Here is a 72,089-nt window from a genome sequence, read left to right as displayed (position 1 = left end):
AGGCCACCAAAGATAGGCTCCCGCTCTTCAAATCTAGCCGTTGTTGTTTTTGGAACAGTAGAGTTACGGTAATGGGTCCATTTCAATGTCCAAACTCAAGGCTACAATGGGTTTAGCTGAGATGCGTAAGAAAAGAAAGCTCCTTTTCTTTGTTGTTTGCCTTTAAAGGTTGGGTCTTTTTGCAATGTTCGTAGGAGTATGTGGATCTGATCTGATAAATGAATCGGGTCCCCTATTTGTTGAAATTTAAAAGCTCCCCAACGTCTACTTCCTTTTTTTTTTTTTCTTTACAAATGATTATTGCTAGTTGATGATATTGGTTCCACTTCAATCTTATTTTATTTTATTAATTTTTTCAAATGCATTTAATTCGGTTTAGTTTGATTTGTAGTCTACAAATTAAAAAAAAAACATAATTATTTGAATTGAATAAAATAAGTATATTTATGTTTAATTTAGTGACAAAAAGAACTATAAAAATTATATTTAATAAAATAAATATGATCCTAATATGGTTAGGGTTGGAGCCCATATTTTAAGTATTAGATTTACAAAATCTGGAAAGCATTTATTAAATTACTCTAATTTGAATTTGGAAGTCATGAAAGAAACGGTGGAGCCATAGAAAGCAGACAAATCAAGAATTAGCTTTGCAACGGCTGTTGTCTGCAATTATGCATGAAAATGTGTGGTCACCATATAATTTTCTCCTTTTCTTAGTCAAAATAAAAACTGGGTTTGACTCTGGTGGAGATTGGTCAACTGCTTAAAATGTGTTTGGTTAGTAAAAAAAAGATGTCCTTTAAAAAAATTCAAAAACATATTACACTTTTAATGAAAGATGTGATGAAATAGCAGCTACAAACCCGAACACAAATTGTAAAATTGGTATGAAAATTATTAAAAATCAGAGGCAAATCAAGCTCTCCCAAAATGAAAAAATCAATTAATTTTTTAATAAATAAATTATAAATTAATATATAATAAAATTACAGGTTAACCATTAAAAATAGAAAAAAATATTTAATTCCTTCAAAAATAATAAAATAATATATAACATACTTAAATTTTAATTTATGAAAAAATTATAATTAAAATTGCAGCCTAACTAAAAAATATTTTGGATTCGCTGCTGCTGGAAATAAAAATGTGGTTGGTTAGTGAGGGAAAACGGAAATGCTAGCTCTAGCAACAAGCAATTGTGTTTTTAGGGAGCCTGGGTTCATGTAATGAAAAGTGAATACGTAATATTAATTATTATCATATCAATTAATATTTTTAATAATTTAATAACTAAATTTATTAAAATATTTGTATTTCTCATGCATATAAAATTTTAGATCAATCTAAAATCTCTATCATATCGATCTAAAATATTATCTATATTAATATTTATTTAACAATTTGAAAGTTTTTACACAAAACAAATAATTAAAAGATTTTAATTCATGCTTAACTTAATATGCATTATTTATATGAATAAAGCATTAAATATGACTATTGAATTATTAAAATAATAATCAGATAAAAATTATGAAAAAGTGTAAAATCACTCTAATTTTACACCATGTTTGCAGATCTCTCCCTTTGAATTTATTAATATAGTAAATCTTAAAGGTATTAACTAGACCTGTTTATGGGCTTGGCTACCCACTCAGGTCCGAAGGCCCGTCTGAAATTTGAGAAGGTTTGGACAAAAATATTATGCTCGAAAAATGAGCTTGGCAAAAAAATTAGGCCCGTTTAAGATATAGGCTAGGCTTGAGCTTGAACATTCAAGACCCGAGCCCGACCCAGCCCGACCCATTTTAAGTTTATAATACTTTATATTATGTTATTTTTATATATTATGTAATTTAGAACACATTAAAAAATAAACCTATACTCTAATGTAAACATTAAAATAATGTTAAGATAACTATATAAAAAAAATTCAATAAATAAAAGATTATTAAATTATTAAATATTAAAATAATATAATATAATTATTTTTTAAAAAAAGTTTTAAAATTTGCTTAAATTGAGCTTGAATTAATCTTTTGCAAATATGGACGAGTTTGGACAAAATTTTAGGCTCGAATTTTAGGCTTCAACAAATATAAAGTATGTTAATATCATACTTAGACCCGGCCCGGCCTAGCTCATAAACACTCTAGTATTAACCAAGTAAAATATGGATTTAAATTTTATTAGTAAACAATCCAAAATAACTTTTATTAGTAAAGAAAAATGATTTTTTCCTTTTCAATTAGACTTTTTAAGTTAAGGAAAGATGATAAAATGAAAGATAAAGTTGTCACAAATGTGATAAATCTTACATTATTTAAGAATTGTTATATTAAAAATTTTAACAATATTATAAATGTAAAATTATCAACTTAAGGTAGTATTTTTCGTCCAAATATGAAATTCAAAATTAACTAGAGGTATCTATCAGTCATGCTAGGTCGGAGCTATGTATTGTATCAAGATCATATACATATATATAATCTAAATTTAGTTTGACTTGAAAATATGAATGACTAATTAAACCTAGATACATCCAATTTTTAAATGGATGTTTTTTTTTTTTTGCTCAAGTCCATTTTTCAATCATAATGTTCGTATGTAAACATTCCAAATATCAAACGAATTTTCGAGCTTGAAAAAGTTATAAGTGCCAAAATCCACCAATTTTAATTCAAAATAATTAATATTTTGAAAATTCTAGCCTCAAGTGTGATTCAGTCTTGGTACGGAGTTGATCACAAAGTATTGATGTTTCCTTATTCAATGATAAGTTGGTTATAGTGATCGACCAATCCTAAGAGATGCTCGTAAGGTTTAATTCATCAACAACCTTACAAATTAGAAAGACTTAACTCTAATCAATAAACTCAACTGCATGGTTCATTTAAATTAGATTACCCACTCCCATAACATACCTAATTACTGTAATAAACTATTTATTATCCTAAATATGGAACAAGGGATCCAACTTGAATGTTATTAAGAACAATAATAAGAGATGGTATTACCTGAGCAAATATTAGTTGAATAAGAAAAGAATGAAGAACATTTTAAATCTCACAATCCCAAGATTTTGTCTAAATAAAGAAATGAAAACACTTCACATCATCTAGCTATTGTGGAAAATCACTTCTTATTGGAGAGGAGTTCCATCCTAACTTTAGAGATAATACAAAATAATATTTTAATTTAGGAATATTATTTCTTTACACATGTTTTAGTATATAATTAAGTTAGCAATAAACTAATTCAACCGATAATATTTAGTTATTCCCATGACTTGTTTTTAGCAAAGAGAAGGAATTTTAGCTTATTTTGAAGAGGTTTTATTTTTTACAAGAGATTACCCATCTTTCTAATTTAAACTTTAAATTTATACTAACTATTGTAATACATATGTTATAAATAAGTTTTTTCCTCGTCTTATTACACTGTTAATCAAACAAGGCATAAAGGGTAAATAAGGTCACTAAATTATTAATAAGTTTATGTTTTGGTCACTCAACTTCAAAAAGTTACAAAATGCTCAGTAAACTATTTGAAAGTTTTCATTTAAGTTATTGAGTTGTTAAAATCATTGTTGTTTGGCATTCTTTATTCGCATCGCCTTCACCAATCAAAACCTCTATTTCCCCTTCACTTCTACAGTTCAGTCTTTTTATGAAACAACTTTGAACATCATGAATCTGCAAACCAAAATCCAAATAGCTTTCTTCTCCGATATCCAACATTAATCCTTTCCACTCGTTGATGGGTATAGATCCATTATACCAATCATCGAATCATCGCTTGGAGCTCGCTAGTTCACTGACTTAAATGAAAACTTCTAAATAGTTCAGTGACTATTTTATAACTTTTAAAAGTTGAATGACCAATACATAAACTTACTAATAATTTAGTCACTATAATTTATACCCTGTTTTAAAATGATAAAATCTTACAAATAAAAGGTAAATATAATAATAGTAGTCCTAAAATAACAAAACCACTATAATAAATATTCATCAAGAAAAATTGTAATATAAAACAACTATTAATCTCATGGTAATTAACTTGATCCAAAAGTTTCCATGCACTACTTATCTACCTTAGGTCAGATGCCTATCTCATGTTCCATTTCTTGGTCATTCGGGCAACAATTGCACAAGTTGGTTCCAAATTCTAATATCTTTATGACATGAATTGCACTTATTACAAGCAATAATGTTCAAATTTCACTAGAATTCGTGACAAAATTATGTCAATTATGTACCCTAACAAAGGGTAACCCAACTAGGCCAACCCATCTCTTGTTCTAGTCTTTAGTAGCTCTTTGCAAGTGGCTAATGTGGATTTTTTTTTTCTATAGCCATGTGTCTGATTATCAGTGATATTATCTAAGAGAAAGATGAGAACTGCATCCAATGAGGTTGATATTTGGAAGGAATTAAGGAGGGAGTTTAGCCATTTAATTTCTAGACATATTTATACATTCATGCAATGTAGGAGTTGGGTATATGTATTAACTATATAATATTTTATTATAATTTTGGTTTTGTTTTATTTCATTAACTATTTGAATAAAAAAATGAAGCATGAAAAACTTAAAATAATACGGTTAAAAGGTTGTTTAAAAACCTCATAATTGCAACACAATTCAATTTAAATATTATAAAAATACGTATAATATTAAATTTAGCCCTTAACTCTTACATCTTTTGTTAATTTGGTCTTTTAAACTAAATTTGACAATTAACTTTTCAAAAGAGTCAAATCTCTTTGTTCTAATGGAAATTTTTAATGATCTTGGCGTGGCAACTCTTAAGGTAGTTTACGTTTACTTCATATTGACATGATATTATTTGTCTTATATATCATGTCAACAAATAATTTAAATTAAATTTTTAAAATATTAAAAAATAAAAAAATTCAAAGTTCAAAAGAAAATTTAAAAATTAAAATTTCATAAAATTCATTAAATTAATATGAAGTATATATATTTATTTTGATAGTTTTAGGAAGATTATATTGAAAGATGTCTCCTAGGCACCAAACTTTAAGAGAAACTTAATTCCGGTTGCATGTTTATTCAAAGACAATTTCACCGTGACTTTAAATAATAGTATTTCATGATATTCTCTCATCGACATTACACAATAAATGGAAAAGCAGCGTGTCCACAAGTACTGTTTTAGGAAGACAAATGTAATAGTTACCATGAGATAAAATAGGATCATATTGGGTGAACAGATTTAACTCACAAAGATCAATGATACCCTATGAGGGTAATATACTAATTACAAGGTCATTGGACAAGCACTTGATAACTTTCATAATGGTATATAATAAGCGAGAGCTCAATCATGGTACGATAGTGTAATGACTCTATGACTAAATAATGTTGTAGTTAATAGACGAAGAGTCGAAACTTAATTACAAATATTTGACCCTAATTATATATGCCCAACCGGTCTCTCCGCTAGCTCAACACAACTCTTAATGGTTTGCAATTGAATCGATGTGATGAAGGAATGAAAACAACGAATTAGAGAAATAAATCAGATGTATCACTATCCGCAGTGAATGTGTTATCCCACCATACACAAGAGATGACCTAGGAATTAAATTAATTTCTTTGAATTATTATTTAATTGATTATAATTAATTAATTAATTGAAGTTCGAAGTGGAAAATTAAATTAATCAGTCATTGCAGTTTTGGTGAACAAGTTAATTAAATTTATTTACTCATAGATTTTAGTACGGTAAAATCGTTATGACTTTAAGAAAATTAGAATTGAGTTAAGAAAATAATTTAATTAGGAAATTAATTAATTAATATTTTGGGAATAAATTATATGAGTTAGTTAAAGACTAGATAAAACATATAATTATACCCAATATAAGGGACAAGCCTAGAGGTCAATTTGGCATGTAATGGGCGACAACCCCAGTCCCAGAGACTAGGTGTTACTATCGCCCCTAGGTATTCTTAATAAGAAATATTTGTATTTTTTATTAAAATAATAATATTTATTTAACTTTTGTTCAACTAGAACTCTTATAATTTTCTCAGATATAGCTCAAGACATAAATAGACAACACTAGCCTCACCTATGTGTGCTTCCCCAATTCTCCCCAACCCGGAAAATGGAGCCTTAGCATGCGGGATTCGACACCCTAGCGCCAAATTTCATGCCTCGGAGCCCAAAATTTCGAAACTCCACCCTGGTCAGCGCCTCTCTCCCATTTTGGTGCCCCATCGTGCAATTGCACACCCGTCTGTCGACACCCCTACGTCTATGGAAACCCTCCCAACTTGAATTTTTTTTGTGTTCTGTGGAGTGGACGCCCCAGATTCATGTGCTAAGGATATTTTGGTATTTTAAATATTTATATTTGATCTTATACCCTCAATTTGACCTCCTAAAAGTTGTTTTAGTTGCTTTAGTCGTTGTTCTATTTTTCTTCGAATACAAGTGTAAAAAAAAAAAAAATAAAGTTTTGACAATAGATCGAGGGAGCAACTTCACAAATTTGGTGAGACCATTAATTTGTTATTTGATTAGGTTCTCCTTAAATTCTCATTATTGTTGGACTTACTTGTTAAACATAGATGTTAGTGCGAAATTAAATTTTGGAACACACTTAGGTTAAATACCACTCTCAAGTTTTTAGTTAATTAAGGGCACTTTTATATTTTTACCATTATATTTATTTTCCTATAAATAGACATTATTAGGTTAAAACTTGAGAGACCTAAACATAGTCGCTCTTAGTTTTATTTTTGTGTTTTTTTTCTTTGTGAGTTTCTAAACTCTCTTTTCTAGTTAAAGGAATTTAAATTTAAATTTAAATTTTATTAAAAAAGCTCCCTCAATTTATTTTTACTTAAAAAATAGAATTATTACCAATCTCTTTGGATACAATCCTACTTGCCGCTTTCTACTAATATTATATTTTAAAGAAGGTTTTTATTTTATAGGTCTCAATAGCCTATCACTTTTTCAGCCGATTGCGTTAGTTAATTTCCATAAGTTTGGGCATTAAGGGTGTGTTTGGTTGGGTGGTAAAGTGGAGAGATGGGAGGAGGGCGTGAAAGAGTGGAAAGAAAATAAATTTTGAGTGTGCATTGTTAGAAAAAAAAATGAGAGGAAAGAAGATAGGAGGGATGGTCATTTTCCATTCTAGTGAATAAAAATCAATCATGGAAATGTGAGAGGAGAGAAAATGAGAAAGATTTGTATGTTAATTTTAAATTTTGCATTTTTTAAATGTTTTACTTTCTTTGCTTTCATTTTTCTATTCTACCAAGCAATGTACTTTTTCTTTCCACGCTACAAAATATTAAAGCCTAAATTAGGATGCCACCTCAAAGTTGAGTGCTCTCCTTTCCTCGTGAGGCGTTCCCTATTCTTTCGATTATCTTTAATATAATGTGTTTTGTTTCCTCTAATTAATAAATAACTTGTGACAACCATTAAGTATAATTTAAATTTAATAAAAGGGTAAAAATAACTCAATTAGGTCTCTCTAGTGTTTTGTTAGTATCTTAGGCTATATATATATATATATATATGTATAAATGAAAGGTTTAGCAACTGATATAAATTTCATCCATGTATGATGATGATGCATATGCTAACGTCTTCGAAAGTATAGCAGTATGAACAAGGAGAACAATTGAACTTTCTTAAAACCATTTTGAAGGCGTGTTCAAAAGTTGCCCAAAAATTAAGTACAATTTGTCAAATAAAAGCTATAAATGAGCAAAGAAAAAAATAAAAAAAGGGAAAGAAAGCAAAAGATTGAGTAGAGTCGTACTTGGCTTCAATTTGTCAACTCTTCTCATGGAGATTGCTTTCTCCAACCCAATCTCACCATAACCTGTGAAATTAGCCCCTACTCCTTTTTATTTTAGAATTTCTTTAATTTTTACTTTTTGGGGGAATTTTGTTTGCATTATATGTATTTTGAAATTTTATTATGGTTTTGATGTCGTGTTGTTATTTGGTTGTTTATTGCCACGCAATTTTTTTTAACAGGAATTTCGAAATGAAACTTCAACTAAATGTTTTTTTCTCCAAATACTAGAGTCACAGTTTCACTATACTCACCAATTTACACAGGGAAAAAAAATCCTTAAGACAACTTATATATGGTTAATCTTTGTATTTTATAAAAGTTCTGCATTTAATCCCTCTAATTTAATTTGACTAAATTTACTCCTTTTACTTTTTGAATTAGTTAATTTTAGTCCTGTACTTTTCAAAGTTTAAAATTTTAGTCCATATTCTCCAATTAGATAATTCTAAGTCCTTATATTTATCGAATTTTGAAATTTTAATCTAGACACAAAATTACATCATTAATCCATTGGCTAAACTTTTAGTGAGTAATATGTGAAAATAATAAACTGGCATGATATTACACATATGATAATATGTTTCCCACATCAGATTTTGGAATGAATTTAATAGCTATCGTTTGGTGAATACTGAAATTTTTAATTTGGAAAAGGTTCAAGGACTAAAAATGACCGAATTAAAGTATAGATATTAAATCCACAACTTTCACAAAAATACAGGGACTGATGGCAGAATTTAACCTTTAAAAATCTTAGCTTGCTTCTCGCGGGAGCCTTTCAGCAAAGTCAAAACATTTTACCTAAATCAAGATAAACAATCTATATAATAAAAGTACCACGTACCTAATACTATGTCGTAACATCAGTAGTCCTTTGTTGTAGTCGTTTGATCGGTTTTATTCGTAAAAGGTCCCCATACTGCAAGTTGTAAGAAGTCCATGTTTGAATCTTACCCTCAAAGTCAAGAGACATACAATATTTACTTAATTAGATGAATCATTTTATTATGATGTAGATTAGTCTACAATATAATGCTTAATTATTTCAACATTTTTAATTATTTTTATCCTCAAAATAAAGGTTTGTAAATAAAAATTATGTACCCACGTTTAAGTTAATGGAAATATAAAATAAGAAAAATTCAAAATTAACTTTCTCATGCTCTACCAGGTTGAATTGATTTAATTAAATATTTAAAATATGCATTTTATTTAATAATATATAACATTTAATATAAACTTAAAGGATGTTAATAGAGTATAAAACAAAAGAAATGGGACACACCCTCAACCCACTTATAATTTTATTTCGTTTTCAATGAATTAATGCACCCATTCAATAAATTATTTGTATTTTTTATATAAATTAAATCAAATGATTCATTACAATTATCATATATATATATATGGTGTTGGGCTACAAGTCCTCCTCAATCACGGTTGGTAGAAAACAGCCTTAAACATGAAGCTCGAAGTTGAAGTAATATGCAAAGAGATGATCAAACCATCTTCTCCAACTCCTCAACAACTTCGTCATTACCAACTCTCCTTACTCGATCAACAAATAAATTCAGTTTATAACCATCTGGTCTTGTTCTACCCCACTAAAACCAATGTCCAAACCCACAACATTAACATCCTCGATCTTCACCACTTTAAGCTGTCCGTATCCCAAGCCTTGACCCACTTCTATCCCCTAGCGGGACGCATTAAAGGCAACTCCTTCGTCGACTGCAACGACGAGGGTATTCCCTTTAATGAAGCCCATGTCAAGTGCCGGCTTTCAGATCTTTTACACGATCCAGTCCCTGATGAGCTCAATAAGTTGTACCCGTTTCCTCTCGATGTTGCTAAGGTATTGCCCATGGGAATCCAGCTCAACACCTTCGATTGTGGTGGAATCGGGATTGCTTTGTGTATTTCTCACAAGATCGGCGACGCCTTGTCGTATTTTACGTTTCTGAATACTTGGGCAGCCATTGCTCGTGGGGATACGAAGAACGTGGTTTTGCCTGAGTTCGTATCGGCCAAGCTTTTTCCTCCGCGGAACATATCCCTGCCAGAACCAGCGTTGGAAACAAGTGAAAAGAACATAGCGACGAAAAGGGTGGTGTTTAGTGCATCTAAAATAGAGGAAATCAGAGCGAAATACGCTGCTGATCATGAAAGACGCCCTTCCCGTGTTGAGGCTTTGTCAGCTTACATATGGAGTCGTTTCATTGCTTCCACTAAGAAAAAACCAAGCCCTAATGTGATGATTCACACAGTTAATTTACGTACAAAATTTGAGCCGCCGCTATCAGCTCAGTCTTTTGGGAACATTTTTCGAGTTGCCATAACAGTTCCTTCCATGGACGATGGGTCTAATCTTGTTAGCCAAATAAGGAACTCCATTAGAAAAATCGACAACGATTACGTGAGGAAACTTCAGGCTGGTGAGGATTTATTCGAGCCAACGAACCAAGGGGATGAAAAGGGAGAGACGACCCCATTTATTTTCACTAGTTTATGCAGGTTTCCACTATACGATGCTGATTTTGGTTGGGGAAAACCAGTATGGGTCAGTTCTGCAAGGTTGAACGCAAAGAATCTGGTTGTTTTCATGGATACTGCAACTGGTGATGGCATAGAAGCTTGGATTAATCTGAAGGAGGAAGACATGGCTGAATTTGGAAGTGATGAAGAATTGCTTGCAACACTTAAAAGCTGTTGAAATAAGATAATTCTCCATTAAAGGAGAACTGCCATACAAGATAAATTTACTCATGTTTGAGAGGTTTCTCTGTATTATATGAAAGACAATAATCTGAATAAAACACTGTTTTTGGTTTGGGTCGATAGTTTTAGTAGTCAAAGTTTTAGGTTGTTGTTCGTATAATCAGATTTGCATTTGCTAATTGTTAGGGTACATTTGGATTTGGATTTGGATTAGCGATAGATTGGTTTTAGTGAAATCTAAGGAGTGGTTATGTGTTTAATTATGGTAATAATAAGATGAAAATAGTCATAGATTCGGATAAGTATAAGTTATATTTTATTTTTAGAAAAAGAAAATTAAATTGAAACCTTTTTGACTTGAAGGGCAAAATACCAAAAAAAAGCTATTTTTTTTTTAAAATTTATCGAAATGGGCCCGATATTTTATTATTTACTAGAATGGGCCATTTTTCCCTAAATCGCGTCCACGTCAGCGCGATGTCAGGGGACGAGCCAGCAAATCGCGTCCACGTCAGAGCGCTTTGCTGACGTGGCAACAAATCGCGTCCACGTAAGCGCGATTTGTGTCCACGTCAGTAAAGCGCTCTGACATGGACGCGATTTGCTGGCTCGTAGCGCGCCCCTGGGGATGCAATTTTGCCGTGTTTCCCACGTTAGGATTTTTAGGGTTTTTAGGATTTTTAGGGTTTTGGAGAAAAAAGTAAACAAATAAGGGATTAGGGTTTAAAGTTTCGTAATTAAATTAATTAAAATTTATTCAAAATTAGATTATGTTTCTTGTTTATGGGTTTTTAAGATAAAATCAAAGCATGATGATTTATCAGAAGGATTTTTGAAGTCGCCATCGCGATATGCGCGCTTTTGCTACTGATGAGTCTGGAAAAATAATTTCGAGTTGACGTTTCTGAGCAAATAGTTTAAACAACGCTTCAAGCAGGATGCTTTATGAGAAGAATTTGTGAAATCGTGCCCTCGTGGACGCACTTTTGCTACAGTTGGTCTTGGAAGAAATAATTTTGAGTTGACGTTTCTGAGCAAATAGTTTAAAAAACACTTTAAGCAGGATGCTTTATGAGAAGAATTTGTGAAATCGCGCCCATGTGGACGCGCTTTTGCTACAGTAGGTCCTGAAAAAATAATTTCGAGTTGACGTTTCTGAGCAAATAGTATAAAAAACCGCTGCAAGCAGGATGCTATTTGAGAAGAATTTGTGATATCACGTCCTCATGGACGCGCTTTTGCTACAGTAGGTCCTGGAAAAATAATTTCGACTTGACGTTTCTGAGAAAATAGTATAAAATCGCTTCTAGCAGGATGCTTTATGAGAAGAATTTGTGAAATCGCGCCCACGTGGACGCGCTTTTGCTACAGTAGCATGTTTGGGTTGAGGCTATAAATGAGGCAAAAAATGTTCTCAGAATGCATAAGTCACAGCAGAAACAATTTAGAGAGACTAAGAAGGTTAGAGTTTCAAATATGAGTGAACGTATTAGTGTTGTTATTTACTACGATGGTGAGGTTTGCCACACCGAGAATGGTGTTGTTTTTTTGTCAGAGAATACGGTGCGACTAGTTTTTAACCAGAACATAGATTTAACAGAACTTCGTAAAAAAATTAGGCGTAAAATTTTTGGAACGACGCCAATGAAAGTTCTGTCTATTACGTATCGATTTTGTTCTTTTGTTAATCTGGTGACATATGACTTATTCGATATAAAAGGTGCTCGTAGCTTGGAGGTAATGGTGCAGACTCATCTTGTTAGTGGAGCACCTTATATTGAGTTATATGTACAATTTACATAGCCAAATGATGTACTTACGATCGGGGTAATATCCATTTGATCGACAGGGAAGCTTATGGCAGCGCACACACCATCGATATTGCCTAAGACACATTGCTTCCAACTTCTATAGGTAATATCCATCTAAGAGCGAACGACAACAAGTGACCAACATGGGTATTTAGTCTATATCTGTGTTATTTCATTTGTCAATTTGAATTAGTTTTATTGGTAGTAGTATGTAATATTCGCTATGAACTTATATTGGCAGGGTATGAAATAAATAAAGACCATTTTCACGAGATGTTGGCACGTTCAATTAACGGATAAGGGGCGGACTACCTTTGTAACATACATTTCGAACAGTGGGCACAAGCATACGATGGCGGCCTACGATATGGCCATATAACGTCAAACCTGGCTGAATGCATAAATTCTGTTCTTAAAGGAACGCGCCATCTACCGATAACATTGGTTGTGCGAGAGACATATTTTCATCTGGCGGCGCTATTTCCAAAGCGAGCAGCAAGTTATGCAGGCCAGATGCAGGGAGGCCATATATGGTGCAGTAAGGTAGTTCAAGAAATTAACAAGGCCAAGGCGCGGACAAACACCATGCACACAGTGTGTCACGATCGAGACAACTTATGGTTTCACGTGATAGAGTTTGACAGACCACACCAAGGTGTTGTTGGCGGGCAATATCGTGTACACTTGCAAAATAGGACTTGCGACTGTGGGATGTTTGATGCACTTCGTTATCCATGCGCTAATGTTATTGCAGCTTGTCAGAATCTCTGTCTGGATCCGATGAGCTATGTGGACGAAGTGTACAAATTAGAAAACATGTACAACGTCTGGAGACATGTTTTCCCACCGGTCTCAAATGAACGTAAGTGGCCACCCGTATCTCTTGCTCCTTTTAAGCTGTTACCGGATAGAGAATTATGTCGCAAACCAAAAGGTCGAGCTTACTCAACTAGAATACGTAACAATATGGATATCCAAGAAACAACCAGTCAACAGAAGTTATGCGGATGGTGTAGGAATCCAGGCCATACAAGTCAATCATGCCCTAATCACAATAGTTGAATGTAGTTGTAAAAAGATATATTTTTCCAATTATTAATTGTTAATTGTATTAATTGTTAGTAAAATTATCAAATTATATCAAATTATTAATTGTTAGTACCAGTCAAAACATTTTTTCAAATCTAACATTATGTGAATGTAAAATTATTAACTGATAATTGTATTAATGGTTAGTAAAATTATCAAATTATATTTAAGTTAAGGGTTAGGGTTTTTAAGTTAAGTGTTAGGGTTTTTTTATTTAAGGGTTACGGTTTTAAAGTTAAGGGTTTAGGGTTTTTAATTTAAGGGTTAAGGTTTTTAAGTTAAGGGTTAGGGTTAGGGTTTTTAGGTTAAGGTTAGGGTTTTTAATTTAAGGGTTTAAGGTTTTTAGGTTAAGGGTTTTTAGGTTAAGGGCTTAGGGTTTAAGGTTTAGGGTTTAGGGTTTTTAAGTTAAGGGTTTAGGGTTTTTAATTTAAGGGTTAAGGTTTTAAAGTTATGGGTTAGGGTTTTAGATTAAGGGTTTAAGGTTTGTCAACTAAATTATACATTTAATTATAAATTATAAATTTATAAATTTTTAATAAATTAGTTTAGGGTTTTTAAGTAATAACTCAAAAAAAATTCTATTTTATTACATCAAATAATATCAAAATATTCAAAATATTTGTACAAATAAATTTAAATACAAAAATCAATCTCCGTGCCTGCCGGATTCGATTGCCACATCTTGGTCGACGTGATTCTGTATTGGATTCCTCCTTTGTCCAGCTTCCGGCAGCGGTTGTGGTTCTTCAGGCAGGGATTCTGGTTCTTCCAGTATGGCATCTGATTGTCGGAGTTGGGATGATGAGCCACGTTGATAGAATACTGAATGTGGAGGTGTTTGCATCACCAACGGCGACGGTGTTTGAAACCCATACGGTGGTAGGGATTGGTAAAAAGAAGAGCTCCCGACGGCCTTTCTTGCGATCCCTCGTGTGCCGCTGGCCTATACATCGGCGGTCCACTCGACGTAACAGAAAATGGAGCTGAACCGGGCCATTGGCTCCAACCTGCCATAGGACTCAGAAAAGGAAACATATAAGGGTTAGGATACATAAAAGGGCTAGAAAACACACCTGGCATCATCTGAAAAGGCAGTTGCGTGGGTATCATCGGTTGAACTGCTGGGTTGGGTGACTGTGTCGGTGCTCTCGTTGCGCTTGGTGATTGAATGGCCGCTGATGATGGACTGGGTGAATGTCTAGGCCTCGTTAAAGGGCCAGCGTCGTCGTCCTATCGTCTTGGATTTCAAGGCTCCCGTCTTTCCCTTTGGACACGTAATTGTCGCTGCCTCTCCTCTGGCGACAGTAAATACGGCTTGTCATGGATCCTAAACCATGACATGTATTCCGACACGCAAGCTAACTCCGGAATGATGATCGGTTCCCAAGTAGGTATATAATCATACCGATCTTCCCACATTTGGATGTACTCGGACCAGTATCTCGGCCAATCCGTATTCAATTATCGAAGGTCAATTTTGTGGTGATCGTCAAACACCTCAGGTTCCACGGAAATCGGTTGTCTACATCCAAATTATCGTAAACCCTGTCTGACTGGTGCATCTCCACGGTCGCGTAGTTGATAAACGCGACTTTCGCGTGCCAAGCGTTTGGATTTTGTAAGAACTCATCCGAATTCTTCGCTCAATTACGGATCCTCGTATGGTGTCCATTGAAGCTATATGAACATGATAGAAATATTAGTTATATACATAATAATAAATACTAAATACTAAATACCAATCGACTAGTGAATGATGGAAATATCAATTTTATTTAATACTTACATGTGCTTCCGACTGTTGGTCTAATAGAAGCCGTATATCTTCAAGAGAGGTAGGTAATCAAGCATGACTTGCCGGATGGTTCCATCTAATTAAATAAATTTTTAGCATACTTTTATTTTTAAAAATCTACATAATAATTGTAAAATCTAATATAAAATTTACCTTGTTTTGAGTGGGAATGTATATGGGTGGTCCACTCGAGGACATAGAAATGGAAAGCAAAACTATGCCTATGACTGCAGTAGTGACAGACAACCTCCCATTTTTGCTTTCCTCGGTCGCGTCGCCCCGCACATCTCCCGATATAATGTTGCCAAGACAGCAGACCCCTAACCCAATTCACTAGCTGCTCTAAAGTCAACGAGTTTCAGCAGCCATCTTAGATGTACGCGGCTCCGTGACGAGTCCGACATTAGATAACCTCCAATTAACTGAATAATATATGCCCTAGCATATCGGATTCTTTCTATTTCGGTTGAACCTTCATCTGGATCCGGGAATGTGTCTCGTAACCAGCCCATCTCGATCTTACCTCTGTTCATTTTCTCCAAAATAGTGCCTAAAAGCTCGTAGCACACCACTCCCCAATCCCTAGATTGGGCAGACCCGGTGACTGGGTACCCTTCCACCGACAATCCCAATTGCAGACTGACATCTTCCAAAGTGATAGTGCACTCTCCACATGGAAGATGGGATGTGTGCGTCTCAGGTCTCCACCTCTCGATCAACGCACTGATTAGTTTCGGGTCCACCTTGCATCCCCGGCCTACCGTCGCCACGTGCCAAAAACTCACTTCCTACAGGTAGTTCTCTACCAACGGTGATGGAGGAGCATGCATATTCCGGATATTGCATTTCAATATCCGATCGACAGACTTTTATAATAAATAATAAATTAATAATTATCTAAAAATGCATAAATAAAAATTCTTAAATAATATTTAAAAATTAAATTTAACGCTTACCATTTTCATTTGTTCCACCGATATGTGTTGTTTATCAAGACAAGTCAATTCTCCGGCCATTGCTGAAATCGTACAAATTTTTACGGTTTAAAAAAATTTTAAAAAAATATTTCTTTAAATTATTTAAAAATAGGGATTTAAGAGGAACTTGAGAGCAAATTGAGATTAAATATGGATTTGAGAGAAATTTGGAAGGAATTTGAGAGGAAATTGAGAGGAAATTTGAGAAATGATTAGTTTGTGAAAAAAAAGGGGTGGGGGTATTTATAGTTTTTTTTGGACCGTTGGGGGGGCAACGGTAAAAAAAATGACTGTTGCACTATTCACGCGCGGGGCAAATCGCGTCCCCAGGAGCGCGCTACACATCAGCAAATCACGCTTACGTGGACGCGATTTGTTGCCACATCAGCAAAGCGCTCTGATGTGGACGCGATTTGCTGGCTCGTCCCCTGACATCGCTCTGACGTGGACGCGATTTAGGGGAAAAGGGCCCATTCCGGTAAATAATAAAATACTGGGCCCATTTCGATAAATTGAAAAAAAAGGTGGCTTTTAATGGTAAATTGCCCCTTTTTGAACTTAAATGCATGGACAATAGTGGGATATGGAAAATATCACTAAAAGAATAATATTAAAATAAGTGTATATAATAAAGTCATTAAAATCATACTTATATTAAATAATAAATTATTAAAAATTATATATATTCATATTTATTAATAATATATATTAAAAATATTGAATATTAAATAATAAATAAAATCATATTTATGTTAAAAATAAATAATAAAAATAATAATAGATTTAAGAAATGAAAGAGGGAAAACGGAATTACCCCTCCACTGGAGTTTCAGTTTAAGCCTTGGTCAAAATCTTTAGGCTGATTGGAAATCTTGAGCCTTAGTCAAAAAGAAGCCTAAAGATTATTATAAGAGAAAATTCCTAGTTAATATATGGAGATTAGTCTTTTTGCCCATTAAAATATTCAACGCTTTATGATTACGAACAAACTAACGTACCTCTTGTCCTTAATATCACTTTCTATCTTTAATCTATCTTTACCTATATAATTTATATAATTATATCCTATTCTCGCGAGCGGCGGATCTAAGCTCATCACGAATACATATATAGTATTTTATTAAAATTAATTGATTAAATGGGGTTCATTCGACACATTTGAATTAGTCCGATTCGTGAAACATGTGAAGAAATTTATCTACTTGAAGCCTTGGTGGTTAAGTGAAACACTTAAAGAAAACTAGGGTTACTATGACAATTATGGAAAGTAATCTTAGAAGATTTAAATTTTTAATCTTAGGGGATTTTGTAAATCCCTTAAGAAACCCAATTTGTAGATTAGTTTTGATCTTGATCGTCGATGTAAATTAAACTATACCATTGGATTTAGGGGAGTTCAACTATAAATAGAGGTATTCCCCTCAACTGTAATGATCTTAATCATTCCATTCAAACCATTCATAGTTATTGAATATATTTGAGAGCATTTACTCAAATATCTTGTGTGCATTGCTTTCTTGTGAGTTTTTTTGTTCAATTCATGCTCCTTTGTCTTTGTGTGTGTTTCTACTTTATTTCAATGTCTTGGAGAGTTTCCTTTGTAAATTCTCACTTTTGAAAGTAAAGTGAGAATTTAAAGCTAAAGAATCGCTTAAGGTCGCACGGTTTGCAAGACTAAAGTTCTAGCCCCATGTCAGTTGGTATCATAGCTAAGATTTGAAGGTGTCGATTGAAATGAGGAAAGGAGTATATGAGCAGATTGAGCCTATGGAGACGTATGGGAGGGGCAGGAAAGCTAGCAGATCGAGGGACATTTTGTTGGCTTTGGAACGTCGAGTGGTTGATTTGGAGGAATCTATGGGTGATGTGAAGGAAACACCCGAGGGTAGTTAAGGGACACACCAATGAGTTGTACTCGATGAGAGAGCAGGTCAAGAAATATGTGGTGGAAGCTCTCAGTTCCAATTTGGATGCAATGAAAAGGGCCCTCAATATCGCTATAGATGACAAGATGAAGAGGAATGATGCTCTCAAAGCAATGATAATGACTTTGAAGGAACAAATTGTAGCTTACTGTCTACACGGTTGCTTTGGGTAATGAGATGTTGGCTTTAGAACCGAAACAACGTAAAATAGAAGTTCACAAATCAAAAAAGTTTAAGGGACAAGGTTCGACAGGGATGTGGACAATTTTCTCTACGGGATGGAATAGTACTTTCTTGCAACGGGCATCTTCTTTAATTTATTCTATTTATGTCGCTCTTTTATGGTGGCAGCTGACAGCCTATAAAGGTGATGGACATCTTCGCTAATTTAAGGTGGTGATGTGGTTTTTACAAAAGCATGTGTTCATAAGATTTGAAACTCTAAGGTCTATCATCAGTTGGATCTCATATATATCAAGTGTCCAGAAGTTGGTTATTTTACATGATATAATTCACTGTTTTTCTCTTAAATGAGTGAAAATCCTTGTGTTTTGAACCACGAATTTGGTTTCTGGACAGAGAGCATCGAGACAACCTTGAAGTTAATTATACCTATGGCTCATTCTTTTTATGATGTGAATTATATTACCATTATAATCACTGCACAATTTGATGATAAAGAATTTTAATTTCCTTTATAGCTCGTCAAAGTTGCTAAGGCATTATCAAAGTTGGAATTTTATTGGTTATAAATTTCATAAGCCTTACCCCTCTATTTCTAATATATATTTCGCTAAGAGTGTTGGTGCAGTACATCACAAAAGAAGCTAATGATATGATTTTGGCATGTGACAATTTTAACACCATTATTTTAATAACATGAAAGATTTCATAAGGTACAAGATATCATCCAATGTTGGAGAGCTGTTGGGTTTTTTCCTGAAGATATTGCCACATACACAACCCACCACGTAGGCACCATTTATATCCAAGCCATATAGGTTCGCTAGGCGACTTCGCTGTCTCTTCACCTTACCTTTTCAGGTTTTGCAATAGTAACCAAATTACAAACAAGTTTCATAATAATTTTCCACAATTGTTTACACTTTTTTTTTTTAATTTGACCCTTATTTTTTAATTTAAATTTAAATACAATATTTTAAAAAGGTTAAATTTGATAATCAACCTTACAAAAGAGTCAAATTTGACAATTTAATCTTTTAAAAAGAATCGTATTGCTATTTTTAACAAAAATCGACTAAAATGCTAAAATTTTAAATATAGAAGTCTGCTTGACAATCTACAAGTACTTTATGTTTTTTTATATTTTTATTAACTTACTATAACTTTGTTTAATATTTTTTTATATTTTATTAATATTTTAAATTATTTGTTAATGTTCATATAAGACAAATAGTGTCATGTTAGCATTAAATACACATAAACTGTCATAGGAGTTGCCACACTAAAAACAGATCCAATCTCTTTTGCTTTCTTTCTTCTGTCTTCCTTCCTTTCTTTTCCTTCCCAACCAAACCTTAGCCACTTCCTCGGCATCCACACATCCCTCTGTCTTCAATCCATAGCACCCCTTTTATTCGCCCACTCCGTCTCTCTCTGTCTTTTCTCAATTTCTTCCTCAATTTTTTGTTGGAGTTCACTAAAAAACGCCCCCTACATGTTAAAAAAATACCCTAATAAATAACACACCTTTACAATGTTCTTTTACTTTATTGATTGGTTAGTAATTAACATCTTTCTAATGTAATGATTAAGAATTAATTATCACCTTTCCACTCACTTTTTTATCTCATTTAATTGTTAAACATTTTTTTATTATTGTATTATTATTAAATATTATAAGTATTATTATTGTATTATTATTAAAGATATAAGTATTATTATTATTCAACATATTTTTTTATTATAGGATTATTGTTAAACATATATATATGAATACATAAATACAAAAATATGATAAATTAATATTATTCAACAATAATCCAATATAGTTATAACAGGTGTTTTGAGATTACAAGGTTTCAATTGTCTATAAAATTCCAGACGTGACATTTACATGGTTTGTCATCCAGCTGTAGACGGGGCTCTATGGCGGATCCAATAAGCCGAAATGGTAGACATTGGGTAATCTCCTTCTAATTGTACCATCACATTATGATTATCATATACATGTGCAATTGTAATAGCATGATGGTATTGAAAATGTTCCGGACCTCTCCAAAGAGGAAAGAAAGTTATGTCACCTCGCTTGGTTAAATAATTAAGGATTACCCCAAACCTGTTGGCAATTAGGATACCTGTCATAGGCATAACCATCCAGTGTTCTGCTGGTGCAGGCGATTGTGAGAAACACAGTGAATTACGTAATTCATCGATTCCATTAGTGAAAACTCTAGCATAGACATCATATGAACTCAATAACTCGTCTAGCAGTTGATGTCGAACATAGAGCCATTGATCTTCGCCATAACCAAGACAAACAGATATTGCTCGGAATCCACAATTTCCATCACCCCTGATATCTTGTACATGTGTGATGTAAGGGTGGAACATATCTGGAATTTCTTTCATTAGTGGATGAGTGTCACATGATTCAAGCATCTGGTTTAAGTCTATGAAATTTGAAACTTGCTCTGATGGCTCATAGTTTAAGTCTGGAAATTCGATTACGCATGAACTATGTCTTGCAGGTTCTTTGTTCAACTCTACCAGATCCAACCCAACAGATTTTGATGTGGTTGAATGGTTACGTCTTCTGAGAGCTTGACTTATAGAATTGACTCATTTTTGTTCTTGTTTCTCCAAGGTTAGTTGTCCACGCGTATTTTTTTGAATTGTAGGTTCTTTAATGAGTGTTTTACTCGGTTGGAATATATCTCTTAACTTTCTTAACAGACTTTTTATTTCGGCTTTTGACTGCTTAGTGAAGTTTTCTTTGAACATTTCTAACTCACCGTCACAACAAATATCCTCATTTTCCACAGAAGTTGACGGTGATAAGTCAAACTTCCTCCAGAATACATCTATTGAATCCAACGGAATACACTCATCTGCATTGAAATGCCATTAGTTTATAAAAATTCAATATATAAATAAAATTTAGAAAATAATTGTTAAATATACCACCTGAATTCAAGTAGACAGATAGCATGCAAGCACATGGTAACCCACAACTATGACGTAGTTTACAATCACAGTTTGAAGAGTCAAGTTGATGTCTACTCGACCGCTGAAGTTCCCCTTCTAGGATATCTTGAGCTTCAAGTGTCATAAAATCCCGCAATAATCTGAAACACGGTAAGTTGTGTCTGTGTTTGAGGACAATTCTACTATTTTCAAAACTTTCATATATCGATGTAAGTTGAGACTTTACAATCTGATCGATACAACCAACAAATTTTTCTAGAGAAGAATTTTTTGCACAAAGGTATTTCTTTAGCTTTGCATGCTGGCTCTCAACTCTATTCGTAGTTTGATCTCCAAAGTTGAGATGCCGATCAATCCAGACCGACACAAACATTTCCTTATATTTGCTTAACCACACTTGATCTAGATATTTTAAAACACCTGAATTTATATAAATGTTAGTTATGTATAAAAAGTCTTCTAAAACTATAAACAATTATTTATAAAATAATGAGGCTTGTACCTGGATATTCGCTCAACATTGATTGGAGTTTTCTGTAGTTTTCGGTGTACAATATCCACGTTGGAGATTTAACGAGTATAGTCCACATAGCACAAAAGGAGTCTCACTCATGTTGCGACTTGATAGACTGCCTACAATGTTTTTTAATATTTTCAGTAATGTGCTATCTGCATAGTAACCAAGTGGCATCAGGGAAAACTTGTTGGCATGCATTCATCAGAGCCAACTCTCTGTTCGTCACAATAACACATGGGTACATGCACTCTTCTGGTGTCAACTTTAGACATGTTAATGCTCAATTATAGTTCTCATCCTTTTCGTTAATGATAAAGGCAAAAGCTATACTAAATGTCTTGTTGGTTGAAGTCACGCCAACAATTTGAACAAAAGGCAGATCATATTTGTTCGTTTTGCACGTTGTGTCTACAATCAAAATGTGCGAAAATGCACGCCATATATCTATTGATCGTGGATGAATGAAGAATAGATTTTCCAATTCATTTGAAATATTATTTATTGAAAACTCAGTAAAAAATTGTTTATCATTCAAAAGCAACATAAGAACCTGTATTGGACTTTTACTGACATTCTGGGACAAGCAAAGCTTTTGCCGTGCATTGTATATGGTTTTTAGTGTAGAAACGTTATTCTCGTTCTGCTCCTTCAGTGCCGATAATATGTCACGTGGTGTAACATTCTTACTCGTCAAATCAACCAATAATTTTTTTTCGTTTTCTTTCAACCGTCTTGCATAAGCATGTCCCTCCATATGTTGTGCAGGTGGATGGTTATGTTGATCACATATCACCCTCAACGTCCACCCATCATATTGTTTTTAATACGAACCTACTAATCGGAATTTACAATTGGTCTTTTTGGTGCCAAACTTTTTACTTGATTCTTTAAATTTGTATTCACCGCCACGGTAACAAATAAGTGTGATGTAAGACACCACACCATTTTCCTTTGCTTTTGATCTTCTCGTGACGATGATATAACCAAGAGAGAATGTCGTGTTTTGCACCCATTGCATCAGCTCTTCACGAGACTCGAACACCTAAAAGTTAAATAATTTTGTTAACAAATATTAAGTGTTATGAAGATAAAAAAAAATTAACATCATGATAAATATTATACCCGATCGGTAAAAAATGGTGATGTCGCCATAGAGATCTCATTGCCTTCATTTAAGTTACTTCCATAAAAATTCGACATCTTTTGTTGAACGTTACAAATTATGACGAAAAAATTAGTAGTTATAAAAATTTAAAAGATTTTAATTTATACAAGAATTAATAAAGAAAACGAAAAAACTAGAAAAATAGATTTTTATAAAAAACAGTTTAGAACAAATTTATAAAAATAAAATTACAAATAATAGAGTGTAGTGAGAAGGACTTACTTAATTTTGTTAATAATAATATGAGTTTACGTTAGGGTGTTGTTAATGTTCATCAAAATAAACATATATATATAACTTTGCTTATTTATTGTATTAATTACAACAAAATTAATTTTTCCGTTTTTAAGATGTTGACTCTAATTTTTGGACTAAATTGATTACACTAATTAATTTAAGATGTTGAAAATAAAGATATTTGAAAAATGTACTAATTAATTTTTGGACCACATTAATTTCTTTGGACCACATTAATTTAAGATCTTGACTGTAATTATTGTATTAATAAAAGACTCATTGAAAAAGATACTCATCCAATAAAATGAGAAATGTTGTAATCAATTACATGGAATATGAGAATTAGGGTGTTTTTTTAATATGTCGGGGGTGTTTTTTTAGAGATACCAATTTTTTTTAGTTTTGGGTCAAAAAAGGCTAAACACACACACACCCAAACTTTACAGCAGGAATAGGGTTTTCGTGAGAGGGAGAAACCCTTGAGACCCTTCTGTTGAGGAAGTGATGTGGAGCTTGCAATTTGCTGGTCAAGTTTAGGACGCACGGCGTGGAGATTTCTGGAGCAGTTCTCCTGGCGGTTCTCCTTCCCAACCTGCAAACCTCCCTGTTGCCTTCCATTAGCGAAAACTTTCAGGTATTTCGATCTATGGAATTTTTTTATCAAGCTGTTAAACTCATTTGTTGCTATGATTTAGAGTCTGTCAATGGGAATTTAAAATCAGTGACTTGTTTTTAACAATTGAATCTACCAAGTTTTTTGGTGATACCATTATTGTTTTCCCTATTATTTTTTGAGTAAAAGCACATAGAAATATGATACTTGGATTCGGATGAAGGCGGAATCATATAATTTTTTTTTCTACTGTGTTATATTTTTTCTGTTTTTTGTTTCCCTCTATTTGCTTTTTCATCTATGTTCTGTGGTGTGTGTGCTTAGCTTGATGGGTTCAAGGGTTATCGGTTCGGATTTGTGTTCCTATTGCTTAAATGATGTTCCCTATTCTTTTCCGTAAGAGAGTGCTTCTAATAAGTATTCAATAACAAATTAGAGGGCATTATAGAATAACAAATTAGAGGGCATTATAGCATGCTTGGTCTCAAGAAATTATATTTGATCTACTTTTTTATGTTTTAATTGTTGGCCTTAACCCTTTCTCACTTTGGACAGCTTGGATATATTGTTCTTTTGGGTTGCAAGAATGGTTCTGATGAGAATCAAATTCATAGCAATTGTTCCATTTTCATATGTATATCTTCATGGTCTAATCCGTAATTCACAAGTAAGTAGAGTTTCTTTTGGGTTGAAATGGTTGTTCGACAAACATGAAGTGAAGCATAAGATTATCACAACTTATCATCCATAGACAAATAGGCAAGATGAATTGACAAATAAGGAGATAAAATATGTACTCGAGAAGGTAATCCGTCCAAAACGACGAGATTGATTGAAAAGACTGAATGGTTCTTTGTGGGCATATCGGACAACATTCAAAACACCTATAGGGATGTCTCTCTATCGGTTAGTTTTCGGGAAAGTCTGTCACTTGTCTTTGGAGTTAGAACATAGAGCTTTATAGGCTCTCAAGTAACTTAAATTGGATCTCAAGCTTGTTGGAGAAAAATGAATGCTTCAGCTCAATGAATTAGAAGAATTTTAGATGTTTTCGTATGAAAATACCAAGCTATGTAAAGAGAAAATAAAAATATGGCATGACAAACACATCTGAATCTGTGAGTTTGAAGCAGGTCAACAAGTCTTGCTATTCAATTCCAGATTAAAGTTCTTTCCTAGTAAGTTAAATTTTCGTTGATCGGGTCCGTTCACCATTTTTCAAATCTTTCCATACGGGGTTATTGAACTACATGAAGGTAAGGGAGTTAAGTTCAAAGTCAATGGTCAATATCTTAAACATTATTGGGGTGATAAAGTTGAGCGGAATAAAACCTCATTCACTTTATTTTATTGAACTACTTGTTCTTTGATTTTCACTTTGATTTAGAATAACTGACGTAGACAATATTTTATTGATCATTATATTAAAAGAAATTTTTTCTAGGAGGTTGGATTTTAAGTGGGGCCACATGTGACCCCTCCAATCTTTCTAGAGAATTGTTTTTTATTTAATTTTTTAAGAAAATATTTTCTAAGTGCCCTATTAAAGTTTTGATTTGCTGAATAAAGGGTTAATTTTGACCTAATTTTCACATGCAAGTAAGTTACTTATTTTTTGTTGTGTTCTTGTAAATATTCTTAGTAGCTAATAGTAATATATATACATATATTATGTTTATTTTCTCTTCTGATAGGTGCTTGTGATCAATTAGATAAGAGCAATTGAGGGTTTGTTTAAGGATTTTTGGAGGAAGTTAGGAGAGTTCATTGGCAAGGTGGGATATGCTTTTTGCCCCAATAAATGATGGCAGATTGAGGTTGAAATCTATGATAATGTAACACTCCTAACCCATCTTCATCGCTGGATTGGGGTTGCGGTGTGTTACTGTACAAATAAGGACATTTATCATTAAATAGACACATAAATATAAAATAAATTATAACATTCAATAACAAGACATTGAACATAAAAAACATTGCCTGATGAACGATATACGGATATTAGTGCACAATTATCCATCCGAAACACGTCAAATACTCCAATGAGCCAATTCAACCGATAACATGCCTCGACACCAAATGTCTAGCCTGTAGGCTAACATTCCCCTCATAACACGCCTCGGCACCAAGTGTCAAGCTCGAAGGCTTTACATTTGCCCCTAGTAACATGCCAGAAATACTATAATGTAACATGATAGTCCGAAACAAATGCTGGACTTTGTTATATTTAGTAAACAAGAAATAAACAGGAATCATCATCTCATCTCAAACTAATCCCAAATAGCGCACACTATAACATATTGGCATGCTAATTGTACTCTATCTTATGTTTATTGGCTTAGGAGATATTACCGTTAAACCAAGTCCAACAATTTATTATTCCCATTTATACTAATGTAACATTGAAATATTTACCTTTACAATCAACAACTAAATTCTTATTTAATTTATATTGTAAAATATATTAAAATAAATCGAACGAACTTACCTGGGCTAAACTATAGTAACGACAAAGATTCGAGACTATTTAGCTACTTTCCTTTTCCTTAGTTATCTACTTGTTCTTGATTTATGATATAATTTATTTAAATTATTAGCCTCAATTTCATATACTATTCAACTTAATGCATATAACTTTCTATTTACAATTTTGTACATTAGACCCCAAACATTTACATTTTATTCAATTTGGTCTTTAAGACCAAAACAAGCTTATTTCACATAATTAAACTTTTGAACCCAATTTTAACCATTCTAAAACAGCCCTACAATTTCAGAATTTATCAAGAAAAACATGTCCATTTTAATTTATATCCAATTTAATGAAAAACTTGAAATTAATAAAACTACTTTACAAACTCAATACAAATCATTACTAAGCTACTACCCAAACCAATTATAACTATAAAACGTCAAAATTTTCAATGGAATAATTTCTATACTTTAGTATTTTCACAAAATAACCCTTAATCCAACTAGACATCAAGATAACAATCACAAAAATGTCAATTCCATGAAAAATAAGTTAGGAAAACCCTTACATGTATAAGCTTGATATAGCCAAAATTTCAAGCTCTTTTCCTGGAGCTTCTCACTTCAATTTTCAGTGGGGAACCAAGAAAATGAAGATGATGCCACCATCCACCATCCACTATCCTCAATTTTGGTTAAATTCACTTATTTCTTTTATCATTATATTTATTAAGTAAATTTATCGTTTCATATTATAACATTAGGAAACAATTATGTCACCATCCACTGTCCTCAATTTTGGTTAATTTGCCATATTAATTCACTCTCTTTTTACTAATTACTACAAATGAGCACTTAAACACTAATAAAAATCGATTTTTGTACTTTTTATGATTTAGTCATTTTTTCTTTAATTGACTATCTAAACATCAAAATTTCTAAACCAAACTTTATAAATACAATACTAATGACCTTGTAAATATTAATTATTTAATATTTACAGACTTACATGTCAAAATTGTGGTCCCGAAACCATTATTTTTAACACCACTGAAAAACGGGCTGTTACAGATAATATGGCATCTAGCTTGCTAAGTTTGGGTGGTGATTCATCATGAACAAAAATAAAATGAGGGTTCAGGTGCTCTAAGCGAAGTATCTACCGTGTCGTAGTTTGTTTGAACCATGATGTGGTACGAACTGTTCACATATTTGGAGGAGTATGCTTGTTGTTCGTAAAGTGTAAGTGTCTTTGTTAGAGAATTTGTGATGGTTCGAGGACTTATTTCTGGCTTGATAAGTGGATTGTTGATGGTCTGCTAATCTCTCTCTGCTCTTCGAGTCTAAAATCTGAATTAGAAAGTATTTCGGTTAGAACTGTTATTGAGAACACTTTTGAGATTTCCTCTATTGTTCAGTCATTTCTACTTGAAAGGGTTTTCAACTAGATTTTAGCTAATATTGCGTAGGTCAATGCTTCTCTTAAGGATACATTCATTTGGGTTGGTTCAATTAATGGTTTCTTCATGACAAAATTGACATATAATATGTCCCTTGATGGTGATGCTTATGTTCGACCGATTGCTACAGCAATATAAAGATTGAAAACTCGACCAAGGATTAAATTGTTCATTTGGCTCTCTTAGAGGGACCGAATTATGTTGAATGTTAATGTCTGGTTCATAATCTAACTAATAGTCCAAGGAGTAAGTTTTGTGGACAAGTAAGGGTGGACATTGAACGTGTCCTTCAATCTTGCTACTCAATGAAAGAAATTTGGAGTGCTTTCTTGAGTTCGGATGTTGAATCCCAATTTTATGAGTTGTTGATAGAGGACTGGTGGCACTATAATCTGATTGCTTGCGGGGATAACAAAACAGGTGATTGGGGCTGGCCCACTGTGTTTCAACTATTTTTTTATTAGCCTAGAAATACTGAATTGACTTTGTTTTTGCAAATGTAACTTCACTCGGCCACGTTAAAATTCAAAAGGTGTGCAGAGTTTTAACTGAACTTTGAGGGAGCTTTAATGATGGTGTAAGATGTTCAAGAATTAGTGTAACAACCCATTTTCAGTGGTGTCAAAGACAGTGGTTTCGAGACCACAATTTCGACGAGTAATTCGTAATAATTATTATTTAATTAATACAAGTCAATTATAATTTTATATAGAAATTTTGATGTGATAATTTTTAAATAATTGAATAAATTAGGTATAAGTGGTTGTTCTAAAAGTCAAGTGGTTTCGAAAAACGAGATAACGAGACATTATTTCTAGAAATCAAGCCATTTAATATTCTTATTAAACATTTATGAAGTTATTATATTAGTATGTGAAGGTTCGATTCGAGAATTTTATTGTTTGGTTAGTTAATTAAAGAAAAAGGACTAAATTGTGAAAGTTGTAAAATCTAGTTATAATTGAATTGTAGTGAATAGATGGTTTAAATCACATAAGTGGAATGATTTAAATGGCAATTATACCATTCATATTTGGCATGGACGGTTAAAGCTTAAAAAATGCTAAAAATGTATGTTTAATTGAAGGGTAATTTTGTAATTAAATAAATATAACTTAAGTAAAATAAAACAAAAATAAGGCGTCATCTTCCTTAGTGTTTCTTACCACCGAAATTGAGAAGTTGAAGAACACCTTAGCTTAGTTGACATTCGATCAAGCATAAACGATTGCGTGTAAGTGAATTTTCACCGTTTTTAATAATTTTTATATTTCTAGATCATTACAACTAGATCCAGTTAACTCGTACCTTCGTTTTTAAAACTGTTAAAGATTATGAATTTCACCATTATTGAATATTAGTTATTCTTTATGTTAAATGGTGAATTTGTAGTCTTAGGTGTTGATTAAGATTACTTTGTAAAGTGATTTTATTAGTTTTAATTAAAGGATTAACTTGATAAAGTATTAAAATTTACATGGATTTTTTAATTGTGAATAATTATGAACTATACTAGTATAGGAATAAATTCGGCTAGTATGGGGAATTGTGAAATTTTGATAAATTTAGAATTTCGGGTTTATGGACTAATTTGTGAGAAATGTAAAAGTTTTGGGAAAATATGTAAATAATTAAAACTTAAAGGTCTCATGCATTGAATTGAGTTTTTGATGTATGTGAATTTAAGAAATTGAATTTAATTACTATATAGATCAAGAACCAAGTCAAAAAGACAATAACCAAGGAAAGGGAAAAATTACGGAGTAGTCCCTGTGAATTAACCGGAAGCGGATTGTAGGTAAGTTTATAGTATAGATAAATATATTTATATAATTATATAACTTGTGATATTATGATTTGGTTAAACTGTATCTGAATTAAATTATGATATTAAATTGAAATTATAAAATGTTTACAATTAAGTACAGATTAGAGTTGATTATTTAGGAGTTGGTGAATAATATGGTTAGTTGATATTGAAATGAATGTAATTGATTCATAGCATGTGTATGGATATTTTGGAAGTGCCTCTAATTTATAATGTTAAGAATTTTGTTAAGTGTCTGTTTGAACGTAGTAATCGATTAGGATACGATTGGCATGCCAGAAGGGTTAGTATGCGCACTTGTACGAGATTAAAATTTGGTCTTCTAATTGTACATTTGTGTAATAGCCAGTTTTTTTAGTGGTGTCGGAAACAGTGGTTTCGGGGCCACCAAATCCGACGAGTAATTTCGTAAATACTATTATTTAATATTTATGAGTCAAATGTGATTTTTAAAAGGGTTTTTGATTTGATAATTTATGTTATATAAGTGATTTATTAAGTTAAAGTGGTTTTAGAAAATGAGGTATCGGGACCTTATTTTTATAAACTTAGCCATAAATATTTTTATAAATATTTACGGAGTGTCATTAAGGTGGTATTAAAGTTTCATTAAGAAATTTTAACGTTTCGATGGTTAATTAATTAAAAAGAACCAAATTAAAAACAAGTGCATTCCCGGACTCTATTCCATAAATCGACTCGAAAATATTTTTTAAAATATTTACGAAGTTAGTTGTGTAGTTAATTAGGTTTCGCTTAAATGAATTTACTTGAATTAAAAGTAAATTAGGTATAAGGACTAAATTGCATATAGGGTGAAAGTTGAATTATAGATTAAAGAAAATTGAAAGGACTAAAGAAGTAATTATGCCATTATTTCTTTATGAGACGGCAAGGTAGATTTTTTTTTTTGTGAAATCATCATAAAACTTTAAGTTAATATATACTATATTAAGTTAATATATATTATAAGTATTAAGTATATATATTATATTATATTATATTATATTATATTATATTATATTATATTATATTATAACAAAACAAAATAATAATATAATAATGTATAATAAAAAATAAATGACAAAAAGAAATAGAAAGTGAAACGAAACAGAAGGGAAAAAGAAAGAAAAGTTAAGGGTTTCAATTGTTCAAAATTTAATTGGTTAGTCAATTTAGTCAATTTTTCTTTTAATTTTTATGTTTTTGGAACCCGATATTAAACACTACTCGACCCATGTCAAAATTTTAGAAATTATTGAGTTTTTAAATGTTGTTAATGTTAAATAATTTTAGTATTAGGAAATTGATAGATTTTAAGTTAGAAGTGAAAAATGATTGAATTGTAAAATAAATTGTAAATTTTGAGTAATAGGGACTAAATTGTGAAAATTCAAAATTTAGGGATTTAAGTGAAATTATAGAGTTAAATCTAGTTTAAAGTGGAAATTAAATGAAAATATAGAATTGATTGTGAAGAAATAAAATTAGTCTCGATTTAGGGACTAAATTAGAATTTAGACAAATGTTGAGTAAAAATTGAAATATGTAATATGAAATTGAATTGTATTGTATTGATGAATTTTAATTGTTTTAATTCCGTAGCTAACGTCGTACCGGAATTCTCGACTAAAAAGGGGAAAGATAAAGTCGACGAGGAATAGCTCGAAATTTCTGGTTTGTATTTCTATAATTCGAATTTAGTTGTTAATTGTTATAATTCAATTTAATATATCTGGTAAGTGTTGAGGTGAGAATTATTGTGTTTTGCAATTGAAATGGATTGATTTAGTATGTGATAAATTTATTGAATTTATATTGATTGAATTGGTATATATATTGAATATATATTGATTATTTGAATTGAATTAAATATTAGTTGTATTTGAAAAGTGAATTGAAACCCTATTAACTGTATCGGGCTGAGTCAGATATAGATGGCATACCATAGGATTGGAAGAGTTCAGGGATTTCTTCGACTTCGAGTTGATGAGACACTGGGTGTCAATTTACTACTTTGGATTAATTCGATGAGGCACTGGGTGCCAATTTACTTTGGTTTAGCCGATGAGATACTGAGTGTCAATTTATTACTTCGAATTATTCGATGCGGCACTGGGTGCCAAACTGTTGTGGTTTGGTTGGATCCGTGTATCCGTCCGAGTCCGAGTCGTGTTAATAGGGATAAATAAATAATAAAGTTTTATAATTGATATTAAAATGGTATGGTATGAGAAATGGAAGTGAAATAGTGAATTGAAAATATAATGTGAAATATGTTGCAAACATATAGAATATATGAGTTATATACTCATGAAATGACTATGGAATGGATATTGCAATTGTATAATGAAATGTGAAATAAATTGTGAAAAGCTATTTATATAGCAAGTATGAGAATTGAGATATTTGTGAAACAAATGAAATATGATATGGTTGTTGTAATAATTAAATATTAATATGTGTTTATATTTCAATTGTATATTTGTAATTTCTTATCTTTAAATATTCGGATTATAGAAATACCACTGAGTTTATACTCAGCGTACGGTTTTATTTCCCATGCGCAGGTTAGGCATTTAACTTTTGATCGCCGATTCAGCATCCAACAACGATCCCGAACTCAAATGTGGTGAAGTTTATCCTTTGTGTCGTCATGTACCTAGGGTGTCTAAATAATAGTTATTTTGTGGTTTGATTGTAAATGAGGTTATAAGTTTAATTTTGGTTGGTTTTATACATATAAATATGTGTTTGTTTTTGAAGCCATATTATGACATGATAAATTGAACTAAATCTAGATAGGTGCATGTAAATTTAATTCTATGTTTAAGTGCTCAAGAACTAGGAAAATTGATTTGGTTTTGGTATGTTTATAAATTGGATTAAAATGATGCTTTGATGACTTGTTTTGATGATATGAATTGTTTGACATTTCTGTCTGTTTGATCTGTAAACTCTGGTAATACTCCGTAACCCAGTTCCGGCGAGGGATACGGGTTAGGGTGTTACAATTTGTGCCTTTGTTTGCACTTCGGTGCCTTTGTTACGCATCTATGATGCCTTTGGTGTGGTGTAGTTACTCGAGTATCCGAGTCAAGTTACTATAGTTCATCAGACTATGTATTAATTAATTTACAACTTATCTACTTGATTAATTCTATTGTACATCTATGGTGTTGTTAAATGAAAAATGTTACAATGAATTTCTTGTTTATATATGTGGATGGTTACATTGAGGGAATTTGGATGATGGTATTGGGTAAGTCTTTTAAGAAGGTGTTATTATGTTATATATATATGAATAAATACTAATATGGTGTGAACTTGTATTTGATTATTAAGAGTTAAATTATATACTTGTGTATTTATCTTGGTTAAGGTAAGTTAAATCATGTTTAGACTATGGACTTATTAGGCTTCTTAAGTTTATTTGTTTCATTTGTGTTTCATTTATGTTTCTTTTGTAGTTAGCATTTTATGGATTGACCAGTGGATTGATTTGGAGCTCATACTATCCAGCCTTGTTGGTAGTTTTTGTTTATCACTTTGGAATGTGGCATGTATATAGGTTTTAAGTTGTTGATATGTAAAGTGGTAGGTTAACTTGTTATAACTAGTTAATGTGGTTGAATTTGGGTGTGTACTTGTGTTGATTTTGGTCAAGTTGCTCTTTAGTGCCTTATATATATGTTAAGTGGTGATGTCTTGGAAATGGTAGTTTTGTTGTGAATGACCACATCTTTGGTAAATTTTTGATTGATGGTTTTAGGCATGAATGGTTAACTAATGATAAAGCTTATTTCTTAATTGTAACTTTGTTCTTGAATTGAATTGGTATGTGAATTGAGGTGCCTTTTGATGGCATATTGGTTAGACATACGATAGATAAATATTTGGCATGTATTTGGTGTTTTGAATATGCTTTTAACCTTGTGAAATACGCTAGTTATGATATGTCTTATTGTGCAAGAAATGGTGTTTGAATTAGCTTGATTTAGGGGTTAAAAATGGAGCACACGGCCTAAGACACGGGTTGCCACACAGCAGTGTGCCACAAACGAGCACCCCCACACGATCGTGTGTCATTATTATTTTAGGTACAGGATTCACATGGTCTGAGACACGGCCTGCGACAAAACCGTGTCCCAAGTCAATATGTAGCATGGTTTGGCATACGACTTATGACACAGCCGTGTGACCCAACATCGAATGCACATATGGTTTGGCACACGGCCTGCGACATGGCCGTGTGGCCCTATTTCGAATATACACATGGGCTGGAGCATTGCCATGTATCCGGACTTCGAATGTTCACAAGGTCTGGGCTGTGTCACATGACCGTATGACCCATGTTTCCTAAATTTTCATGTTTTTCTAGAATTTTCTAATTTGTTTTGCTTTGATCCCTGATTGTTCCCAAACCGTTTATAAGTCCCCGTAGACTTGATTTAAGGCCCATAAATGTATTTTTGCCATGATTAGATTCAATTTTTATATGTTAGCATTTAGTTTGTATAATTGTTTCTGTTGTAAAGTTAAATGTTCTGTTTTTTACGGTAATACTCTATAACCCTAATCTGGTAATAGAGACGGGATAGGTCTGTTACAATTAAAAGTTACTTATTGGTACAATGGGAGAAGCCACCTCACAATTAATTTATGGTGAATGTTGGGAGTTGGGATTAGTCGAGCAAGAGGGAAAGTGCTGAAGGTTCTATTCATGAATACTATGGTAATTGGGTCGTCGATTTTTCAATCTTTTGTGGAAATTTCAGTATCAATGTGGTAGAGTTTATGGGAATTTTCCATGGGGTTGAAGTTGCGTAGAAAAAAAGAATTTGGAACATTATAATTGAATCAGATTGTCTATGACTGTTGAGATGATCTTGAATGATATTAATCGTCTTCAAATCCTTATTTTTGATTCATTGGAGTTGTACGAGGTGCATGCTGAAAGGACAAGTGTTGGAAACTGGTTCACACTCCTAGGGAGAAGAACTTCATGCCAGATTGGTTGGTGGAACATAGCCTTTCTCTATCTGGTGATATGTGTTTATTTGATTGACCACCGTAGGTTGCCATGAGTGTGTTGCTTGTTGATCTCTTAGGAGTTGATTTCACTAGAATTTTTGTTGGTTGATTATTTAGGGAATACCCCTCCTATATTTACCCCCCCCCAAAAAAAGTAAATAACTTACTTTTTATATTATAGGATAGATATTATACAAGTCTCTATATTCTCTTAGAAATGAGTTAGAAAAAGTTTATTTTTCTTGCTCTAATCATGGTGCTCAAAGATTTCAATACAATAAATCAAGTTTTTGTTGTCATAATTGAAAACTTAGATTACTAACATCTTAATTTTTATATGAATTATATAATATTTATCACTTTTCAATGTAATAAAAAGCATATAAGAGCAAAATCATCTAGATTAAGAGGTCATTATTAAAAATAGGCGACGTTCATATTAGATATATTTTAATGGGCGGTTGAAATGACTTTATGCTATGAATAAAATGACAAGTTATGAATTCAAAAATTTTTTGGGTGGACATTTTTTTCTCAATAAAGATTAATCTTATTATTAAAAGAATAAGCAGCAAAATGTTGTCACAACCTAGAATTCTTTAAAGGTGGTGCATCTTTAAACCTAGACAATACCGTACATATCATCTAAAAAAAGAACACAACATACACTTCATAGTAAACCATAAGAACAAAAATAGTACGTCACAATCGACATAAATCAGAAATCACGAGAAAAAAAAAGTAAAATACAATATAATGTATTTAGGACAGTTAAAGTAATAGTATCGTTGGCATTTCTGACACGTATAAATTTTGTAATTATTTTCTAAAATGTTTTTAGGTAACAAATGTAGTTGGTTCATTTAAAAGGGAACTAAATATGATGGGAGTCCTAACCTTATCTTCTGGTCAGCATTATTGAAGAGAAAATAAGAATTTGTAAAGGCTTGGACTCTATTTTTATCTTTAAATATTTGAAGTAGTTTGAATTAGAAGCATTTTTAAAAATAAAGGATGATATTTTGAGGATAACTTCCTATTTGAATTTGAAATTTAATCTATCTATTCTTTTAAATTGTAGGCTGATCGAGTGAAGCCTATAAATAGGATATTTGTGCCGCACATTTGGAGTGAGCTATTGAGTGTCTTTATTCGATTGTTGTGAGATTGCAATTATCTATTGTTGTGAGGGTAGATTGAGCTTAAGCCAAAAGTTGTATCGGATGAATTATTGAATAAAATCATTCTCTGAACCAAGCTGGGCCGAGAAATGTTGTTGTATCTGAATTGTGTTAACAAATATAGTGTGTTGTCATTTCTTCTTATGTAACTCTCCTAGCAAAACTATCTTATCCTATCTTCTTGTTTGAATCTTTGCTACAGAAACAATCACGCTACATTTGGTAAGAATATTATTTTTTTCACCAAGTTTTAGTGATTGACATGATTTATTTTGGAGAAAAGAGAAAGAATTTTTTTACTTCTTTTGAAGATGTCTTATTTTTGCAAGAGTTTTTACTTATCCTTCTAATTTCAAGTGTAAATTTATACTAATAATTCTTCCTTGTTGCAACATTTGGTAGTATTATTATTTTTCAAACATGTTTTAGTATATGAGTTAGCAATACACTAATTTTAATTGGTAATATTTAGCCAATGACAAGATCTATTTTAGGAAAAGAGAAGGAACATTTTTTGCTTATTTTGAAGAATTATTACTTTGAGTTTTACTTATTTTTTAATTTCTAATTTAAATTTTACTAACTATTTTTATTTTATGTCTAATAATTGTAATACATATATATTAAATAATTTTTTACTCATTATTACACTAGCAATCAAATGAGGTATGTATGTCTAACAATTGTAATACATATGTATTACGTAAGTTTTTTCACATATTATTACATCAATAACAAAACAATACATCGTAAGAAAAATAAATTGAGACTTTTTTTTATGTAAAATTAACTCATGATACTAACTTACACAAAAATTTAAATATAAATATGGTTATAAATAGGTGCAAATATGATATCAAAATCCATGGCCCTAACGAAGGCATCCGGTCTGGATGAACTTCCTGCTTTGTTTTATCAGAAATTATGGCACATTGTTGGACTCACTATTAGTGATTATTGTCTTGTGGTTTTAAACGAGGGAATGCATATTGTGGCAATTAATGGTACTCACCTTGTTTTGATTTCAAAAGTTTCGAATCCAACCCGTATACAACAGTTTTGCCCTATTAGTCTCTGAGTTGTCTTATACAAAATCATTTCGAAGGCCCTAGTTAATAGGTTTCAGTCAGTGCTACATTTGTGTGTGGATGAGGTTCAGAGCGCATTTGTTCTTGGAATGTTGATTACGGATAATACTATTTTGGCCTATGAGATCCTCGATGTGTTTCGGCGCAAGCGGTGGGGAAGGAGGGGGCGTTTTGCCTTAAAGTTGGATATGAGCAAGGCCTATGATAGAGTGGAGTGGGTTTTTCTTGAGCAGATGATGTTGCGAATGGGATTTTCTGTCCGTTGGGTTTGTCTTCTTCTCCATTGCGTTCGATTTGTCTTATACTCAGAAACCATGAATGGGGAAGTCAGTCGTCTGTTCTCACCACGTCGGGGCCTTCAACAAGGAGACCCACTTAGTCCGTATATTTTTCTTGTCTGTTCTGAAGGGTTGTCTTCCCTTTTGCGACAAGCACTTTTTAATAATCTAATTCGTAGGGTTTGTCTTAGCGATGGAGGCCCGTTTATTTCGCACCTGCTCCTCACTGATGATTGTTTACTTTTTGGCGAGGCTACGATTGGGGGTGCTTTGCTGTTAAAACGAATCCTTTCTGATTATGAGCGCTCATCAGGACAGTGTCTTAATTTTGACAAGTCTGTTATTTATTTTAGCTCTAACATTGAGGACACTCTTGCCACCTCTATCCTGGATTGTTTAGGAGTCCGCATCTTTACTGAGCCTGAGAGATATTTGGGATTGCCAAATATGATTAGGGGTGCGAGGAAGCAAGGTTTTCAGGGTTTGAATGATCGCATGCATTCCCGAATTGAGAATTGGTATGTTTGTACATTGTCTTAATGTGGGAAGTAAATGTTTATTAAGAGTGTTTTATAAGCTATTCCTACCTTTACTATGTCTTGTTTTCTTTTACCGGTAACTTTATGTGTTGATTTGGAGAATTATTAAACGTTTTTGGCGGAAGCGACATAGGGGCCATGAAGGTATGCACTGGTGAGATTGTAAATCTTTATGTGCTCCGAAGTCTGAGGGTGGTTTGGGTTTTCATGATTTGGAAAATTTCAACATTACTTTGTTGGCTAAGCAAGGTTGGTGTTTGGGAACTTATCTTTCTTGTCCATGGAGGAGTATCTGGTCTGCAAAGGGGTTGCTTCACATGGGGCTTTGCTGGCGTGTGGGTACAAGGTCGAATATATGGGTCAGGGATGATGATTGGATCCCAAGTTTACCTAACAAATGTTTGCAAAAAACTAGTGTTAGTTCTCCATATTTACCTGTTTTAGAATTCATTAACCCTAATTCGAGACAATGGGAAGAAAACAAACTCACTAGCGTTCTGGGTCATGCCCTGGCTGATTGTGTGCTATGTATTCCTATTTTTAAAATGGCCCATGATGACTTCTTAGTGTGGGGTGTTGAACTTTCGGGTGAATTCGTTGTTCACAGTGGTTACAGACTCCTTGTTTCTTCAGGTCACACGATGATTCCAGACTATTACAGACTTTTCTATACTACTCTATCGAAGTTGCAACTACCAGGAAAAGTTAAAATTACAGTTTGAAAAGTTTTTCACAACTACATTCTTAATTAGTATACTTTATATCATAAACGTTTGCGAGCCTCCACTTTGTGTCCACGGTGCCTTGTTGCTGATGAGATTTTGGAACATATCTTACAAGATGGCCAACTAGTTTTTACTATTTTGGGGCCCTTGCACATCAAATAGCCAAGTGAAACATTGAATACATCTTTACAAAGATTGACTACTATCCATTTTCACAGTATCTACTAGTGATGTAATCCGGAAAGTAGTGTAAGCGTTATGGTTCCTTCGGCATGCGAGAAATAAAAGGGTTCATAATAATGATGTTGTTCAAATACATGTTGTGGTGCATAGATTTTAGGCTTACCTTTTCGAATTGGATTTGATAAACCAGTGGTTACCTAGTCGCCTAATCGATGCTGAGCAATGGCAGCCTCCAGATCCTCCCTTTATAAAGGTAAATTTTGAAGTAGCTTACAGTGGGTCTAATCTTTGTTCCTATGTAGGTATTGTCATTAGAGATCATACAGGTATGGTGTTAGGTTCTCAATCAATACCCATTGCGCCTGTACGTTCACCTTTCGATGTCAAGGCACTGGCTTGTTATCATGCAGTCCGTTTGGCTCTGATTTGGGATTTCAGTCGATCATTTTTTAAGTTGATTCTTTAATGGTGATCCGCGAACTCCTATCTCCTCGACCTGATGCGTCTATTATGGGTCCCTACATTAGGGCATTACTGCCATGGTAGCACGCCTTCGCAGATGTCGCTTTTTGTAATTCCCTCGCATCACAAATTAGGTGGCCAATCGGTTGGCATCAACAAGTCTCCGGGATTGGGGTTTAGTTTCTAAGGCAGGTGCGATGCCTCTCTTTATTTAAGTGGTAGTGAACTATGATATGGGTGTTCTCGGGTTGGCTTTTCGGAGAAGTTAAAGAGTCTTTTGTTGGGAAATGTGCCTATATTGTAGTAAACATGTAATTGTTTTCTATTTATTTGAACGATAAATAAATAAAGTTAATTTCACATTTCACTATTATGTCTTTTGTATTTATGCCTTCTATATTTTGCATGATTGTGACAAATAAATATTAGCTCATTGATTGTCTAAAGTTCAAAAGATAAATGGCACTGTAAAGAATGTTTACATTGCGAAAAAGACGACTTACTTTAGTAGATAATCTAAATGAGTTCGTAATCCTGTAAAAGAGTCAAAGTTGACATTTGATTCAAATACTGAGAATGATTATTATGTCGACTACAATTCCAATTAGGGAGATGGCTAGTCTTGACTATCGGAGTAGTTGACTCCACGAGTAAAGACATAGATGTATTCATTGGTAGAATGATACATTGGACTGGATCCAAGATGAATTAATTATGAATCCGTTTGTGAACTTGTGACATTCATGATGTGATTTACCTAAATCCTGAGTTAGTCACTGACCATGCGTATGTAACTCATGTGCTTTGATATAAGTAAAGGCTTATGCTCTAAAGATGATCAAGTCCATAGTCGGTATGTTGGGTACATGACTTATGTATAGCATGGTTTTACTAGCAACAATGGAATTCATAACTCAATTAAAGAGTTAATGATGTCCTATTATTGGCATTGCATGGATTGATAAATATGGATCGTGGCCATGGGTTACTTGTTCTCAAACGAGCAATTTATCACAGTCATTTGTTGACAGTGTTCATATTAATCGTTAAGGAAACACAATGGTGACAATGAGAAAAAATAGGATTCTATTGAGTGAACGAATTTAACTCAAAGGAATCAAGGATATCATATGAGGGTAACACACACATGACGAGGTCATTGGATAAAGCAATTGGATGAATTGCTTTCGTAAAGAGTATACAATAAGGAATTTTCGATTATAGTACTTCTTATGGGCTGATTCCATGATTAAGTAATTGTGAATTATCGGAGCTATGCTTCTGGACATAATTGCAATCACTAGAGCCTAATTGTATATGTCTGATTGGTCCCTCTGCTAGATCAATAAAAGCTCGATCGAACTACATTTGAATCAGAAGAAAATTCTACGACTTTGAGAATAATTTAATTGAGTCGATTCGATGTGGAATTAAATTAGATGGTCGTAAGAATTGTTCAATTAGAGAATTTGTTTAAAGAATTTTCTTAAAAATTTAATTTGGAAAATGTATGTGATTTTTGAAAAAATTAATTTTGATCAAGTAAAATTAAATTAATCAAATCAATTAAAATTAATATGATATTTTTAGAAGTTAATTTTCAAGTCAAACAATTGGCTTAATGGGTAATTGAACTTGAAAATTGGATCTGAGATCGTAAATTGAGTCTGGGAGCCCAAAACCAAGATCAAGACTCAAAATCTAGTCGAACCGGGCCCAATATGTGAAATCGGGCCGACGGTCCAACCAGTGGCTAGACTAGATCGGTCGGGTTGTCATTGGCCCTAACTGAACTGACAACAGTCGAACTGGCTTGGGGTGTTATAAGGGTGTCGCACCTGCATCACCAGACACAGAATTTAATTTCAGATTAATTATTATAAAAATAATATTATTTTAATAGTTTAATATTAAATTTAATTTAATACTTAATTAATATTATTTTATTAATTTAATATTAAAATGATTAAATTTAATCATAATTGAACTCTCTAAACTCTCCCTATATAAAGAGGAGTTTTGGGTCATTATTTACACACACTTGAATTCAAGATAAAGTTGTAGAGGAAAAATTCTCTGAAGAGATTATTCTAGAAAATTTTTAAAGATATTTTTTTTTATTTACAACTTGACCCAAGAGTTCAGAGAAATTACAAAATTGTATCACTGATAATTTTTGTCAAAAATTTTCTAATTCGAAGCGAGCCCACACTCGGCAAACGTGAGCTTGAGGATAATGAAGAAGACTATCAGGTCGAAGCGCTCATCCTAGACGAACTGAAAATGTAGAATTTTAATTAAGTGTTTATTACTTTAGATATCACAACCAAGATCTTGTTTTGAAAATTTTTTAAAACTCTATTTTTTCCTAAATTTATTTTCCGTTACGTTTTTCAAACTCGTTTATCCAACATCTTTGCGGGTGGGGGGAGCTCAAAGATTTTCATGGTTTTCGCATGACTAGCTTGGGATTTGGGATCTCTATGCTGGAACACAGGCTTCAGACTCAGTGGTTGCCTGCTCATCGGTTTTGATAGCTGCTTCTCTGGTTTTCCACGGTCGCAGAATCATCTCTTTTGTCTTGTCATCGGCAGCGTCCCTTCAACTTTGATTTTCTCTGGAGGGTTCAGATGACAGCTCGTTTAAGGTTCCAAATTTTGATCTTGTTTTGCTTACGGAGCTGTTTATTCCAGGCTTAATGTATTAAGGCTTTCGTTTTATTTTTTTGGCTTGTCTCGTTTGTTTTGGACTGGTTGCTGTTATGTTTTGTTTTATCTATCAAACTCAGTTTGTTTTCAAAAGAAAAAATCCCCGAGGTAATATAAAATTCCCAGCTTACTTCTCGCGGGAGCTCTTCAGAAAGTCAAAACATTTTACCTAAATAATCATAAATATTAATATTTTAAAGGTATCAAATAAAACACGACATAACCTATCCATGTCGGAGACTCGGCATTCGACATCAACAGTAAATTCCCTATAACTTGTTTCACAGAATTGTTGTAAGAGTCTACCTTGGAGTCTTAGCAGGGTTCAAAGTTAATTATTATATTACACGAACATTTTGTTTTAGGGTTACGCATTCGTGTAAGATATTGTTTAAATATTTTAATATTTCTTTTATTCTGAAAATTAACATAAAAAATTTATTATATATCCACCCACATCCAACACGTATGGATGTTTATTTCAAAGATTATTTATGGTAATATACAAGCTTAAAAGTTCAATTGGTTTAAATTGTTAATTCAACAATGACCAAATAAAACGGAAAAAAAATTAAAAATCTAGAAAATTAATAACTTTTTAGGAATAAGTGAATATTTTGTTTATGATAATTTTTTCAATTTGGTTCTTAATTTTTTTCATATTAGTCTCTAAACTTGACAATTATATTTTTACGTGATGATGTGACACAATATTAAAGTATCATAGATCATAATTAAGAAAAAATTCAAATTTCAAGATTATTAGAAAAGTTGGTAAACTTTAAAATTAATAGAGATTTAAAAAAAATTAGAAACTAAATTGAAAAAATTATTAAGTTGAAGAGTAAATGTTGCTTTATTTTTATTTTTAACAATATCATGTTATCATGTCTATATAAGTGTAGTAGTGAGCAGTAGGCAACATGTACCATTCACGATCAAAAACAGCCTAAAACATGAAGCCTGAGGTTGAAGTAATATTGGAAGAGATAATCAAGCCATCTTCTCCGACTCCTCAACAATTTCGCCATTACCAACTCTCCTCACTTGATCAACAAATACCACCAGTTTATAACCATCTGGTCTTGTTCTACCCCGCCACAACCAATGCCCAAACCTACAACTTTAAGCTGTCGGTATCCCAGGCCCTAACCCACTTCTATCCCCTAGCGGGACGCATCAAAAACAACTCCATTGTCGACTGCAATGACGAGGGGATTCCCTTTAAAGAAGCCCAAGTCAAGTGCCGGCTTTCAGATTTTTTACACGATCCACTCCCTCAACAACTCAACAAATTGTACCCTTTTCCTCTCGATGATGCTGCGGAGTTGCCCATGGGGATCCAATTCAACACTTTCCTTTGTGGTGGAATCGGGATTGGTGTGTGTGTTTCACATAAAATCGGCGATGCTTTATCCTTTTTTACGTTTTTGAATTCGTGGGCAGCCATTGCTCGTGGGGACACGAAGAACGTGGTCTTGCCTGAGTTGGTATCGGCCAAGCTTTTTCCCCCGCGGAACGTATCAGTGCCTGAACCAGTAATGGAAAAAAGTGAAAAGAATATAGCGACGAAGAGGTTGGTGTTCAGTGCTTCTAAAATAGAGGAAATCAGAGCGAAATACGCTGTCGATCATGAAATCCGCCCTTCACGTATTGAGGCCTTGTCTGCTTTCATATGGAGCCGCTTCATTGCTTCCACTAAGGAAAAACCAAGCCCTAATGGATTCTACGTGATTTTTCATACAGTTAATATACGTACAAAATTTGAGCCCCCGCTGTCAGCTCAGTCTTTTGGGAACATTTTTCGACTTGCCGTAACAGTTCCTTCCCTGGACAATGGAAAAGATGATGGGTCTAAACTTGTTAGCCAAATAAGGGACTCCATTAGAAAAATCGACAAAGAATACGTGAGGAAACTTCAGGCTGGTGAGGATTTATTCGAGTCAACCAACCAAGGGGATGAAAAGGGAGAGACGATCCCTTTAGTTTTCACTAGTTTATGCAGGTTTCCACTATACGAAGCTGATTTTGGTTGGGGAAAACCAGTATGGATCGGTTCTGCAAGCTTGAGCGCCAAGAATCTGGTTGTCTTCATGGATACTGCAACTGGTGATGGCATAGAAGCTTGGATTAATCTAAAGGAGGAAGACGTGGCTAAATTTGGAAGTGATGAAGAATTGCTTGCAACATTCAAAAGCACTGTTGTTTGGGAATGATAGCTACCACAGTTGTCAGAGTTTTAGGTTGCTTTCCATATAATTTGATTAAGGAATAAAGATTATCTGGTCCTACACCTGTTGTGAAATATTTGTATTTGATGATATAATAGTTATTATACACTTTAAAATTAATTTAGTCTATGGAGATAAGGCCTCTTTTGTATGCCCAATAACCTCTAGTTATGTGTGATTGATCTTGATTTTGTACTAGAGATTAGATTTTGAACTGCTGGAGTTTTTCACCTGTTAAGAAAAAGCACTTGCAGTGGATAATGTTCTTCCCACTTACAAACACACACACATATATTATATAATAAATTTATAGGATCAAATTCCTATTATGTGGAACTACTATGAAAATTACGTGCAACATTTTTTATCGGCAAATGGATCGTTTTTATTGTGGGATTGTCTGCTGTAATTAAAAATTTATTTCGATATATGCACAAATAATTAAAATTTTAATTATTGATGCAATAAAAATATTTTAATTATTCAAACAAACATATAATGTTTACTTTTATATTTTAAAATAGATAAATTATTATTAAAATTAAAAAAATACACTAATCAAATCAATCTTAATATTACTTTCAACACAAATCTATCTTAATACACAATTCTAACAATTTTACTAAAATAAACATGCACTACCAAACCTATCTTAGTAAACATACCCTACAAAAAAAAATAAACATACATAAACTACAAAATTGGCATACACAAATCTAATTTTTCAAAAAAAATACAAATATCTAAACTAACACAATTCTAATTATTTTCAAAGTTAACATATTATTGCAAAAAAAATTTAACACAAAATAATTATACTATTAGAGGACCTTCGCCTGTGGAGAGAGCACCTAAGTGTTTGTAATATAAAAAACCAAAGATGCAAAATAATTAGTACCAACTTTAATACTAAATAAACTTAACAAAAATAGCATGCCTTGATATTAACCTTAATACTAAAAAAACTTTAAAACACCAAATAAACTACTACTACTAAAATATAACTAATTATACTACTAAAAACCTGTAGGTGGCTTGTATTTGTTTTTTCGTCTAATAAATGAATCTGCGGGGATTTGGTCTTTATAATAATGAAAATAAGATAATATTAATATTAATATTTTAAACAATAGATTAAAAAAATAAAGCTAGATTTTGGGTATTGAAACTTAGACCCGTAATTGACAGGTCACATCAGTGGCAGGTCTAATGGCATCAGAATGGACCTCATAAGAAAAAATTAAATTGTTTAAAAAAATGTATAGGGACTAGTTTTAACAAATGAAAAGCATAGAGAAACTAAGTTAAAAGAAATGGAGAAGGGAGGAAAACAAAGAGAGAAACAGAAGAAAATGGAAAATAAAGAAAAAAAAAAGGAAAGTTAAAAGAACATAAAAGGAAAAAATTAAATTGCTAAAAACGAAAAAATATAGGGATTAATTGTATAAATTAACCTAAAATTTTTGTTTGAAATGATGATTTAACGTGTCACGTCAGTTTACCGTTACACCGTTAACGGCAATTAATGACTCAATAACTAAAATATTACAACGCGATAACAAAAGTGACAAAACGTAACATTTTAAATATAAGTGACTAAAATGTAACTTGACGTAAATAAAATTGACTATTTTAATAGTTTACCAAAAAAATTGTTAAATAAGGATGTTATGAAGTTAAAAATCTATGGAAAAGGAATAAGCTTTTGGCATTGACCAAATCAGCCATTAAAAGCTTATTGAACTATGAAACATGACATGATAAAACATTACATTGCATCTAATGCTCTATGATGTGCTTAAAGCCTGCCAATGGACCCCAACTCCACCTACTTGTGAGAACTAAAACTATAAAAATTATTTTGGTCCGATTTATGCAATGGGAGGAGTCAGCAGCAATTTTAAAGAAACGAGATTTTTGAGTTCTTGTTGTTCTAATTGTGTGTGAATTTTTCTTACATAATAATGAATTTAAAAAATATTTTTATGGTTTCGAAAATGTTGTAAAAGGATGAAATTGAATATTTTAACTATAGTTCAAAGGTCAAATTATAGATTAACCCTTCAATTAACATTCCACATCATCATTTAACAGATAAAAATTAACGCAGGGGCTAATTTGCACATTTCATAATATATATAAGGACTATTTTATTTATTTTTTTAGTAGAGAGGCCGAAATGTAATCTACACCTAAATACAAGGGCTTTCCTAATACTTTTACCCAATTTCTTCCCATCATCACACCCAGATCTTTCTCTCTATTTTTTTTCTTTTTACATTTTTCCTCCATTTTTTGAGTTTTTTTAACTTCTTTTATTTCTTTCCTTTTTTGTTTTTTTTTTCTTTTTGGTGATAAAGAAGAAGAAGAAAAAAATACTACATTACATAATTCAAACCCCTTAGTAGGGATGTTTCGAAAACTTGCAACCCTTGACTATTCATGTGACCCAATTTGGCCAGCCTGTTAGTTTCCTGGTTCTCTTCTCTAGGGATATGGCACATACTCCAATGTTGGATCCGTGAAAACAATTGAAGAATTCTCTTAATCAAAGCCAATTGGATCCACCTGTGGGACTCTCCTGTATGGCATTAGCCACTTCAAGACTATTAGTTTGAATCTGCACATTGTTGTATCCTCGATCAATCACAATGCCTAAGCCATTTACGATTCCCTACAATTCAGCCTCGAACATTGAACAGCTCCCCAAGAATCTATTGAAACCCAAGATCCACTACCCACTTCGGTCACGCACAATTCCCCCTGTTGTAGCAAAGCCATCCTCAGATCTAACAGAACCATCAGTATTCAAGTAAACTCTATTCCCAGACAAGTTTGAGCACGAAAGTGTAACACCCTGATCCCGAATACAGAGTACTCGAATACTGAGGCGCTACATCAAGTCACAAGAGTAACCTACCAAAATATTCAAATAATTTTAAAACATTGAAATACATTTTATATAAGAGAAAATACCATACATAATTATACTGAAAATAGTAATAAAAGTAGTTACACAAAATATGTGGAGCTCCAATATCATCGTATATCAAAATAGTCAAAATAACAAAAATGATAAATGAGTTACAGAATACAATGCCCACTAATAGATAAGGTACTGTACTCTGAATACGTGATGCTAGGTGTCTCTCGTCGATAATGTTCCTCGGACACAAACAAAAGTCTACAAATCTAAACATTAAGACAATTCGAAGGTTGAGCTTTACAAGCTCAGTGGTACACAACAAATCTACCATACTTCAAACAATTCATAAGTATAAGCATGCAAATCAAATGTATACATAGAAACATGACATGAGTATCGAATAATTAAATCATGAGTCATTAAATCTACATAACCAAATCGCTTGCATATCAAACTTGTCAAACTTGTTAGATTGCACATACTGTTCAAATAATCAGGTATCTAGATAGTCCCGCGCCACTCATGGCCGCTAGTCAAATAATCTCGGGTGTCCGTAGGGTTATCTCGAGTGCCAATCATGGCTGCTAGTTAGGTTAGAGCCCGAAGGCTAAGCGCAAACAAAGCATCAAACATATAATCACAAAAATACAACCATGACATTCAAGTCTCATACTCGTTTCAACTTGCTTATCATTACAGCTAAAATATTAACTAATGAGATGTGACTGTCTGCTACCTTGACATTCTGACTTTTTCTCATTCAAAAATTAATAACTCTTAATATAAAATTCTAAATTGAGCACCGTTTGTTTTAAACGAAACTAGACTTTTGTATAGTTATAGAGATATAAGGCTCACTTCATATTTTATCTTGTGAATTTTTTGGTGATTTTTCAAATTCACTGCTAAATCTGTTTTATAGAAATTATGCTACTAGATTTTTATGCCCTTTCAACACTCAAAATTCATATCTTCTAAAATACAAACTGAAATCAATCTTTGTTTTTTTTAAACAAAACTAGACTGACTCACGGTTACAACGTTGTATAGATCACTTTTTAATTATTTTTACAAAATTTATGGTGAATTTTTAAACTTACTGCTCATGTAATAATTTGTTTCTGGCATATTTCACAATTAAGTTTTTAGCTTCATTTTAAATCATCCAAACATGATTTCCACCCAAAGACATATAACATGTATGCATTATCACACAAGCATCATATTTATGATTTATCAAGAAGGATAGGAGAGTCAGAGGGTATCACCTTGATGGAACAACACCAACAAAGTTTCTTGCCTAGCTCTCCACCACTTTGCCTTTACCCTTAGCTTTAGAAGATTCACCACCCTCTTTAACTAATAACCATGTAACATACAAGATTTCCCACAAAAAAAATAAGAGTTGATAGGATGTAAAAGTGCATAATTTAAATAAATAAATAAATAAATATGAGAATTGGTAGAGACTTCCTCAAACTCAAACCATTCCAAACACCTAAAAACTCCACCTTCATCCTTGATGAACATAGATATTTTTTTTCTTCCATGGAACTTAAAAAAAAAACTAGATTAAGACCCTTACCTTCTTTGAGATTTGGAGGATGAAAAAAAATGGTGAAAACTCATTCAAATCTCTCTGCCTCTACATGACTTGCTAAGAAAAAATAGATGGAGAAAAGAAGAAGAAGAAAATGAAGAAATGTAAAAGGAAAAAAAAAACAATAGGGTGATTATAATTGTCGAAAACAATTTTAAATTTTGAAAAATGGGGATCGACTTTTGAAAATAAAATGAGAGTCGCCACCGATCTTTTATTAAGGTGTGACTGGTTCACCATTAAAATGACTTTTTGGTCTACGAATTTCGAGAAAATAGGTTTGGGAGTCGGTTACGCACGAGGAAGGGTTAGCACCCTCGTGACGCCCAAAATTGGTACCGAATTGATTGTTTAATGTCTTAGTGTCGAAACTTTGAAAAGATTCTAAAATACGATCCTTTGAAGTTTAAATTTGAATAAACCAATTTGAATGGTAAGACGTACTTCCTTTGAAGAAATAAATTGTCACACTCAATGAGTTAGGGTGCGACAACTCAATTGTCAAAATTAGGTATGTCTTTTTAATTTTTAAATTTCAAAATTCATGCATCTTGAGGAGATTGTTCGGTCATTTAAGTCAAATGAGAAATCAAAATCCAGTAAGTTAGGTTTCGATTTCTCGTGGTTCTTAAACGCCAAACATTGCCTTTATTTTAAAATCAGGATAACAGAATGTCACATCCAATAAGTTAGGATCCGGCATTTTGAAATCCTAAATGCTTAGTTTTAAAATTGTATGATTTTAATAAAATAAGCACATGGCTACCTAAGTTCATCGAGAAAAATTGGAACCCAGTAAGTTAGGGCACAATTCTCTCAAGAATTATAAACGCTAGGCCTTTTTTAATATGAAATAGGATGATGAAAGTAAAATTTTTAAAAGAAATATGTAATGTAAAAGATAAATGATAATTCAAACTTAGACTAAGAAGTGACCAAATATGCAGTAAATAAATACAAATAAAGTAACAATAATGATTTTATTCACATTACACATGAACTTAAAATAAACTTGACATAAAATGATAATAACATTATAGAACAATATTTTAAAATGAATTCGTAACAACTAACCTATATTTATTAATTTACAAGTAGTACGCATAAGATGAAAATTCAATATAAATAATGACAAGTAATATAATATGTAGAAGTTGAAATATATAAAATATAGATGAAGATATTTAAAAAAATTATATACATGTATACGATAATATCATGCTAAAAATATTTTTATATAAAAATATAATGAGTGAAATTAAAGAAGAACATATTATGGAATGAAAATATTAAAGAATCTACGTGACATAACGAATTTACATAGAAAATGATTAATCTAAATAATAATGAATACATAACAATACATAATACAAGATAAATTTTAAAATAATATTATATTAGATTTCTTTTAAAAACGTGTGATAAACTAAAATAATAATTTAGAACAAATATATCACATCTTAGAATTATGTTAACACTTAAAAACAATGTCAAACGAATGCTAAAATATACTATAAATAAATTTAAAATAGATATTAATCCAATTTGCAATTATACTATTAAAACTAAATTTGAATTGAAACTCAATTTAAAATTCAAAAATAATAATAATAAGAGGTTTTGATATCGTAAAAACAATAAACATTTACAAATTAAATGAAATACTAAAAAAGAATAATAAAAAAACAATTGAATTAAGACTGCAGCATTCAAAGGACTAAATTTACAATCAATCCAAAACTAAGGACCAAAAGAACAATTAAACACGCAACTTCAAAAGTTCAAATCCAGAGGACAAAAACGCCATCGTTTGATCTTGGACCAAAATGAAATCAGAATAAAAGATGTGGTATAATTTTAAAAAAAATAAAAGAAATCGGATTGAAACAATATAAAACAAAGGAGGACCTGTTGCATAAATAGACCCTTAAACAAAACTGCGCGGATCCCTCCCCGGGTCGGGTCACCGCGCTGGTGCTAGCGTCATACGATGCCGTTTTGAGACCACCGGTCCCGGCCTCAAACGACGCTGTTTATATTTGGATCTAAGTGAATACAGAATTAAATACGAGGTATAAATTACAAATCAAAAACAGAAGTCAAATCATAATTTCATTAAACACGGAAGGACTCATTAAGTAAATAAACCAAACGATCCATAGTGCGCGGATCCTTCCCGGATCGGGTCACCGTTTGGATCGGGTCTTCAAAACGGCACCATTTCAATGCCATTACATTGGCTCTGAACGGTGATGTTTTAAGTCCTGCGTTTAAAACTAAAAAACCCTAAACTGCCGTTTACATTAAATCAAAACATAAACTTAAAAGACTCTGCGCCGTTCTGCGCTCCTCAGGTATGCGAACAGCCTCTGATTTCAACCTATTCTCCGATGACAACGGAGAAGGCCGAAATCCCACCACCAGGTATGATTTTTTCTTTTCTTTTTAGTTTCTCTGTTAACTATCGATTAATGAACACAAAAATCAGAAAAAGGGAAGAGAAGTAATGAAACTAATAACCAGCAAAATGAAGAAGAAAATAAACCCAGAAAATCACCTTTCAGTATTTCGTTCTTTATTATATTCGAATATGTCCCTCTTTACAGTGTTTGTATTGGATTTTTATAGCCAAAATACAGAAAGAAAAAATAAATCAAAAGAAAACTAAAAGAAATCCCCAAAAATCCCCTTTGTTGTCCCTTTTTTGTCATTTTTTTGCTGCTCCTTTCGTGTGTGCGCTTGTTTGTTTGCTGCGCAGGTACGACGTACGGAGGCCAGCTGTGACATGGAGGGGACGTGTGGCGGATATGGAGGGTACGGAGGGGCACGTGAAAGCAGAGGCGCGTGCGGGGAGCGGCTCAAAGGCGTGGTTCGTGCGAGGGCAGTGCCTGTTTGCGGCGCTGGGGTTTGCCCTAGGGTTTCAACTTCTGATTTTGCATCGTTGGGCCAGTAATTGGTTATTGGGCTAGATTTTGTAATTTGGGTTGCTATGGTGTATTGGGTTAGTGATCTGGGCCAAATTTTGTAGTCTGGACTGTACTAATTGGACTTTGAATTTATATTTAGAATTTATTTTTATTTATGCGGGCCCAGGCCAAAACTGGGCCTTACAATAATATAGAGAAAAACAAGGACAAATCTACTTTATCCCATACTTCAATCTACCAAACCATCTTTTCCCATTAATTGGGAGAAAACTTTTATTCAAAAATGGTAAAATCATCATATTAGTCATCCATCTTCCCTCTACTTCACACAAGCTACCCAACATCATTTATTTCTTATAAAAAGGTCCAAAATTCACCCAAATTAATTCCAACAAAACTCAATCCCAAAAGAAATTTATCCATCGCCAACCCAGGTCAAAACTTGACTCGAGAATTTGGGGCTGTTACACAAGGACTCCAGAACGAACTTGTATGCCTCCTACCGGACATCATAAAGTGTTTGGCCCAGCTATAGGAGGCCTTAATAGTGTCATTACTGCTCCAAGACGCACCTTGAAAAATAAATAAGTTACAATTTTTCCATATACACCAGATGAGGATCTCAAATAAACATTGCCAATCAACCTCCCCAAAGCCAAGATCATATTCATTCTGTAAGTTTTAAATGATCCAATCCTATAGATTACCAGAATAAAAGCTAATAAGTCAGTCAGTATGAATTAAAATGTTTCAGATTTCTCTTGTTGAAGGATAGTCCCGAATAGCATGCAACAAATCTTCGATGATATGCTGACAAACCCCACACGTCAAACTATGGCTAATCCCCACCAAATTCTTTCCACGTTAGTGAGCAGCCACTATTTGAAGAACGTTTTTGTTTTTCAAAATCAAATAAAACAACAAAACTAAATTCATTGTAAAAATTTATCGGTCAAAAAACAATAACCCCTATCTTATAGCACAACATTAAAGGCAATTTTGATAATTAATGCAGGTTTTGATCAAATTATATATATTTAAAATTTTATTTAGATTCTATATTTTTGTACTTTAATATATTTTAAAAGAAATCAAATAATGATGTAGTACAATCTTTGAATGGTACGTTATCTCATCGTAATATTATTACAAAAGTTGGACTAAAATATTTGATGGAAATGGGGACCAATCTAAATAAATCAGGACACTTTTATGATGGAAAGAAATTTTAAGAAATTTTATTTATCGCGAGATGATAAAATTATAAATAAATTATACTTGTAATCACTTAATTATGAATATTACAAAATGGTAATTTAATTATTCAATTTTTATTTTTTGTTACTGGCTGTTAAATGATAAAAGGAAAATGACATCACAACTTTTAAAATTGACATAATAGCAACTTTAACCTCAACATTTATGTATTGCATCAATTTAGTATTGATTCTAAAAATTTAACACTCAATATTTACATTTCATCTAAAAGCTACAAAAATCAAATCTATCAACTAAATTTGATCAGTAACATACAAAAATGAAAACACCCAAAAATCAAAGATAATAATTTTCATCTTTTCTCATTCTTTTAAAATTAACGCTCAATGCTACAAATAAAAGTAAGAGTACAAAAAAGACTAAATAACACAATGTGTAAATGTTGAAGGTTAATTTTATGGAGATCTAGACAAAACTGATACAATGTATAAATGTTGAAGGTTAAAATTGCTATTGTGCTAATTTTAAAAGCTACCAAGCTATTTTTCTGTTAATGATTTAACGACTAGTGACAAAAAATGAAAAAATTGAATAGTTGAGTGACTAAAAAAAATTACCATTAGATAGGTGATTACCGATGTAGTTTAACCTCAAATTATATCGGTGAGAGACGATAGAAAGAAAGAGTACTATTGGTCAAAACACTAACACTATTAGACTTTTCTGATAAAACATATGTCGAAACACTTTTTTTGAAATTGACTTTTTATTTAAAAACGAAAAATGGGAGTCGCCACCAATCTTTTTATGAGGTGTGATCGGATCACCTCGTAATTCAATCGTTTTAATAAAAGGTTTGATTTATTAAAACAATGTTTTTCGGTCTACAAAAATCCAGAAGATAGGTTCGGGAGTCAGTTACGCACAAGGAAGGATTAGCACCCTCGTTACGCCCAAAATTGGTACGTAATTGATTACTTGACGTCTTTAGTGTCGAAAATTGAAAATTTGAAGAGAATTTAAAATACAATCCCTTATTAAGACATTACTTAACTAAATTAGTTTTCACGAAAAGGGGCTTATTTCAAGTTAATCAAGAAGAAAGGATCATGTCCCGTAAGTTAGGACACAACACTTTAAATCCTCGAAAACGAGAATAAACGCCATTTGATGATCATTTAAATCTCATTTTTTTATTTAAAAGTAGATATTCGATTATCTCGATTTTAGAAAGAAGTCATATTCTGTAAGTTAGGAACACGACTTTTCTAATTCCGAAAATAATGAACATTGCCACGATTTAAAAATTTTACCTTTTTTATGCATCGTACCAAAACAAACATAACATTTGAAATAACGTGTATTTAATTTATCCGGGTATAGTACAGAAATGAGTAAATGTATTTGAACACGGTTCGTGATATGATTGCAACCATGATAAAATTAAATGGAAGTATATATACAAAAAAATAGGGGTATACGGAAAATAAAGATGTTATGCTAGTAAATGGCAAGTGCGATACCAATTTGTAGTAATAATAACATGATAATAATACGCATAATAAAATATGAACGATATAATAATAACAATAACACGAATAATAAATGTGCAAGTAAAACGTAAACAATCTAATTTTGAAAATATATAAGAACATAATAAATAAATAATAACGATAATAAAGGCAAATGAAAAAGAGATAAAATAAATAAAATGAAAATGCACAATAAATACAAAAACAAACCATTTTTAAATAAAAGGAAATAATTAGTAAATAAATAAAATAAATAAATAAAATGAAATAAAAAGTAATACATAAAATAAATAACCTAGACAGGTCGAAATTAAATAAATAAGGATTACATTGACATTGAAATGAAATTAAAAGTCTAAATTATAATAAAATAAGTGCATAAATATAAGAAGGATTAAATTGAAACTTAAGTAAAATTTTAGGGAGAAATTAGGATAAAAATAAAATAACAGACTAAAATGTAACACATGAAAAAAGATAGGGACCAAAGGGGAAAATATTCTATGTCCTAAACCGCATCATTCCATAAGGGACGAAAATGAAACAAAACCAAAATTAAATGGTAAAATTTAAAAAAAGGAAAAAAAATGAAATAGAATTGGATTGAAAAACAGTTAAAAAATGGAAGGACCAAAACGGCAATTAGAATCCCCCGCTAAAAAACACGTGGATCCTTGCCAGGGTCGGGTTGGATCTCGGGTTGGTCTCCAAGAAGACTCGTTTTGGGGCATTTCAGACCATCCAAAAACGGCGTCGTTTAGCGAGCCTATTTAAGTCAATTTTTTTTTCAAAAAATTCATTTCAGCCTATATTTTAAAAAAGATTTAACAAACGTTCTTTTCTCTCAAGGCCTTCTTCGACCGGCCTTGGCTTTGGCAAGTCACTGCCGCGACGGCCATCAGTCACCGACGACTGCTCCGCCGTCCATAGTGGCTGAAAAACCTAAACACCTCATTTTTGGTCTTTCAGCTCCTAGAATCCAGATCTGGGGTTAGTGCTCACCGGAGACTTTTCGATGGCCGCAAAAAATACGAAGGGCGCTTCAGTTTTTTATGGTAAAATATCGAACGCCAAGTAAGTTTTTATTTTATTTTTTTATATATAGGTAATAACAGATTTAAAAAAAAGGAAAAATAAATAAAAGATCACCTTTGATTTTTTTAATTGTTTTTTTTTATTTTGATTTCTATTTCCAAAAAAAAACCCCAATACAATCTATTCTCTGGCTTTTATAGCCATTTAACACTTGTTTAAAATACATATATTTTTTATTTTGTCACTGTTCTTGCGTCTGCTTCTACTGTTCCTGTCTTTTCCATTTTTTCTTTGCAGGTAGTAGTTGGTGATGGTGGCAGAGGAGTTGGTGCGGCGCTGACATGGGGGAAGTGGGGAGCGGCAGGTAGGGTTTCTATTCCCTCTTTTTTTTTTTGCTGAAAATTGTTTAGGTTTTAGGCTTGTTGGGCCACTAGGGTTTTTTGTTTAATTTGGGCTTTGTAATTGTAAAATTGGGCCTGATAGACTTTGCACTGTTATTATTATTATTATTTGGTTGTTGTTTAGGGCCCGGGCAATATTAGGCCCTTACAACTGCCCCTCTTTGCTCGTTGTCGTGTAACGAGAATGAAACAAAGACTTTTAAGAAGGACCAATTTTGTCCGGTCTCGCCAAATCTCGACCTTTTTGGTGTTTCACTTTTTCAAGTAACTTCATTCTAACCCACTGCAACTTTTGAGGTATAAGATTTGTTGCTTCAATCTACTCCACTGAAACTTCAGAGGTATAGGGTTTGTTGCTTCAATCTGCTCCACTACAACTTCAAGGAGATAAGATCCGTTCCACTGCAACTTCAGGGAAATAAGATTCGCATCTTCAATTTGCTCCATTGTAACTTTAGGGAGATAAGATTTGTAACTTGTACCTTAATCTGTTTCACTACAACTTCAGGGAAATAAAATTCGTATATTTAATCTACTCCACTGCAACTTCAGGGTGATAATGTTTGTAACTTGTAGCTTTAATATGTTCCACTGCAACTTCAGAGAAATAAGATTGGTATCTTCAATCTGCTCCACTGCAACTTCAGGGAGATAAGATTCATTATCTTCAATCTGCTTCACTGCAACTTCAGGGAGATAAAATTTATAGCTTCAATCTACTCTACTACAATTTCAGATAGATAAGATTCACTATATTCAATCTGCTCCACTGCAACTTCAGGGAGATAAAATTTGTGGCTTTAATCTACTCCACTGCAACTTCAGGGAGATAAGATTTGTGGCTTTAATCTGCTCCACTGCAACTTCAAAGAGATAAGATTTGTAGCTTGTCTTCAATCTACTCCACTACAATTTCAGGGGGAGAAGATTTGTTTATTTTTAACTTACTTCACTACAACTTCAAGGAGATAAGGTTTATAGCTTTAATCTGCTCTACTGCAACTTCAGAGAGATAAGATTTGCTATCTCTGATCTAATCCACTGTAACTTCAGGGAGATAAGATCTATAACTTCAATCTACCCCATTACAACTTCAGAAAGATAAGATTTGTAATTTGTAGCTTTAATCTGTTCCACTGCAACTTTAGGGAGATAAGACTTGTAAATTCAACCTGTTCCACTGCAACTTCAGGATGATAAGATTCGCCATAATGACTTCAATCCATCTCACTGCAACTTCAAGGGTATGAGATTTGTTGTTTCATTGATCTATTACACCGTTTTCTGGGGAACATGACCTTTGATTTTTTTTATTAGCTTATATTTATACTAAGCAATTAGGATGTTATTATCAGAATGAATCAAATTCTCCTAACTAGATGTGTATGCATGATGAATGCAGAATGTCATTTTTCGAGAATGATCCCTTTTTAATGCTTGGGTTGACATTGCTCGTTGTTCATTAAGGTTTTATCACTGACGTATTACGCTGCCTTCTTGCTCAACTAGTATCTTTGAAAAGAAACCGAAAAAAATAATCGCAATTTGGGCTATTCTTCCCCACATGCTTCCAACTCTTAAATTTGGTTAGTCCTGGCCAATGGTCCTATTTCAGGTTCTTGTACTGTTTAGGAAACTTTTCAGAGCAATATGCAAAACCCTTTTTATGAAAGTATTATTAGCCTATTAATCGTTATTTCAACGCAAAATTCTTGAAAAAGATCATAATGATGGACAAAACTGAAATTTATCAGGAACAGAATTTGAGAAGAATAAATTAATCAAAGAAAGTAAGCATTGCTTAAATACAAAATGAGTAAGAAGAAATAGGTGCGCCAAATATCGTAGCATGAGCTTCTTTGCCCAAATTTCTTGAGGACCATTTTGAGTTTAACATGTGTTTAGGGAATCTAGAGTACTTTGTTGATGCCCCAAGATGTAGCATCTCTTCTTCTTGTTAATTCGGAGAAAGCAAGACTACTGCATGCCTCATCCTTAATCAAAATTTGAATTACCCTTTCACGGGTTTTCAATTCAAAACCCCTTTGGTCTCAATGCGCTCTTTTACAAGTTTTCGCCTTGGCCTCTCCCTTTTTTTTAGGTGAAGTACTTCTTGACTGAGTCTGAATTCACTGGATTAAGTAGGTTCTTGCCATCCATCTCGGTCAATATCAATGCTCCTCTAGAAAAGGTATTCTTTACCACATAAGATCCTTGGCATCTATTTTCCTCTGAACTCCTTTTGTATGGGAATGATCTTCTTCAATACTAAGTCCCCCTCATGGAATTTTCTGGGGCAAACCATTTTGTTGTAAGCTCGTATGACTCATTTTTGGTACATTTGACCATGACGGATAGCTTTCAACCTCTTCTCTTCAATCAAATTTAACTGATCATATTGGGATTGAACCCATTCTGATTCATCCAACTTCAACTCTGACAAGATTCGAAGGGAAGAAATCTCAACTTCGATGGGTAAAACTACTTTCATTCCATAAACCAATGAGAAAGGAGTTGCCTCGGAAGAAGTCTTGACCGATGTTTGATAAGCATGAAGAGCAATTAGTAACTTTTCATGCCAGTCTCTATAAGTCTCAGTCATTTTTCCTACAATCCTCTTGATATTCTTATTAGCTGCCTCAACTGCACCATTCATTTTTGGGCGATATGGTGACGAGTTGTGGTGTTTAATTTTGAACTGACTACGGACCTCTACTATCGTGCTGTTGTTCAAATTGATCTTTTCTGGCATGCCATACCGACATATGATCTCCTTCTTTGTCCGATATGATCTTTTCTGGCATGCCATACCGACATATGATCTCTTTCTTTAAGAACTTGCCAACTGACGACTTTGTAACATTAGCGTATGAAGCAACCTTTACCCACTTGGTGAAGTAATCAATGACTACAAAGATGAATTGATGCCCGTTAGAAGCTTTTGGCGAGATCGGCTCAATGACATCCATGCCCCACATAGAGAAAGGCCATGAAGAAGTCATAACATGAAGAGGTGAAGGAGGCACATGAATCTTATCCCCATAAATTTGGCACTTACTGCACTTCTTGGCATAACTGATGCAATCCCCTTCCATTTTGAACCAATAATACCTGAATCTTATGATTTGATTGGCCATCGTAAACCCATTAGCATGTGTTCCGCAGACACCCTCATGTACTTCCTCTAAGATTTTCTTAGCCTTGACAGCGTCTATACATCTTAGTAGCACCTGATCCTTTCTTCTTTTGTATAGGATCTCCCCATCTAAGACGGAATCACTGGCTAGCCTTCTCAACGTTTTTTTATCATTCTCAGTTGCTTGGTCAGGATATTCACGATTTTTTACATACCGCAATATGTCATGGTACCAAGGTTTCACATCCTTTTGTTTGTTCACCTTGACCATGGAAGCTAAAGTTGCTAGGGCGTCAGCCATCTGATTTTCTTCTCGCGGGAGGTAGCAGAAGGTGATATCATCAAACTTTTTAATTAATTCAAGGACCAAGCTTCTATAATCAATCAACTTGGGATCTCTTGTCTCCCATTCACCTTTAAGTTGATATATCACTAGCGCAGAATCCCCATATACCTCTAGTATTTTGATCTTGTGTTCTATGGTTGCACGGATACCCATGATGCATGTTTCGTATTCTATCATGTTATTTGTGTAATCAAAATCCAATTTACTTGTAAAGAGATAATGATATCCATTTGGGGATACCAAGACTTCCCCAATTTTGTTACCCACAGCGTTTAAGGCTCCGTCGAAGTTTAGTTTCCAAGGATGGTTTTCTTGAGAGTCTTCTTCAGTGGTGGCAACATACATTAGATCTTCATTTGGGAAATCAAATTTATAGGGCTCGTAATCCTCTAAAGCTCTACTGGCTATAAAATCTGCTATTGCACTCCCTTTTACAGATTTCTGATTCACATAGACTATATCAAATTTGAAAAGTAGAATTTTCCATCGGACCATCTTTCCATTCAAAGAAGTCAACTCTATCATGTACTTTAGAGGGTCCAGTTTCGGGATAAGCCAAGTTGTGTGGTACAACATGTACTGTCTCAGTTTTCGAGTTGTCCAGATTAAGGCACAACACAATTTTTCAATTGGTCAGTACCTTGTTTCACATTCAGTGAACTTCTTATTGATGTAGTATATCTCCCTTTCTTTCCTCTTGACTCATCGTGTTGGCCAAGCACACATCCCATAGATTTCTCAAATACTGCCGAATACAGTATAGTGGCTTATCTGGACTAGGTGGCGTCAGTACTTGGGCATTGGACAGGTATTGCTTAACCTTGTCAAAATTTTTCTGGCATTCATCATCCCATACACCTGGATTGTGTTTCTTGAGAAGACGGAATATGGGGTCACATTTCTTGGTTAGTTGTAAAATGAACCGGGCAATGTAATTTAGTCTTCCTAGAAAACCTAGGACTTCTTTTTGATTTCGTGGTAGAGATAAATCCTGTATAGCTTTGACTTTATCCGGATCGATTTCGATCCCCTTTTCACTGACTACAAAGCCTAACAATTTTACCGACCTAGTCCCGAAGGTACATTTTGCGGTATTGAGCTTTAGTTGGAATTTTCTCAATCTCAAGAACAATTTCCTCAAAACTTGTACATGCTCCTTTTCTATTCGGGATTTGGCAATCATATCGTTGACATAAACTTTGATTTCTTTGTGCATCATATCACGGAACAGGGTTACCATGGCTCTCTACTATGTCGCTCCCGTGTTTTTTAGCCCAAATGGCATTACTTTATAGCAGAATGTTCCCCACATGGTTACAAATATGGTCTTTTTCACGTCTTCAAGATGCATCTTTATCTGGTTGTATCCTAAGAAGCCATCCATGAATAAAAACAGTGAGTAACCTGCCTTATTATCCGCTAAGGTGTCGATGTGAGGCAATGGGAAATTGCCTTTTGGGCTAGCCTTGTTTAAGTCTCTGTAGTCTACGCACATTCGTATTTTTCCATATTTTTTAGGGACAAGGACAATATTGGCTACCCATTCTGAGTATTTAACCACTTGTAGGAAACCAGCATCAAATTACTTCTTGACTTTTTCTTTTATTTTTATCACAACATCGGGTCTCATCCTTCGGGTCTCAACCAAAGTTCACAATTTCTACTGAAACTTTTTGAGGTAGAATCTGTTTCTCCTATTGTTCTACCATCCTTAACAAATCAAGAGATAGATTACAATCTATGTTATCTCCAAAGTCCTGAGGTTCCTCTAGACACGTATCTTGCTCACAAGGAGATTCTGAGTCGGTAGCAGCGTCGCTCATATCATTGATATCTGGAGACCTGTTATAGAAAAGAACAAAAAAATCTAAAAATAACTATCTGTATGGTATGATTATTAATAAAATGAAGGAATAAAAGAATATTTGCTCAAAATGATATGCAGTTATGCATTTTATTGAAATAAAGATGTTAGACATATGCCTATTTCACAAAAGGATTCTTATTACCCCTAGGCTTAGAGTAACAAGTTTGTTTTGAACATTGTTCTGAATTAGCTCTAAAAACTATAGAAATCTCTTCCGCAGTCCAATTGTTCAGAACACTTCCAGGTACATAAGAGCGAATGCTCGATAAATTTCCTTCCAAAATTCCCTCTTCAGATATGGCGTTGATGTTCAGGTTTCCCATCATTTCTTCAGCAGTTTCTTTTCTTGCCATCTTCCGTTCAGGGTGAATAATTCCCTCTGACACAAATTTTCTAGACATATGAGGAAAGGTCATTGGTTTTCATTTGACCTCTGCCCCACTTAATCGTGCCCTTCTCCTTTCTTGCTTCTTCTCGAACTCCTTCTTCCTTTGCTTCGCATCTGGCTTATACCCCAAGCCAAAGTGATCCCATTTGTCCGTCAAGATTGGTACCTCGACTCTTCCTTGGAGGTATTTCCCAAGTCCTCTTCCCGGCAACACTCTTTTTCCTACTGTCAGTTGTAGGCTCATCCTCGTAGCTTTGGATATTTTGGGCATTAGGATCTTGTTTCCTTCAACGATGAAGGCTGCATTTACAAATTCTAACGATCGATAGGAACATTCTATCACTTCATCATCTGCCTCTATGTATGGTGCATCACTGCTAACAGATGCAATAATGTCTTCTTCCGCATTTATCATTACTAGTCGTCCCTTCGTTACCAATTTTAGCTTTTGGTGCAGTGATGACGGTACTGCCCCTGCAAAGTTAACCCAAGGCCTCCCCAATAAGCAATTGTAAGAAGGCTTGATGTATATCACTAAGAAGTCTACCTCGTACGTGTTTGGCCCGATCAAGAGAGGAATCTCAATCCTTCCCATTACTTTCTTTTTGGTACTGTCGAATGCTCTCACTATGTTTTGGCACGTCTTCATATGAGAGTTCTCCACAGGCAACCTTATCGAAACCATTTTTTTGATAAATAAAAATTTAGTTGTCGACTAAAGAAAAGAAAAAAAAATTAGAGTTGCCACCGACCCTTTTTATTAGGTGTGATCGGATCACCTCTTAACTCGATCATTTTAATAAATATTTAAATTTACTAAAATAATAATTTTTGGTCTACAAAATCTAGAAAATGGGCTCGGGAGTCTGTTATGCACAAGGAAGGATTATCACCCTCGATGCGCCCAAAATTGGTACCTAATTGATTATTTAATGTCTTAATACCAAATATCTAAAACTCGAAAAGATTAAAAATATGACCCCTTTGAAAACTTGTATAAATCAAAATGTATGCTGAGGTCTTATTTTGGGAGACAAACTGTCACACCCAACAAGTTAGGATGTGCTATTTCGTGTCCTTGAAAATGAGCTTGTCTTTTTATATATATATTTTAAAAAAACTCATGTAGTGAAGTTTAAAGAGGATATTCAATTGTTTAAGACGGATGAAAAATCGCGGCCCAATACATTAGGGCACAATTTCTCAAAATTCCAAACATTGAATATTTTTTTTAGTTTTTGAAAAATTTTCGTCTTTAGAAATCAACATGTCACGTCCAATACATTAGGACACAACGTATCAAATTCCCGAGAGTGAGCTTTTTGTTTGTATGTTTTGATTAAAGAATATTCTCGATTATTTAGATTCGATGAAGAAAATTAGAACCCAATACGTTAGGGCTCAATCTTCTCGAAGATTCCAAATGCCGAGTATTTGCGTTGTTTACGAATAAAATGATTTTAATGCTCGAATAAAATGTAATCTCCTTTTTTTTTTAAATGACGGAATGATAATATAACGCGAAATGATAATTCATAAGCCAAAATATATACTAATGAATACAAATAATCAAATAATATGAACAAGCAACACAATACGCATAATAGCAATCGTCTCACATCATACAACATTCAAAAATTAAATAAATTATTAACCATTTTTTAAAGATACACTACATAAATAATAATATTTAAATGAATTTTGAAGCAAATGTTATGAAAATTAAGGTACATAATAATATACATATGTTAATTTAAATAAGTAATGCATAGGGATTGAAACTTCATAGAATAGTATATATAATAGTACGTATAAAAGGTTGAAATAAATGAAGTATATAATGGAGTATTTTAAAAGAAATAAATTATATATGAAATAGGTGGAAATAATATAATAACATGTAATCGGTGATTTATTATGTATATATGCACATATAAGAAATAATTTGATATAAACTGTACACGTATAAAAATATTAAAAGAATATTATTGTATAAATACTTAAATATAAAATACATAAAATGGATTTAAAAATTTTTAAAGATAAAACAGAAAAAGTATATATTATGTTGAGTCAATAAAATAACACCTTATAAAATTATAATAATAATATAAGTAAAACTCAAAATGAATATATATAATAAGATAATGTATATAAAAAATAAATGAAAATATAACCGAATATATCACTAATAGTAATAATATAAAATGTTTAATAAATTAATAAAAAAATAAATGTTAAAAAAAGGGTTAAATCGCAATTGAATCTAAATTAACAAGAAACGAATAGAATTATAAACAAGATGAGGGGTTAAAGTGCAATATACGGATTACATGGGGGAAGATTGGGAATATTTCCCCGCCCTAAAAACGCTGCGCTTCCTTCTGGACCACAAAAGAATAAAAACAAAATGCGAGGTAAAAAATAAAAAAATAAAAATAAAAGGACAAATGGAACCTATTCTGAATACACTGCTCATGCGGAGGGACTAAAGGGACAAATAACCCAACAATCAGAAACGCACGGATCCTTCCCTCGGGTCGGGTCACCGCGCGAGTCTCAGCCTTTAACGACGTCATTTTGAAACCATTGCATTGGCATTAAACGACATCGTTTCTTACGTTGTTTATAAGCTAAAAGAAAAAGCAAACCCTAAAATCTCAACAACCTATTCTTATTTCAAAGAAAACCTAAAGCAAAGAAATACCCCCATGCGTCGCTTCAACATCGGAGCCCCTAACCATCTGGTTCTGATTGGAACCAACGAGGGATTCGACGGCGGGCTTAACCAGGTACAGGTTCTATCCCCTCTTCTTTTTATTATTTCATATATGTATACGCGACGATGAAGAAAAGATCGGAGAAAATAAAATAGAAAAACAAAACAAACTTTCAGATTTACTTTAAAAAAATCTTTGATTTCTTTCTTTTTTTTGTATTTCAATCTGTCTCTAAAAAAAATACAAAGGGCTCTCTGTTCGTTCTTATAGCCGAACATTCAAAAATGCCCATAAAAAAATTACAATCTTTTTCTTTTTCTACTACGTTGTTTTCGTCCTATTTGCAGGTATGGCGTACGGAGGCGGTGGACGTGGCGTGTACGGAGTCCAGCTTGAGGCGCATGGGGGCGCTACACGTGGGGAGCGGCTCGAGAGCGGCGCGGAGGCTGTTAGGGTTTCTAGCTTCTGTTTTTGTGTTGGGTTGCGTTGGGCCATTAGGTTTTGGTTTATTTGGCCATTGAGCCCGTTATTTGTAAATGGACACTTAAAAATGGACTGCTGTTATATATATATATTTTTTATACTGGTTTATTATTGGTGTTTGGGCCGGGCGAATATTGGGCATTACAAACCTGTAATGGCCAGAATTTTCAGTGGTGTCGGAACGGTGATTCGAGATCACTAAATCTGACAAGTGAGTAGAAAATATTATTAATTTAGTGAGTATAAGTTAAATGTGAAGTTAGGAAGATTTTTGAAATAGTGAATAGTGTACTAGAAATAAATATTAAAATAATTAGAATCGAAAACGAGGTATCGAGACTTCGAAGATCTTTAATTGAGCCATAAATATTTTTATAAATATTTATGCAGTGTTAATAAGTTATTATTAAAGTTTCGTTAAGAAATTTTAAAGTTTCGATTGTTAATTGAACAAAAAGGACTAAATTATAACGAACGCAAAATTATGGGAAATGATTAAATAGCTTAAATGATAAAAGAAAGTGGGCTTAAAAGACAAATAGACCCAAGGTGCATTTGGGCTGGACGGCAAGGGCATGAAATCAGCAAGAAAATAAGGAGAATTAAGGGTAAAATTGGAATATTGCAAAATTTACTTAATAAAGTTAGGATTAAAGGGGAATTATCTAGATTTCTCTTTATTTTTCAGCATTCTCATCAGAAAAAACACCATAGAAGGTATTCTTAAGCTGATTTTTTATATTGTTACTGCAAGTAAGTTCAATTCTTGATTATTTCTTGAAATTTTTGTGTTTTTGTGACTTTTACAACTAGGACCACTTGTTGAATTCATTAGTTTTAGATTTTATGAATGAAATTGAAAGTTGCTATGAATATGTGCTGGAAGTATATGATGATTTAGCATGGAATTAGAGCTTTAAATTGTTTATATGTCGATTTTATTGAAAGAATTGAATAGAAAGTGAATGTTTGAGACCTAATTGTAAAAGAGTTTGAAGTTAGGGTTTTATGTGGAAATTTTGAATTTCAATAGTTGTGAAATAACTTATAAGGTCTAGGTAAAGTATTACTTGAGAAAAATTATCTTAATTGAGGGGTTAATTGAGCAAGTACTGAATTGTATGAACTGTGAAATTTGGGGTAAAATGGAAATCAACACTTGGCACTAAAATAGTTTTGGACAGCAGCAGTAGTCTAAATTTGAAAAATCATAAAAAATTGTAGAGATCGAATTAGAGAATTAATAAAATATTAAATTAAATCTTATTGAGTCTAGTTTCTTATAGAAGAAACGTGTAAGCAATGGAATTGTAAATCATGAGATATAATAGGTTTTATAAGACAAGGTTAGAATAATTTCGGGTTCCCTTATTGTGATTTTCAAAAATCATGAAAAATTGGAGAAAAATAATTAGGGGCTTAAATTTATATTTTAAAATCTTTAATGAATCTATTTTCAAAAGAAACAAACGATAACATCATTCGAATCCTGTATGAGGAGATAATTAATTTTAGTGAAGAAGAGTCAAAACTGTCAAATAGCAAAATAGGGATGATTTTAAAGAATAAACTGTACTTATTGGCTAAACCAAAATTCTAAAAATGTTATGGTAAGAAGATATGTAAGTCTAGTTTTGGGGAAAATTATAAGATCTTAATTTGGAGTTCTGTAGCTCAAGATATAAATAATTTAGTGATTATAACTCAAGGAGACAACTTTGAATGAATTATAAATAATAATGGAATTAGAGAGAATGTTACATATGAACATGAAATGTATTAAATTAATAATTAAATTTATTTATTTAAATCAATAAAATTCAAATCTGAAGCTAGATCTAGGAAAAGAAAAAGTTCGGGATTAGTAGATTTTTTCATACGAATAAGGGAATAGTAATCATGGTATTGATGACCTCATCAAATCATGGTATATATTATTGATACATGAAAATTATTAAACTAACTTGAATGTTGAGTTTGTGCATGTTAGGGGAATAATGCATTGAATGGATGTATGAATGTTTATTGCATTGTATTGAAAATATTAGGTAAGTATAATTCTTGTTACATGAGCTTACTAAGCACAAAGTGCTTACCCTGTTTTCTTTTCCCCAGTTTTGTAGTGTTAAGAGCTCGGAGGTCGGATTTGGTCGGAGACGCATCACACTATCAACCTCAAGATTTCGGTATATAAAGAAACTTTATTTTGGAAATCAATGGCATGTATAAGCTAATAAAGTAAATTTTAATGTGAAATGAATGTAAGGTTAGCCATTGGTATGGCTAACAAATCTTGGTTTTGGTATGTGATGAGGTTATCTTATGGATATGTTTGAATCTATTTTGAAAATATGTTGAAATGGATTGGTTGGTTTAGATTAGTCTCGGTTTAAAATTGCAAGGAAGGTTAGAAATTTATAAATGGGTTATATTGAGTTCATAAAAAAATTTAAGATTTTGAAAAAAATAACTTATGGTTTCGATTTAATCTCGGTTTAGTCCCGATGTATGTTTTGGGCTTCAGAGGCCCATCCAAGGGACATCATGACATGTTTTGATAAATGAATAGTATTTAACTCGTAATAACAAAAAATTAATTCGGTAAAATCTAGTAATACCTCGTACCCTATTCCAGCGACGAATACAGGTAGGGGGTATTACACAACCTATTCAGTGTGGACAGGGGTAGGACATTCAGTGCAGATCCATTGTCAATCAATACCCCTGGCAATGTATACCCCTTGCAGCGGGTGGTGATGTGTAGAGCCTTTGTGGATCCCATGCCTCCTGGTGGTATTTCATCGTCATTAAAAAAATAAAATTATCGACACTTATGTTATTGATAAGACGGTCTACCTTGTTTATGGAGATATCATCAGCGACATAGGTTTCGTTTAATACCTTCATCAGCGCGCTACGATGTATCTCTGAGTTTAAGAGTAAAGCCAGTACTGATATGCAAGCTGGTTGTTTTTGTAGTTGTTCTACAACATTATACTCGCTGGGTTTTAGAAATTTCAAGAATTTCTTAGCTTCTTTCTCAGTTACCAGCTCATTAACAGGTGATTCAAGTCTGGTCGGCTTCTCTTTCTTCTGTTCAATTGCCAAGGATTTTCCTTCAACAAGTTCAGCTTTTATGTTAGGGGTATCATAGCACCTTCCACTGCGTGTATAGAAAACCACGTCTTGTTCTTCTTCTGATTGTCTTTATAGGGAAAATCTACGGGTTTCTGGATTATGACCCTTGGTGCAATTTGTGCTCTGGCTTCATTGATTCTTGGTCGTGAGATGATTACCACCGAGTGATTGGCCCTATAGACCTTCTTTGTCGATTTTTCTTCTAAGGCGCACACATCTTCTCCTTCTAGGCCTTCGGTATACTCAAAGAATTCTAGCTCCTTATTGTCCATCAGACCTTGTACTAGGGCCTTGAATTCATTGCATCTTTGAATCTCATAACCTTCTTCATCATGAAACTCATAGTAGTTCTTTGCTTCTCGGGATTTCTCCCCTAAATCTTATGTGATTAATCCACTTTCTATCATTTTCTTCCAAACCCCTCTCAATAGGGTTTTCACTTCTGCTATATTCATCTTGATTCTCTTCTCCACATTCTCGATTATTGCATTCACCCCTTTGTCAGAATGGTTGGGTAACAATCTCTCTGCACCAGATGGATCATCGAATCTCACAAGCCCCATTTTGATGAGTCTTTCGATTAACTTTTTGAAAGCGGTGCAGTTCTCGATCGAGTGTCCCGTAATTCTCGCATGGTATTCGCATTGGGCATTTGCATCATGCCATTTGGGGAGTGGGGTTGCATAGGTTTTAGGTAGAAAGGGGATACTACATGTGCATCAAACAAATCTTGGTACAATTCCTTATACGTATCGAAATGGGCGTAAACTGGAGTTTCTCCGTATTTTATCTTGTGTTGGATTCTTGCCTTGGGGGGACTTGATGGCTAGTAGCCGCTGCCCCTGGCTGGCTTATAGTAATCGGCTTTGAATAGCCATTATCATACACACTCGCATTATTTACCTCATTTTCTTTTTTTCTCGGGACTGTTCTCTTGGCATTTTCCCCGGCTTCTATTTTTCCACACCTTATTGCATTTTCTATCATCTCACTGGACATTACTATGTCTGAGAAACTCTTAGTTGTGCTTCCCAGCATGTGATTAATGAATGGAGCCTTAAGGGTATTAATAAAGAGCATCGTCGTTTTCTTTTCTAGTAGAGGTGGTTGGACTTGCATGCCGACTTCCCTCCACCTTTGAGCATATTGCCTGAAGCTCTTGCTTGGCTTTTTCTCCATGTTTTGCAATGTGATTCTATCGGGTGTCATATCTATTACGTGGCCATATTATTTCATGAAGGCCTGTGCTAGGTCCTTTCATGAATTAATTTAGGCACGGCTTAACTGATTATACCATTTGGCCATAGCCCTGGTCAGGCTGTCTTATAAACAGTGAATTAACAACTGATCATTATTAACATATCCTGTCATCCTCCTACAAAACATCGTAATATGAGCTTCGGGGCAGCTGGTCTCATTATATTTCTCAAACTCCGAGGTTTTAAACTTGGGCTGGAGCACTAGATCTGGAACCAGGCTCAAGTCTTTAGCATCAATTCCACTATGGTAATCAGCGCTTTCCAATGCCTTGAATTTCTCTTCTAGCCATTTACATCGGCCTTCAAGTTGCTTTGGGATATCCACTCTCGCCTTTTCTATTTCTGCTATATCATCAAGGTTAGGGACAACGGGATTTGCTGGATTGTCTCCTAGGTTAGAGCCTGAACCTGTCGGGAAGCTTGTCGGTGCCGAGGTACCTGTCTGATATTAGGGCCTGATGTTAACGGACACCCTTTGTGGATATGCGTTTGGTTGTGCTTGGGTGTTTGTTGGGGTAAAGCCTGGAGGATAAGTAGGGTCCTCGTTATTGTCCCCGGAATTGAGCATAGGGTTCTTTCCTTTTTCTAGCTCTCCAGTCAGTAACTGGGTTAATTGGCTTATCATATTCTTTTAGGATTCTAGCACCTGTTCCCTCATGTCTTGTTTAATTTTGGCCAATTGTTCTTGCATCTGTATTTGCAGGTAATCTTGCATTTCTTTTTGTATTTGCTCTAATCTTTCCAATATTTGGTCCATTGCTTTAGTTTTCCCTCGTGTACCGTAATGATATTCCAGGGTAACTGCCATGATTTTAAGGTCTCTTTGTGAGGTTTAATGCACATAATGCAATGTAATGTTAATGCATGAAATGCATGAAAAAAAAGCATTGATTCTGATTCAATTTCATTAAAGTAACTTTTCAAGAAAACAAATTTCTTTACATAAAATGGATTACATATAAGGCATCGCTCTAATACTTAAGGCCTTGACCTTCCTAAGAAGCCATGCTAACTCTCGGCCTCGATCTGACTTTGACTCGTATTTTAGACTCAGTACATCAACCTAGACTACTAAGGTTTGTAAATGATCAGCCACCTCTCGTACTTGAGTCACAGCTGCACCCATAACGTAATCCCTATCCCTGACCTGATCTTGAGATCGATGAAGCTGTTCCTGCCACTGCTCATTATTTTCTTCCAAGAGTTCAACTCGAAGTTCGCAGTTTTGTAGTGCGGTTTTGAGTTCTTCTATCTTTCTTTTTAGCTCTTCAATTTTGCTCCAGCTAGCCTTCAACTCGATTAGAAAGTTACGACTATGACACTGATGTAGGGATCTTTCTAACTTTGACACCCGAGTTTTTAACCCCACCTTCTCGTTTTGACTTTCTACCAAACTCCTTTGCAAAACGTCTTATCACGCTTGAGGATCTCGAAATTTCCTTTCCCATTGACTGGCTCTACTCTTTTCCTCTTTAATTTCTTGCTGCCATTGTTCTGACGTTTTTCCCAGACCGGTAGTCCTTATTGACAATTGTAACTTCTTGTAGTCCGTTTTCAAACTGTTCAAATCCTCTTCAGCTTTATTCTTCCCCTTTCTCAGCTTCTCAGTTTCTAGTTTCTAGTTTCTGGACGTCGACATCCAGTCCCAGCTACATTTTCTCCTCCTTCAATTACTCTATCATTTTTTCTAGTTCCAAACTCTTTCTCTCAAAATCTTATTTGATGATCTCTAGCTCAGACAGGATCACCTGCAAGTGTTCTTCTACTGAACGTGTGTTTTATTGGGTTGATTTAAGGATGTTGTCGTTGATTCTCTGACCCCACCACCGGTCGTACTCAGGGGTAGTCATCGGGTTAGCAGCAAACCTTTTCATTCTGTGAGTTTGGTTCCAGGCATTCGATATTTCACAAACTTTCTTTTTTGTAATTATCTCCCTTGTATACAAACTCGCACTGAGCTAACCCTTATGTTACTGACATAAAGTGTCTTGATCTGTATTGTCTTAACACGAGCAGAGGAGTATACCCAACAGCCCCTCATATTCCAAATAGGGGAACCCAATCTAAATCTCTACACCGATCTAAAATCTCGTCAGGGACCATCTAAAAGGCTTTCCACTCAACGTCTTCGTCTTGCAGATTTTGGAGAATTATCATCCATTTCTCCTCCGTGATATCATCCCGTCTCGGCGGAGCCACTGACTCTTTCAGCGGAGAATAGTTTTCGGAGAAGATTCGATATGAGGCCTTTTTCACTTTCTAAAAATGGCTGTGGAACCATGCTAGTAAGAGTTGTGAGCATCCGATGAATCTCTCTTTGCCCGCTCTTCGGCATGCGTTCAAGGATCTGAAAGTTTTGGCCAAAATTATGAAAACGGGTGTGACCCTTTTATCAAGTCAGTTAAATAAATCAGAGACCGCCTCGCCTATATGCCCTAAAGCCTTAAGGAAGATAACCAATCCATAAATGCTTAACGCGAAGACATCAACCCTTTTCTTCACATCGAGAAATGCTAGGATCAAATCTTTCAAATTCCTCCAGGGAATCTTTCTGCTTGATTCGGGCTGCAACCCACTGTTCGTTCATTCTCGTGATGTTCATCAACTTTTTTAAGAACGTTGGGACGTTGGTAGCTCTGGAATAAACCTTGTCAATTTGAATCTTCAGGCAACGGAGCAAAGCCGTGTACTCTTCCACAGTAGGTACCAAATCCAACTTTCCAAAAGTAAAACAACTATAAGCAGGGCTCCAATACTAGGCAAGAGCTCAGAATAAGTACTTGTCAACTTTGATATCGAATAGATAGGGCAAATCACCATAATTACAGTAGAATAGTTGCTTGATCTCATCATCCCATTGATCTCATATTTCTTTCATCTCATTATTTTGGGTTACACTAATACGAGTAAAATCCCATAACTCTGACACGTACCCCTCTGTAAGACTATCACCCTTCTCTTGTTGCGTTGTCTCGGCCCATATCCTGACAGTTGCATTATCCTCCACTTTATCAAGAAACCCCTTTTTCATAACAAGTTATCTATTTAGCAATCGA

General features: G+C 33.4%; 4 protein-coding genes and 1 long non-coding RNA gene across 5 annotated transcripts in view; 3 read left to right on the top strand and 2 right to left on the bottom strand.

Moving 5' to 3' along the window:
* LOC105794554 (protein WVD2-like 4) overlaps nt 1-213 on the bottom strand; it is a 4,126-nt gene extending 3,913 nt beyond the window's left edge. Inside the window, exon 1 of the mRNA XM_012623790.2 lies at nt 1-213. This exon is cut by the window's left edge and continues 179 nt beyond it. The gene's annotated coding sequence lies outside the window, so the exon portion shown is untranslated.
* A 9,063-nt stretch (nt 214-9,276) lies between these two features.
* On the top strand, nt 9,277-10,693 carry LOC105794553 (stemmadenine O-acetyltransferase). The gene has a single exon (XM_012623789.2). The coding sequence runs from the start codon at nt 9,316-9,318 to the stop codon at nt 10,564-10,566; it is 1,251 nt and encodes a 416-aa protein (XP_012479243.1). The 5' UTR covers nt 9,277-9,315; the 3' UTR covers nt 10,567-10,693.
* Nucleotides 10,694-23,563: 12,870 nt separating this feature from the next.
* Nucleotides 23,564-35,951, top strand: LOC105794552 (uncharacterized). Its single transcript, XR_001134033.2, has 4 exons — nt 23,564-23,889; nt 31,234-31,305; nt 32,199-34,644; nt 35,744-35,951. It is a non-coding gene; the product is annotated as an uncharacterized LOC105794552 (long non-coding RNA).
* A 6,818-nt stretch (nt 35,952-42,769) lies between these two features.
* Nucleotides 42,770-44,218, top strand: LOC105794551 (stemmadenine O-acetyltransferase). Its single transcript, XM_012623788.2, has one exon. The coding sequence runs from the start codon at nt 42,783-42,785 to the stop codon at nt 44,040-44,042; it is 1,260 nt and encodes a 419-aa protein (XP_012479242.1). The 5' UTR covers nt 42,770-42,782; the 3' UTR covers nt 44,043-44,218.
* A 14,180-nt stretch (nt 44,219-58,398) lies between these two features.
* On the bottom strand, nt 58,399-59,703 carry LOC105795935 (uncharacterized). Its single transcript, XM_012625584.1, has 2 exons — nt 58,773-59,703; nt 58,399-58,604 (listed from the first exon to the last, which is right to left on the bottom strand). The coding sequence occupies exons 1-2, from the start codon at nt 59,701-59,703 to the stop codon at nt 58,399-58,401; spliced, it is 1,137 nt and encodes a 378-aa protein (XP_012481038.1).
* Nucleotides 59,704-72,089: the final 12,386 nt, after the last annotated feature.

This window comes from Gossypium raimondii, chromosome 3 (genome assembly GCF_025698545.1).
Source record: "Gossypium raimondii isolate GPD5lz chromosome 3, ASM2569854v1, whole genome shotgun sequence".
Classification (NCBI taxonomy): Eukaryota; Viridiplantae; Streptophyta; class Magnoliopsida; order Malvales; family Malvaceae; genus Gossypium; species Gossypium raimondii.
This window is presented reverse-complemented; position numbering and strand designations above follow the sequence as displayed.

Excerpts from the sequence above, each read along its gene's own strand:
- LOC105794553 (XM_012623789.2), top strand. The coding sequence starts at position 9,316 with ATGAAGCTCGAAGTTGAAGTAATATGCAAAGAGATGATCAAACCATCT.
- LOC105794551 (XM_012623788.2), top strand. The coding sequence starts at position 42,783 with ATGAAGCCTGAGGTTGAAGTAATATTGGAAGAGATAATCAAGCCATCT.
- LOC105795935 (XM_012625584.1), bottom strand. The coding sequence starts at position 59,703 with ATGATAGAGTTGACTTCTTTGAATGGAAAGATGGTCCGATGGAAAATT. Across the intron at positions 58,605-58,772 it reads AATGGAAGGGGATTGCATCA|TCATTGATTACTTCACCAAG; the intron begins GTTATGCCAAGA and ends TCATCTTTGTAG.